At 32.7% G+C, this 68,395-nt stretch overlaps 1 protein-coding gene and 1 long non-coding RNA gene across 2 annotated transcripts; one reads left to right on the top strand and one right to left on the bottom strand.

Annotated features, from left to right (window-relative positions):
* Window positions 1-1,918: 1,918 nt before the first annotated feature.
* LOC132759638 (uncharacterized) lies at window positions 1,919-4,117 on the bottom strand. The gene is made up of 3 exons (XR_009629750.1): window positions 4,002-4,117; window positions 2,875-2,977; window positions 1,919-2,618 (listed from the first exon to the last, which is right to left on the bottom strand). It is a non-coding gene; the product is annotated as an uncharacterized LOC132759638 (long non-coding RNA).
* A 4,805-nt stretch (window positions 4,118-8,922) lies between these two features.
* On the top strand, window positions 8,923-47,422 carry LOC132759637 (uncharacterized). Its single transcript, XM_060751446.1, has 4 exons — window positions 8,923-9,107; window positions 39,553-40,776; window positions 44,088-44,257; window positions 44,419-47,422. Exons 2-4 carry the CDS (start codon window positions 40,383-40,385, stop codon window positions 44,677-44,679), a joined length of 825 nt encoding a protein of 274 aa, XP_060607429.1. The 5' UTR covers window positions 8,923-9,107; window positions 39,553-40,382; the 3' UTR covers window positions 44,680-47,422.
* The last annotated feature ends 20,973 nt before the right edge of the window (window positions 47,423-68,395 follow it).

The following is a 68,395-nucleotide window of genomic DNA, read 5'->3' as shown; positions in this document are numbered from 1 at the left end:
CTTATTATGTGAAATACTAATGTTGACTTGCCAATAAATTTTGTTTGTTTTTGTAAACATTATTTTATTATGTCCAACAGTATTGTTGACTTGTCGAAAGATGGTATTGGCATGTCTTAACACTGCCTTATTTTCTCAGATCACCATGCTATTTTATCCAAACTTTATGTAAACCCGCCTAAACACCGTCTTATTATGTGAAATAATGGTGGTGTCTTTACAAATTATGGTTATGCACTGTAAAAACGTTATTTAAATTTTCATGCTATTATGTCCAAATGCAGATTCAACTTGTCTATCTTCGTCTTATTATGTCAAATAGTCATAACATCTTGTCGAAACGTGGTGATGACTTGTCTTAATTTTCTATCTTTTTGTCAAGTGTCATTTAATTTTGTCAAGGTTCGGTGTTATTTTTACTTAACATCGTCCTTTTACGGCGAAGTATCTTTTTTCCTTTTCAAATGTGGTGTTTACAATGTACTTGTTGAAATACAGTATCATTATGTAATACAGTGGCGTTGACTTTCCACTTTATGACTTTAACATGTCTAAATGCCGTCTCATTATGTCAGATAGTCGTGTTATCCTGTCCAGGTGCGATGTTGTCAAAATTCAGTATCACGTGACCAGAGCCCGCACGGAGCGATAAAAGATAGAGCAAAAAAAGATAACGGGACAGTTTAGCAAAATCAGACAGCGCTTTCTCAAGACAGAACTAAATGTGAATAAGACTGTTTCTGTGTTTTACAAGAAATCATCAAATTTCGACAATATAACACTTCTGTTTTACTTTATAAGAAAGAGTTTAGACAAGTCATTACCAATATTTTGACTTTATAAGACTGAGTTTTAACCAGTCAAAACTTTTTTTGAGTAAATAGCATACAGTTTATCATAATAAGGCATGATTTAGCCCAGGGAACACCCCATTTCGGTAAAATAATTAGAATATTTGATATAAAAAGACAATTCAGTAGTGTACGTTGACAAATAATTAAGATCATTGATTTATTAGGAATAAAGGTAATGACATCCGTCTATTTATTTTAGACATTTATAAAGCATGAACACAAAGACTGTACCTTCACTTTCTCTTAATTTTTCGTTTTTCGATTAAGATCCAGTTATTGGTACTGGACTTAGTAACTTTGTTTATTTTTGTCACCTAGGATAAATATATCAATGTTCATGTTTAAAATGAATAATTTAAAACATAGTCTTATCTTTCGCTTTCGTTTAAGACAACAATATACACCCATAAGTCATAATTTTACAATTGTAAAAGAATTTCTTGTTATTGTATCTTTTATATTACAATGTAATGCATTTGTATATAAGTCTCTTCTGTTGTATGTACATTATATATACTTTGTAAATATGTCTCCAATTTTGGGGGATAATAAAATATAATACTGTTAAAAAAACACAGTTGTTTGACACATTTAGACAATGTTTAGGCATTTAAACACCGTATTTTGACAAAATAACATGGCATTTTGATAAAATATAGCTGTGCTTTTACAAGTGAACACCAAATTTCGACAAGAGAACTTTACTGCTTCAAATTATCAGACAGTCTTTTGAAAAAACAGCTCCACAATTTGACAAAATAACGCGACTAGTTGACATAATATGACACATTTCAGACAAGCAAAGACGACATTTTTGTGTCGCCTCTACGGAGTAGTGGCGACATATAGGGATCACTTCTCCGTCGTCTGTCTGTCCGTCTGTCTGTCCCCAGCAAACAAAAGACGTTGTAACAACGTTGTACTGACGTTAGACCCTGACGTTGGGTAAACGTTGGCAGAAGGTTGGATTTGAAAGTTTTTTAGACGTCAGAAAACCGACGTCTATACAACGTCATATAATGACCTTTATCCAACCTTTTCTGACCATAATCCAACTTTTTTCTGACCATTATCTGACCATAATCCAACCTTTCCTGACCATTATTTGGACATAATCCGACCTTTTCTGACCATAATCCAACCTTTTCTGACCATTATTTGACCAGAATCCAACCTTATCTGACCATGATTTAGACTCTAACCTCATTCAAAACTTGGAATACGATTTTTCTTTCATAATAGGGTAACAAATAAGCATTCTTATAATTTTAGCAATTTATTTGTATACTCGGAATCACAAGTTCCAAACAAGAAATGTGGTACGATAACAAATGCAAGATTTACATAATATTTTTTGAAACTATTAAACTTGAAAGTATGTACTTTAATAACACTTTATGTATTAAATAAGCATGTTTTAGATATTAGATACACAACATCCTTCTTGAATGTTACCACTGACATTTTGTATAGTAAACATCCATGCATGTGTTTTTTTATATCACCACTGATCATGAACTGATCACCCTGATTTTCGGATTTTCCAATCATCTATCCAGTTCACTGATTGTATATTTGTCTTTGTATTTTATAACTGAATCTAGATCTGAATGTTACAATATATGGAATAATATTCTGAATATTTTGTTATTACTATAAATAGCAATGTTTATGTATCTTCTTTCGTCCTCCTCCACTGTGTCGATCTGGGGCATACTTTAATCGTATCATTACCGTTTCCAACCTGAGATCTCATCACACTTTCTGAAATTAAAAAAATAAAATAATCAGTTACAAGTGCAAAAAATAAATCACTTTTACATATTATAATTAAACGAAATTCTGACAAACACTCCAACTACTTAAAAAAAGATATTTATTATTTTCTATCTAGTTTAAACCATATGTAGTTAAGTGTACCTATATATCTATTGATTTTGATAAAAATGGCTTCGTGAATTTCATTATAAAATCAAGGGTAATAACATAACTGTATTTTTTATAATATTTTGAAATATACCTGTCACAAAATCTTGGTAGGTTTTCATTTTTCTTTTCCTCTAAATACTTTCATCTTCCTCCTGAACTTTTGCCAGATGTTGAATTATCATAATTTCCACAATCTTAAAGACGAAATATAATCATTTTAGAATCTAACCATGTGGTGGAAGGATGTTTGTCTAATACAATAGGCAAAATCCAAACACTATTAATCTTAGTTAACTCATAAGGGCATGAAAAACTAACATAACAAATACCAAATTAATTCTACTCCCGCAAAAAATTGATATTGTTATTTTTTATATTCAATGTAATTTATACAAATTTTCATACAACATCAAAGAAATTCATATGTTACTGTCATTTTTATAGATATCATCTCTGCCCAGCATGATCCGATCTGCTAAGTGTATATAGGACAGACTGGCTTAGTGTACAAACGTTTTATGATACGAACATAAAACTTGTTGATAAGCAGGCTAATTACCAAACTATTACTTTTATTGATTTATAACTATGATAATGTGTTTTCTGATTTATAATATGTTGTTCGATTACATTAATAAAAAGATGGCTAGTCAAAAACAATGTGCTTTCAGATATATCTTACCAAAGTCGTATCATTTACATGTATCAAATGCCATGAATCATTTTCATTATATAAGAAACACATGGTATGCTTACAGTATGGGTAAAGTACTTCAATTAACAACGAGTAGTTTAACAACTACACAGATATCAAAATCAAACTGTGCATCTGATACATGTGTAAATGACTGGCCCCTTATGTAAGGGAAATTCATGTTGATAAGAAATAAGAGGGAATTTTATTTACCAGCATTTGAATAATAAGAGTCTAACGTACTGCATTTAACTTTTTATTGATTACAATTGCTAGGATATTTCCTACCATTGATTGTGCATTTATTTGGCTTGGCGATATAGTGTGGGGAAAATGATCCGATGATACAGACTGTTCTATAGTAAATTATATAGTGCTCTTACGAGGAAACAAAAATGTTTATCTCGCGAAATCACGTGACATTAGGTTTTACCAGTCAAACATTACAATGATCAAATAGCCATCGAATCCATGCAAACATGCGGTAAATAAGCATTGAAAAACAATATATAATGTTTGCCTACCTTTTCATTTTGTTTGGAATATTCATTTTTGTCTGTCAACTCGTTGTTTTTTTGTCCGCCAATACAATTGAATTTCAAATCCGATATATGTCGCCAATTCGAATTTCAAAAATGATAACAACTTCATTGTAAATTATATAAACACTTCTTAGACTAATTCGAGGAGATAAGATATTATTTAAACGAAAATAGAGCAAATATATTTCATACTGATCTGTTACTATCCGTTTACCGAGCGCCACCTATCGAATATCGTACGTAGTCACCCACGTGATACAGTTATTGTTTTGATGGAGAAAATAAATATATCATTTTCCCTTTCTAAACTTAAATTTAAAATTCTAGCTGTTTATGCTTTCATTTATATACATATTGGTTTCATAAATTAAATTCACTTATTGTCAGATTACCGACCAAAACCCGACGTCGAGTCGACGTCAAAATGAAACGTCTGTTAGACGTCGGAGATTCAACGTCGGTTTAACGTTGTATGAAGGTCACCGACGTCGCGACCAAAATTCAACGTTGATCCAACGTTGTGTCAACGTCAGGTGTTTGCTGGGTCTGTCCGCACTCACAGGAGAGTAATTATGTGGCTAGAGGGACAATAGATAACTGTTCTTTCTCTTTGATGTCATTCATTCCGTAATGCTTTTATGTGGCTATTTTCTTTTGTGTGGCTAAAAAGAACAATAGAGAGAACAATAGAGTAGCCACATAATTACTGACCTGTGAGAACGTCCGTCTGTCCGCCCGTCCGTCACAAAACTTGTCCGGACTACTCGTCATAAACTACTGGTGCAATTTCATCCAAACTTTACAGAAATGATCAGTACCAAGTCTAGTTGTGCATATTGTCAGCATTTTCCGGTTCAATGGTTTTTGTCAGAGTTATGGCCCTTTAATATTTTTTTATTTTTAAAGTTTGTCCGGACTACTTCTCTTATACCACTAATGCAATTTCAATGAAACTTTACAGGATTGATCCTTGCGCATATTGCACGGGTTTTTCGGTTGAATGATTTTGGCCGAGTTATGGCCCTTTGATAAAAAGGTGTTTTTTTCTGTGTTTTGCCAGATACACAAAAGCTTGTCCAGACTACTCCTCATAAACTACTGGTGCAATTTCATCCAAACTTTATAGGAATGATCAGTACCAAGTCTAGTTGTGCATATTGTCAGCATTTTCCGGTTCAATGATTTTTGTCAGAGAAATGGCCCTTTAATATTTTTTTATTTTTAAAGTTTGTCCGGACTACTTCTCTTATACCACTAATGCAATTTCAATGAAACTTTACAGGATTGATCCTTGCGCATATTGCACGGGTTTTTCGGTTGAATGATTTTGGCCGAGTTATGGCCCTTTGATAAAAAGGTGTTTTTTTCTGTGTTTTGCCAGATACACAAAAGCTTGTCCAGACTACTCCTCATAAACTACTGGTGCAATTTCATCCAAACTTTATAGGAATGATCAGTACCAAGTCTAGTTGTGCATATTGTCAGCATTTTCCGGTTCAATGATTTTTGTCAGAGTAATGGCCCTTTAATATTTTTTTTATTTTTAAAGTTTGTCCGGACTACTTCTCTTATACCACTAATGCAATTTCAATGAAACTTTACAGGATTGATCCTTGCGCATATTGCACGGGTTTTCTGGTTGAATGATTTTTAGTTGAGTTATGGCCCTTTGATAAAAAGGTGTTTTTTTTCTGTGTGTTGCCAGATACGCAAAAGCTTGTCCGGACTATTCCTCATAAACTACTGGTGCAATTTTATCCAAACTTTACACGAATGATCAGTACCAAGTCTAGTTGTGCACTGTCCGTCTGTCTGTCCGTCTGTCACAAAATTTGTCTCAACATAAAATTGGCCACCATGAGGCGACACATGTGATCACTGATTGCTCTTGTTGACATGATAACACTACTGTTTGAAATATTTAAACAATTTTAACACAAGTCAACATGACATTTTAAAGAGATAAGACTACTGTTAGGTATAATAAGGCAATGTTTAGACAAGTCGACAAATTACAATGGCATATTTGACATAATTAGACGCTTTCTGGGCAAGATAAAAAGAAATGTAATAATATGAGGCAGCTATGGCGTTCCATAATTGGCTGTGTGAATATCGACAGAAATAATTTCGTATATGGTCACGCTCAGATCTAAAAGCGGAGCGTTTTTAATCAGATTACATCATTGTTTTATTTATTTCATAATATTGTTGTACTTTATTAAAATAAATTATATGTTTTACTGTTTAACAGTATTATGTTTAACTGACAAATCAGTAAAATTTAAAATAATTTCCTTGTTAAACATTACAGCAGCATGCTAAAGAGCGTGAGAAGGAAATGATTAAAGAAAGCAGTTCTACATCTGGCGGTATTCCCATTCAAGTCTCTGAAACACATTCTATCAATGAAACTTGTTCTAATGATGGTGTGTCTGGAACACTTCCCGTGTCGGCAAATTCGTCTCAAGGTCGGAGTTCAGGTTCAGAAGAATTCCTCCTTGCTGTTTACAATATACAAGATACTACGGTTACGCATGAAATTCTGTACCAACGGAAAAAAGATGTGTAAATGTTTGTGAAGTAACGAAACAAAAACAAAATGGAGTGAAACATGCTGCAATTGTGTAAAGAGTAATATTCTTATATTAACACACGAAATTATAATCCAAATACGGAGGTTTGTACTTCAGTCTATAATATATGATCATTGACCATGCATGAGTCTCAATCAATTTTCTTTTTGACTTGGAAAAATCTAATTTAACCAGTGAATATGATACTTCACCCAGTGAATATTATTATATAAGAAATGCTGTTGAATATCACATCATATTCAATGACACACTTGTCAATAATTGTATAATATATCTTTTTGACTCAAAATTCAGACGCTAATGAAAATTCATGTTAGGAAGTGCGCACTTTTACACTCGGAATATTCTTTTTAGAAAACTGAGTCATTGACCAAGCATTCAATGTAATAGATTCCAGTAAATTTTTATCGTAGTTTGATCAATGCAAGGATTAATGTTTATTCTGTAAAGCCATAACAAAGCTTTTGTATTTATTGCTTCGTTGTTTGATTTTAACCTCTGTTCTGTCTCATATAAACTCCCAAGTTGTTTGACTAGATTGGTTACAGCTGGTGCCAGAATAACAAAAAACCTGTGTGCCCTGTTATTTAACATGATGATATAAATTTTAAAAACATTTTTTAAATCTTCATCAAACTTTGTAAGAATGTTTATGTCAATAATATCTATTAGTTAAATATATGCTATGCTCAAATTTGATATGAGAAAAAAAGTCATAACTGCTACACATTCTTTTTGTAAATATTAAATTAAAAACATGTTTTGACTTCACACAATGTTAATACGTTATGTTGAAATGCTACACACTATAGGTGATCATAATATGAACATATAGTGTCATTAAAAAACTGACTAAATCTTCGAAAGAAATATCGGCTTTTCTTGTCCTGTAATAAAGAATGCAACTCCCATACATAGTTTATTTATTCTTTTATTCAAATTACTTGTATATACAAATATAATTATATTCAGTAGGAGTTTCGTAGATTTCGATTAATTTCTGTGATTGAAATATTTTACACCAGGATGAGCAAAGTATATCTTTAAAAAGGGTTATCTTAGGTTAAAAACTAGGTGAAAAACTAGGTAACAAAATCAATATAAAAATGATATCTCGAATGACTTTGCAGATGAGTCAAAATTTAGGTCATCAGATAAAATCGAAGAAAACCATTCTATAATCATAATATGTTAGATAAAAAGAAAAATACTCTACAATGTATCAGCATTTATGTGGTGCTTTCCCTTCGTGTACCTACTCGTGACATAATAAAGCTGATCTGCTTCTATACGATTTGCCACAATGCCGGCAAATAAACACATCATAACTTCCCGATTTCTGTAAAGATGTTCAGTTACTAGTACTTAATTTGGTGTGATGATGTTTTAAACGATAATATAAGCGCAATATTGAAATTTTAGATATAAAATATTTTTTCCATAGATATACAATAACATGCTTACCATTTAAAAGGAACACTTTTTTCGAAACACAAAAAAAACAACTGATTTTATTTCCAAAATAAATGGTATGACATTTTATGTCTGAAATTGAAACTGGTACTTTGCTGGTGAAATAAATGCTATATAATGTACAGTTTTGTATTGTTGCACTGTAAATACTTTTCAGCTGATGTACAGGTGTGGTATTAAAGCAGAATACCATTATAACAAGCAAATTAACCGAATTCATTCAATTTGATACTTCTTTCGTTTCACTTTCAAACATAGTATTTGTATGACTTCAGGGATAGAATGCAAAAAACAAGCATAATTAAATGAAAAAATGACGAAATTAGACCATTGTACTCATTTTCATTTTCATTTTCTTGCAACACAAGTAAATAAGTAAGTAGTATTTGATCGAAGATATATATCTATAAATTGGTTTTCAAAACGTATATGAAAATATAAGAAATATACATATTACGAACTATTATATGTTTTCCTCAAACGTGCAATGAAAAGTTTTTTTAATTGTGTACAGTTCAGTAAGTATTAGCCTTCATGTCGTTGTTTATTTAGTTTGTTCATTAAATATATCATGTTAACTTTCATGGCATTGTACGTTTCACACTAATATACGCAGGCTGCTTTATATTTTAATCACGATTAAGTGATAAATAAACGTTGTATCGTTCTTCTATAGTAATATGAATAAGGTTAAGCCACAAAGCGAGCTTTTTGACAGACATAATAGTACATTATGATTTACACCCATCGGTGGCTACACATTTTATGCTTTCAATACACTAGTCTAAGAACTGCACACTCTACACAGCCACACACTATATACGGCCATTTCACTAGACGACGTGTGCACGCGGCTGCTAGTAGATATATATTCGTCTATTAAGCAATCCGCTAGCTCTTAAATGAAACAGCAGTTTCCGGTATACACGTGAACATGATTAACAGTCTTATGAGATGATCGATCTACATTTACTTATATATCTACGAATATATAGTAATCTGAAGAGATGAAGATTAAGTAAGTTGGTGATATTTTTATATATTATCTGTGGTGGAATTTTTATATATTATCTGTGTGTTTAATGGTTTATTTTACTCATAAATAACCATCGTTATCTTTTCACTATGACCTCAATTTCTTTTATTTGTGCAGGCGTGTAGCATGAATTTTCAGCCTTATTATATTCTGGTGTTTACCATAAGCCATGAAAATAACAAATAAAAAGTACTTTTGCGACGTTAATATTAATTCGCTCACTCTGTTTATCCAGAATAATCAATAATAATTTTTATTTGACAAAATGATCAGAAACGCCTTGTACATAATGCCACCTACGAATCGCACTGAATATCGATGATTTTACTTTTATATCTGAGTATATTTATTTTTACTTATTTCATATTATTTCCCTTTAAAAAGGTCAATTGCCATAAATGTTACAGAAGTGTAATTAAATTAAGATATGTTGTATATGTCAGACTGCTGTATTGATTTTCCACACAAACCTATATATTATACATTCGTTCTAAAGATGTGAGACTTATACACCTTATATATAGCAAACATCTGGTTATACATGTGTGGCTTAATTAACATATTTAGACAGCTCCCCAAACCCCCATCCCAGCCCTACCCCCTAACTACTGATCACACCGGATTTAAATGTTCTTACTAACTTAAAACAGTATTTCATGCTTTTCTGAAGAAACATAGTGTAAGTTTCTAACATATATAATTTTCATAATAAACGTTTCTATTTATGGAGGGCGATCGTTGCCAAAATTCCAGACATGTAATGTGTTCCTTTTGAAAACAACTTTTGAAAATGCGAACATGTATGTCTAGCATTTTTGATTGCATTCGTGCACAGCAAATGATATGCCTCTTAATCCAATCTTTTAATTGAAGGCACCCGCTTTTAAATAACAAATTTACATGTAAATCTTAACAACTGACCTAACACACATTTACAAGTTCGTATCTACCATTGCATATAATACATAAGCATGTTTACACACTTGTAGATATATATCTGTACCTGAAAAACACAAATGAAATGTAAAACTCGAATGCAGAAAATATAATTTAATAAAACGGGTTTCCAGTCGTAGGACTACAACAGTACATTTACACAGTTACATGTTTAAAATGACAAAAGTAGATTCACAAAGTTAAACGCTTTTAAGTCATGCATGACGCCCCGCCCCTCTCTGAGTATTTACGATCTTCTATCACGGAAATGTACGGACAGGTATAATACCTGTCGCCTCTCTCCTATTTCTCAATAAAGTGAAGGAAAACACGGCGTCCATTCTAACTTTTTTTTATTTCTATAAAAAGTCCAATATTATTGGTATCAAATGAAAGATTACTCCATAAACTTTCTATGAGTGCCTCGGAAATAAAAATGAATTAAATAGATGTATTGAATTTTTTGTTGTTTTTTTTTTTTACTCTGAAAATAACACTCGAATTTGTAAGAAAAACACGGCGTTCCCTCCAAACTTTTTTTTTTATTTCGTAATATATTTTGATAATTTTGGATTGAAATAAAAGTGTGCATAATACGATTTAACATATATAATTATATAATGCCTCAATATAAAAATGAATTAAATCGAAATGAATTAACTTTTCGTTAAAAAGTTTATCATGTTACTTTCTGTAAAATAGAGAAAATAAGAATCCTGATTCCATAAAGAACGCTCAAAATGACAAAATTGAGAACAAGGGGCAGGACGTGAAGTGGTTGCACACTTGGTTCAAGCGAGCGAATTGGTTGCAAACTTGACAAAATGGCGAATACGGCGTGATTTTTTGAAACGGGTGAACGAATTTTTGCCAGGCAAGTGGGTTTCTTTGTTATTTTGAAGTTCATTAGTATGTCTATTCCATAATGCAATATATATGCCACACTCGGTTAAAGGTTTCAGCATCCTAGATTCTGTTATGACATGCCACACACATGTCTCGAAAGAAATTACATTAGTTGTCAATATAAATCAATCGGAATATAACCTTACCAATGAATGTCCGTTTAATAATTTCTATCAGTGCATCATACATTAAGTATTAATAATTAATGAATATATACAGAAACAGAAGAAATGTATATTTCCTTGTATTAATTCAAAATATCGGTAATTACCTGTTTATAATACTTATTGTAATACTTACCAATACTTACATACTATTTCAGGTATTCACAATTTCATGATTTTGCCCGTGTAATATACACTATTTTTACATATCTACTGTGATATAGAGTCTGAAAATAAAAAAAAAAAGTTTTAAAAATTATCATACGATTTTGAAATTTTACATTTTCTAGTGTTAAGATATAACAGAAAACAACAAATATGTACTGTTATTATATATACACTAAAATGTCTAAAAACTATTATATAACTTATTCACAGTTTACGAACGAATGTCCGGATATACAATGCAATAAACTAGGAAAGGCAGTTATCTGGACTCTTCGGTAATGCGTACACAACGGGGGGTGGATGGAGTGCGGTATCCATAGCGATTGCGGTTAATTTCCTCTATCGATAGATTACAATCTTTCTCTCCGTTTACGGCTTAAAAAAATTAGAAATACAATAATTAAAATTTAGACAATTTAAACAAATCATAATGATAATAGTCTTGTTAGGTGGGATGTCATGTATATTAATTATTAACTTGACAAAATGATATTAGGATTGCAATGAAATGAACACACTAATCAACATAAGGAACGAGACAATGAATCACCAATCAATAATTATAGATTATAAGATCAGTGCTCGTGCACCTAAATGTATAATTACCTACAGTACATACAAACCGGAAAAATGACACTGCCAGCCCGTGCATTCCATGAACTATTTATAAATACTTTATAAATACAAACATTAAAATTTTGCTTTTACATACATGTACATAAGTGTTATAGAAATATATAACCTTATTATGGATAATACATAATGTCATGATCGGTACAATTTAGAAAAAACAATGATTTCAATAAGTTACCATTTATTTCAAATACTATCAGGTTTTTTTCCGGACGTTTTGTTAGCGCGACATGGCTAACGTGAACCGATTAATATTATCCATAAAAACAAATGTTACTTGATAATGATTGTATTCGGCTATATACAATTTATTACAATATCAACTTTTTTTGGATTGCAATAACATCTTCCGGACGCTTCCTAATTTTAGGAATATGAGAGTGTGTCATCAACTGCGCACGTCCATGTCTACTTTAATCTTCTGGATATCAAATAATATTTGATAGAGAAGAACTGTCTTCCTGAATAATATCATCTAGAAAAAAATATTTAAATGGATAGCTGATTTCTTTTAATTACATCGATGTTTAAAGTGAAACTGCTTCGGGACGCTAAATTTGTTCGGGACGCTTTGTTAGCGCAACATGGGAAACGTCAGTTTTTGTGCTGTATAATGATATTTTGTAGATGAAAAGTTTATTTCCTTCTTTATGTCACTGACACATAACATAAAAGAAAAACACACGATTTATCTTTGCTTAGATAAAAAAATACCATGAAGACGTTTGGGACGCTATGTTAGTCAGTTAGCAACTTGAAACATGCGTGGATAGACGTACGGTTTCGGGCGTTATAAAGATAATATGATTTTATGTATGGAAAACATTTTTCTCGCTATTGTTACTTACATTACTATTTCATTAACTAAAATTACGAAGTAATTCAAATTAATTTTGGTTTCGATAAACATTAAACCTTCCGGACGCTTTGTCGGTATACGGTGGTTTTTGAGCAAGTGAACTGGAGTCGAAGGTATGTTAGTTTTTTTTTATATAAATAGAAAAAATGATAAGTAAGATTATTTTTTTCTACCATAAATACCTCAATACATAATAATATACATTATTTACAATAAATATAACCATTCTGACTGTTTAAATTAACAATAATGCTTCGGGACGCTTCATGACATTTCGGGACGCTAAATTCTTCGGGACGCTTTGTTAGCGCAACATGGGAAACGTCAGTTTTCGCGCTGTAAAATAATATTTTGTGGATGAAATGTTTATTTCCTTTTTAATGTCACTTACACATATCATAAAAGAACTTAATTACGATTTATCTTTGCTTAGATAAAAATAAAAACCATGAATACGTTTCGGGACGCTATGTTAGTCAGTACGCGATTGAACTATGCGTGGGTAGATGTACGATTTCGGGCGCTATAAAGATAATTTTATGTATGGAGAACATTTTTTCTCGCTATTGTTACTTATATTACTATTTCATTCACTAAAATTACGAAGTATTTCAAAATAATTTTGGTTTAGATAAACATTAAACCTTCCGGACGCTTTGTCGGTATACGGTGGGTTTTGAGCAAGTGAACTGGAGTCGAAGGTGTATTTGTTTTTTTTATATAAATAGAAAAAATGATAAGTAAGATTATTTTTTTCTAACATAAATACCTCAATACATAATAATATACATTATTTACAATAAATATAACCATTCTGACTGTTTAAATTAACAATAATGCTTCGGGACGCTTCATGACATTTCGGGACGCTAAATTCTTCGGGACGCTTTGTTAGCGCAACATGGGAGACGTCAAGGATGAAATGTTTATTTCCTTTTTAATGTCACTTACACATATCATAAAAGAACTTAATTACGATTTATCTTTGCTTAGATAAAAATAAAAACCATGAATACGTTTCGGGATGCTATGTTAGTCAGTACGCGATTGAACTATGCGTGGGCAGATGTACGATTTCGGGCGCTATAAAGATAATTTTATGTATGGAAAACATTTTTCTCGCTATTGTTACTTATATTACTATTTCATTAACTAAAATTACGAAGTATTTCAAAATAATTTTGGTTTCGATAAACATTAAACCTTCCGGACGCTTTGTCGGTATACGGTGGGTTTTGAGCAAGTGAACTGGAGTCGAAGGTGTATTTGTTTTTTTTATATAAATAGAAAAAATGATAAGTAAGATTATTTTTTCTAACATAAATACCTCAATACATAATAATATACATTATTTACAATAAATATAACCCTTCTGACTGTTTAAATTAACAATAATGCTCCGGGACGCTTCAGGACGCTTCGGGACGCTAAATTTCTTCGGGACGCTTTTTAGTGAGACCGGTTATGACGAAGTTATTGAAGATATTAACTGATCATGTAGATATTTTGAAATATGACAGGTGACTGTTGCAGGTTTTTACTGATGATTATAGTATTGAACTGAGAGCCATGTTATTTGAAACATAAAGTGCATAATTGTTGTAAAAGAAGAAAATATTAATAACATTTATAACAAAAACAAGTAACATAACATAAATGTCGATAAGTGCCATTGAAAATAGGTTAATAAATATAACATTCTACTCTCCTTTTGCAAAGTTTTACTATGGATTTCAATAGAATAAGAATAAGTTTGCAACCAAAAATGCTTGAAGTATAAGTCTGCAACCAGAATGTGCTTGAACAAGATATTTTTGTGTATTGAACGTTATCTTCGGTCTTGCGACCTAAACCATTTGTACAGCATTGACAGAAACATATTTTGTTATTGTTAAATGCAGTTCAAAACTTACAAATTCGAATAAATTAGGAGAAAAACCGACCAGAACAGTCACCTGTCATATTTCAAAATATCTACATGATCAGTTAATATCTTCAATAACTTCGTCAAAACAGAATCTAGGATGCTGAAACCTTTAACCGAGTGTGGTATATATATTGCATTATGGAATAGACATACTAATGAACTTCAAAATAACAAAGAAACCCACTTGCCTGGCAAAAATTCGTTCACCCGTTTCAAAAAATCACACCGTATTCGCCATTTTGTCAAGTTTGCAACCAATTCGCTCGCTTGAACCAAGTGTGCAACCACTTCACGTCCTGCCCCTTGTGAGAATGTTGCAGGCCCGGTTTGATTGAGCCTGCTCATGGACGGTAATGGAAAGAGCAAGTTATCGTCCACGCCCCTTAGCACCGGCGTAAGCAAAATTCAACATGAACTGGTACAATTTTGAATTTTGAAACATCCGCAGATGTGTTTATATGACGATTATCATGGAACCTTTAATGTGACACGTAAGTGCCATACCATGAAAAACGGCATATGATCCCCAAGTAAAAAATAACCTCTGAGAAACATCGCGCCACCTACTTACTTTTTTTTATTTCTTGGTCAATTTTGATAATTTTAGAATATGATAAACAAGATCATCAAGGAAAGGCGGCGTTGATAATTTTAGACTCAAGTAAAAAATTCTGAAAACAAAGTGATCCCTCAGAAGCATTAATCACAACAAAATTACATAAGAATTGCAGACTCGGTTTGATTGAGTCTGTACATGAGAGATAATGAATAAGTGCAACATCCCTCACGGCCCCTAGCACCGGATTGAGCGGTACTCAATTTTCAACACTTAATAGTGCTTAAAAATCCTTAATGAACTTTCTAGTGATGCCTTAAAAATGAAAATTAATTACGTAAAAGTATTAAAAATTGTGTTTCTAACTTATTGTTGTTTATTTGTTTTCTCTTAAATCCACACTCATATATCCGGAAAAAAATAACGTCGCTTCCTGAAAACGAAGTCGGGGTCTGCTTCCCAAACACGCAAAAATATCCAGGACGTGAGTTCTTCTCGAACGCACGTGGAGTATAACCCCTTGGATCGGTTATCCCAGTTATTCAAGTCACTACATATTTGAAATGAGATAAGGAACTCATTAAGGTCATCATGTTCATCAAAGGTAGGTGGTTTAACTTTTACAATATTATTATTTGTACTACTGTGTAAAGGTACATTATTATCACCATGGTCTATACGTCTGTCTGTAAGTTCTACTGAATTTGTATTTCTGTTTTCAAAATTGGTTTGTCTTGTTTCAATTATATTTAATCTCTGTTCTACAGTTTCACCCATAGAAACAATAGCTTCTTTCATTTGTTCTACTATTCTTAACATTCTAGTTTCTGTATAAGAAATATCAACAGGAGAACTAGGTCTTGACTGGTCTGTACATTGTGATACAGTGTCAAAATTATCTAACTCATAAGGTTGGTGAACCTGGGCGTCCACCTCTATCTGGTTTTCTGCCATTGGTAATATTAAAGATAATGGTATCTACACTATTATGTAATACAGTGATAAATGAAAATCAACAATAATTAAACAAGGGAAATGTACAATGTTCTCTTCCTTTCTGCTTTCAGGTTGATCAGTCCAGAATGCAGGCAGCAAAAGTCACTGGAAATAAGGCTGTAATAGAATCCAATCAACAAGGATACTTATTTGATTGAATGGTCAGCTCCTGGACAGATATTAAAATCAGCAGAAACTCAAGATGTTGTATAATAACACAATGAAATCAATTGTATTATTGCAATAAATAAAATATGATTTTGGTCTCTGGTCTGGTTTCTCTGCAGGTTCTGGAATTGCAGACTATCTGTTGGAATAAATAATTTTTAATATCAATCCCACTTCTGACACCAGTTGAAACGCAGTCGGGGTCTGCTTCCCAAACACGCAACAATATCCAGGACGTGAGTTCTTCTCGAACGCACGTGGAGTATTAAAAATTGAACCTACAAGGGAAAAACAGAACACAAAAACCTGAAATAAAAGTACACAAATAATTTATTTAGATTTCATATCAAATACAGTTAAATTCGTATATATTCTGGAAAATCCTCGTCGATGGACCACGTCTGGAAGGGTTAGTGATAATCCTCGTCTTATAGGCTGTGAACTAAACCAAAGAATAGCTATATCAATGTAGAGTAGCTAAGTATGACATCCAAGTTATATGTGGATCTAAATGGTTTATAATAAACGGTCTATATTTATATTGGTTCATATAAATACATCTACATTAAAAGGGGTGATTATTCTAGTAGTTCCATGGTAGCTGGAACTTCAGGATGAAATCTATGATAAAATACCATGGAAGCTGGTATTTATAGGTATTTCTCTATTATGTCACATCAAACAATACAATTGGAGTAAAATAAACTGTCGGGAAAATATAATATCTGATGCTAATAATCTAGGCACAATAAAACTGTCATAAATAATTATATTACCTTGGAATTATTAAATAGTATTACAAGGCAGTGGTCATTGCATATATTCATAAACTCATTTATAGACCTACTCGACGTCTTAGACTTTAGTGCCAGGAATTTAGCCCAAACCGTCTCTGACTTAGCTCTCCTTACATGTTTTCTGGACAAAGCTCATAGCTATTCTTTGGTTTGTCTCATAACAAAGCCCTACCTAAACGAGGTAGAATCACTAATCCCTTCCAGCAACGTTGAGCCATCCGCGAGGATTCCAGTAATCCAATGTGAAACTCTATATTAATAGATTATTCTGGAAATAATATATAATATCGGTAACATTGGCTGTACTTTTGTTGTCAAACGCTTTGGATGTATTTCATGTGCGCGAATCTCTTTCCCGGTTAAGGTATAGCGGTTATTTCTTCACGGGTTATATGGATCTGATCAGTCCCGTGCGTCTCGAGAACCAACCTCGGAGACAGTACATCGTAGAATTGATTTAGTTTGCAATGTGTATTGGAGAAAGAGAACCCCCGAGCTTTTTATAGTTTCTCAATTTTGTATGGGATTATTAGTCCCACCCACCCTGAGAAAATGTTGACGGATATAATTTGATATAAATTGACAATTGAATGTAATTTTTAATATTTACATCTATGTACAAAAGAGTAACATGTAATGTCATTCTACGAGGATCCAATAATTGTAATTATAGTTCCGAGGAACCGGCAAAGAGGACACGGAAAGAATACTCGGATGTTATTAGTGAGATCCAGACCAAGTACCGTAGAGCGGAATAATTTACAATATATATCATACTTTTATATTTCGCGAAATGGTCATAAGAGCATAGAAAACGCAAGTTACTAATGTCGTTACATTCGCAACCTCCAACAGATGGGATTCAGGACCTTGAATGTGTTACTTTGAGTAAGTAATCAAAAAGCTTAACTATCAAGGAAGATTTAACAGTTACGTTTGCCTGTATTAATTATTCAATAAAGTATTTTCAAAAGTCAAAATAACCAACGTTAAGAATGAAACAACTTTAAACTTGTGTCCATGGACCAAATCAACAAATATAATTATACAATGATATATGTAATGGATGTTTCAAATATAATAAATTAACTCGTTATCTAAAGTCTCTATGTACAAGAATTATATTGTCAATTCAATTAAATTAGATTTAACCTAAGGAGATTACTTAGTTATGTTAATTATCATTGCACATCTTTTAGACACCATTCTTCAAGAGATGTTTTACAAACTTCTCGCATGGACCTACTTATATCAGTCATTAACGGTTCATTACATTTACGGGTATCCCCCTAAAAGTATACCCACTATATGTGAGAGCTTTGCTCACTCTATAGGATATTATAATCCTTTAATAATTATAAATAATAAAAAGTACCCTAGGACCGTCTTCTTCTACCATATTTGTCTTTCTTTTTAAACACATTTTTCCATTTCTAGATGGTTACTTTTACTATTTTGTTTTCTTTCACTAGGGATTTGTCTTATACCTCCAAGTAAAGTCAAGGCAATTGAATCACTTGCCATGGGATAAAGTCAAGGCATTTTAGCCATGGGATTATGTCACACCCTGATGTGCACAGGGACGGGAAGTAAGTACACCTAACTGTATAACTCAGTAGGGAAGGGAAAGGGGGTCATCTTGTTGTTTCTCAATGTAAAGGGTTGATACGCAACAAGTAGCGGTATTTTTGGCATGCCATGTTTCTATTATTTATCACTTTTTGTGATAAAACAGTTTATTAGGTGGTCCGATATAATTCTAATGACAATTTAACATGTCATTTGTTAGATACAAGACTAATTGTCTTTGGTTCTTTTTCATTATGTGGTTTCTTGGTAAACTACACATCAGTTTTTATTCAGTTATCTATAGTGGTTCTATTTATTACTGATAACATAGGAGTTAAAACCGGCCTGGTTCTCTGGTTCTTTTTAATAAGATATCATTATGGTAACCTGTAGGACTACAATAAATAAGCAATAGCATATGTGATTCTTATAACAGTTCTAGTTTAATAATTCATTCATTTTTTTTTTTTTTTTTTTTACATAGTATTACAGTATAGTATTACAGTATACCGGTATATATTTCTCTTTCTATATAAAATATAGTCATTTTAACAAATAAGTATAAAATTTCTATAATTCATTTTCACCACTTATCCTCTTTTAATAACAGAGTATACATGTATGTATTTATTTTATCTCAAGTCACATCTCACTTAAATTCCAATTTACTTCTTTAATGTGGTAAGTTTTTCATCAATTGCTTTGACTAGTTTTGGTAAAATGTAAAATTCTGCCTCTTCCTTTAATTCATGAAGTACTTGTTTATCATTGGGTAAGCATCCAATTGGCATCCTACAATCATATCGTAAGTAATTTAATATGAACTTGAAGTGTGAAGGGTCCCTGTCAATGATCACCTTGGAATCTTGGTAAATGGAGTACAATCCGCATGGTATAGATATAAGGGAAGTTGGTTCCTTCATCAAAGTGGATTTGGTTGTATCGAAACATTTACCACCTACACATAATGTGATTTTGTCGTTCTGCCAATGTTGTAACATAGTTATTTTTGGTCTCATCTGGTCAATTGCATCAGAAATATGTACGGGAAGTTGTTCTTTTTCAGGTGATTTTGGTTGAGGAAGTTGTTCAGTTGATTTCGGAGTGTTAAGAAGACTTTCAATGAATTCATCATGAGTCTCTAAAGAGAAAGGTGAAATCCTTCCCTCCATATCATCATTGGTTATGTCAAGCGTCTCCCATAAAGTTAAAGGTAATGTGTTATCATCAGTCTCAGAGTTGTTTTCTTTAATAATGTTTTCTGTTTGTTTAGTTTCCACAATGGGTTTAGGAGCTGGAGTACTATAGGTTGTGTTTTCTTCTATGGTTTCAGATGTTACTGTTGCAGGTTTTGAAGCCGGTGTATGAGAGATGAATTTCTTTGGATTTAGCACTTTATATGTAGATACAGAATGTTTGCTTAATTTTGTTTGATTACTTTCTAGGTTGTTGTTGTTTTGTTCCTCCATGGCCTCTCGAATCTGTTTACACATGTTCTGTTGCTTTACCACAGCATCATGGCCAAATACACCTGACTCCCTGTGTAGAAGGTAGAATGAGGGATCCGGAACTCCACATGTGTGTTGCCCCTTTTCTGGCTTCCTGGGCATCGTTTTGCCACAACTACTACATTTGAAGGAGAAACCAAAATGGTAGCTCACCAGATGTCTCCTGCAGTCTGAACTGTATCTGAATAACCGTGGTGGATCGGTGCACAATTTGCAGGCCCATTTGGATGTAGACTGAAACAACAAGGTATACATTTTTACTGATATGTCAACATTGTTATTTGTATCAAATTTTTGTATTATATGTCTAAATCTGTTGGTACTTGGTAGCTGTAAGAAAATTATTAACTTTCTAAATTTATTCTTGTTACAGGATTTCCTAGAAGACTTGTTTTGCCTGTGATAAGGAAGTGGTGATAATTAGGTATTGTAGGTAACAGCAGGTTCAGTATATTTGTTCTGGAATAAATCAGTTGAACAATATAAGAAGTAAATACCGGAAATTATAAAACGTATATATTTGAACAATTATAAGTTTTGTGTGAACCAGGTTGGCTTGTCATCTCCATTATATGGTTTAAGTCGGTCATGGTGGACTACCTTTGCAGGTGTCCGAGGTTGTCTTTGTATTTTGAATAGGCAGTCATTTATTTTCTTCACAATAACCATAGGTCCAGTCCATGGCCTCTGTAATTTTGGACTTTTACCTTTTGTACGTCTGGGATCATGGTACCAGACTATATCACCTTCTTCATATGGGTGATAATATGTAATTCTGTCATATGTTTTCTTCATTTGAAAACTTGAGATATCAAGTCTTGACCGTGCATAATTGTGTATTTCAGATAACTTGTTTTCTAATTCATAAACATAGTCTATAGTTTGTTCTCTTTTATTCTCTACAGGTCTGCCCATTACAAGGTCTATGGGGAGATTAACTTGTCGGCCAAACATCATGGCACAAGGGGAAACACCTGTACTTTCGTGAACACTTGATCGATATGCTAACATTAATAAAGGTAAGTGTGAACACCAGTCAAGTTGATTCTCACTATCATAAGCGGCTAACATATTTTCTATGGTGCGATTGGCACGTTCTATCATGCCATCAGATATAGGTCGAGCGGCAGTTGTTCGTGTCTTGTGTATACCTAAGATTTTACATGTTTCTTGAAAAATCTTGGATTCAAATGTGGTCCCTTGATCACTATGTAACTCTAAGGGTACGCCAAATATTGAAATAAATTTGTTTACTAACTTTGAAGCTACGTATTCTGATTTAATATTTTTGAGGGGTATGGCATCTATCCATTTGGTAAAATAGTCTCCTACTACAAGGATATATTTGAAACCACGTTTAGATTTTGGGTAAGGTCCTTGAATATCAATTGCTATTCTTTCCATAGGCATTCCTACATTATATTTCTTCATTGGGGCTTTTGCATGTCTAGGCGGATTTTTACGTCTTGCACACTGGTCACAAATCTTACACCAGTATTCTATGTCTTGTCTTAATTTAAACCAGTAAAATCTTTGGAGTATTTTCTGGGTAGTTTTTCTAACACCTAAATGACCAGCAGTCACACTGCTGTGTAACTGATGAAATATGAGCTTTTTAAGTTTGTCAGGGGCTATTCTAACAGTATCGTTAGCTTTTAATAGCTTCTGGTTTTCTGTGATGCACAGTTCACTGTCAACAAGTTTAAGTCTGTCAAATATTTGCCAATAATACTTTATCTCCTGGTCATAATGAGATATTTCTTGCCAAGTGGGTTTTTGCTGGATTTTTATCCATTGTTTTACCACTGATAATTTAGGGTCACTGTCTTGCAATGCTGAAATGTTTTGTAGGCTATTTATAGTAATTTCATCAGTACTGCAACCTGGTAACGGGTTTGGTTCACTGGCAGTACATTCCAGATTTAAACCAGTGGTTGTGTTTACATTGTTTTTATAGTTTGTATCTAAACTAGTGGTCATAACATTTTCACAACTATCTAAGTAAATTTCTTCAGCACGTGTACAATATTTACATGGGTCGTCAGTACATGGTCTACGGCTTAGAGCATCACTATTTAGTGAAACTCTGCCTGGTCTGTAATGAATCGTGAAGTCATATTGCCCTAAGATTTCTAACCATCTGGCAAGTTGACCTTCACAGTTTTTGTTGAAATTCATAAGCCATTTAAGGCTTCCATGATCTGTTATAACATCAAAATGTGTACCAAAAACAAAATGGTGGAAATGTTTAATAGAACAAACAACACTAAGTAATTCTCTTCTAGTGACACAATAATTTCTCTCTGTTTTGGTAAGACACCTAGAAAAATAAGCTATAACTTTTAATTTTCCATCTTGTATTTGGTTCAAAACCGAACCTATTGAAAATTTACTCGCGTCACACTCTATAGTATATGGTTGTCCCTGTATTGGATAAGCTAAAACTGGAGCACTACTCAGGAGTTCTTTCAGTTTCTGAAAAGAATTTTGGCATTCATTATCCCAATAAAACTGTCTACCTTTCTCTGTAAGTCTATGAAGTGGTTTAGCTACTTCAGCAAAACCAGGGATCATTTTTCTGTAAAATGAAGCTAAACCTACAATAGAACGAACTTGTTTTGTGTTACATGGCACAGGCCACTCAGTCACTGCTTTTACTTTCTCAGGGCATGGTTCAATACCTTCTTCAGTCAATCGGTGACCTAAAAATGATACAGATTTCTGGAAGAAATTGCATTTACGGGGACTAAGCTTTAGGTTAGCACTTCTTATTCGCTGGAACATCTCGTCTAGGTGTTTTAAATGATCATCAAAGGTCTTGCTGTAACAAAGTAAATCATCAAGATAAATAAGACATATATTGTATGCTAGGCCAGCTAATACTTTTTCCATGAGTCTCTCAAATACAGCTGGGCAAGTACTTAAACCAAAAGGCATTCTTTTATACATATATGTATTTGAACCAAACGAAAAGGCGGTTTTTGGTTTGTCTTTTTCTGCTATACCAATTTGATGAAAAGCTTGTTTCATATCTAAGGAACTGAAATACTTATTATTTGCTAAAGCTTCTAAACATGTATCTATTCTGGGTAGAGGGTGACTGTCATATTGTATTTTAGCATTAATTTTCCTGTAATCAACTACAACTCTGGTGCTTCCATCTGGTTTTGGAACAAGTATTAAGGGAGATAACCAAGGAGAAGTGCAAGGCTCTATTATATCTTGTTCTAATAATTTATTGATTTCTTGTTCTGCTATTTTACGTTTTTCTATTGGTAAACGATATGGTGGGGTACGGACTGGTTGACTGTCTCCAGTGTCAATGGTATATTGTGTCAAGGTGGTGAACCCAATATCTGTAGGTGTTTTACAAAACACATCTTGATTCTTTATCATTAGGTTTTTAAACTTGTGTTTTTGCATTTCTGTCATTTCAGTAGAGCAACGCTCAAAAACATCACTCAAATGAGGAGGGATAACATCACTTTGGTCACTTGTCTCTACAGAGTTTGACTGTTCAGTGTTTGAAGTTGGGAATAAGTCAGTAGGTATCATGTTGCCAATAACAGTATGTTTGTTTATTGAAAGTTTTTCATTATTAACATTTGCAAGTCTCACTGGTACACAACCGTCTATTGGATTTACAAGTACTTTTCCTACAAGTATTCCACTACGGTCTATAAAGTCTAATTTACCTTCTATAAATGAGGTTTGGTATCTGTCAAAAGGATCAATTGGTTTAGCACTAACAATGATTTCAGTCTGTGGTGGAATTTCTATATACTTTGTTGTAGCTATTCTAGCACACATTGGTTTTGAAGAACCCTCATGTATAAAACAGTCTATCTTTTGTCCTTTTATTATAAGTTTCATTTGACTCAGTAAAATGTCACATCCATTTTTAAATAGGAAATCTCTTCCAAGAATTGCTTCATTCTTAATATCAGCTATAAGGATATCATGTTTAAAGATATTACCACCAATATCTATTGTAATTTCTGTTTTACCATGAAGTGGTGAGGTTTCACCAGTAACTGTGACCATTTGTGTATTTACAGGTTGAAGTATGGGTCTTGACTCAATTGGCAACAACTCATATTCAGATTTCTTTAATATACTGATATTGGAACCAGTATCTAAAAGTGTAGTAAGTTTTCTGTTTTGAAATCTACAATTTATGAAACAACCTTGGTCAATATTGGTAGTTAATATTTTGTTTGACGGCCCGGTTGAAAGAATCGACCTGTGGGCCTCCAGGTCGACCTGCTGGCGTTTCCCGAGAAACTTTGCTCATGCTCTCTTTGAGAGTGGTTATTGTTATCAAATTGTCTAAACTTTGTGTGATTTTGCCTGGACTGAAAATTATTAGGTTTATAAGGCTGTCTATTTCTTGAATAAGTATTTCTGTCTTGTTTAATGTCTGCTACATCTTTGGATAAATTATCTAGGGATTTGCAGATATTTTCAAGTTTCTTGTCACTATTATTTTGAATTGGTACATTCTCGGTGACAGTGGCTACTAATTTGTGTCTTTGTCTGTCAGCGAGGCGAAATGCTTCAAGTCTAATTGCTGCTTGCTCGGCATCTAATAATGATTTTGGAGCTATTTCTTTAAGTCTAAGTCTTATATCTGAATCAGTTATGGCATCTATAAAATGGTCAAGGGCTATGGCTTCAACAACTTCTTTTGATGCACCAGTATAGGTATTTCTTGTAAGTCTCCATATGTCTTGGGACAATTGAGATATTGTCTCACCTTTATTTCTAACTCTAGTCTTTAATTTAGCTCTATAAATGTCTGTTTTATTTGCAGGGCCATAACGCTGGGTTAACAAGTCTACTAAAAGTTTGTAATTACAGCGGTCAGTAGTATCAAGTTCTGTTAACATGGAACGGGCATCTCCCTTTAAACTACTAGCAAGGCATAACCCCTTGGATCGGTTATCCCAGTTATTCAAGTCACTACATATTTGAAATGAGATAAGGAACTCATTAAGGTCATCATGTCCATCAAAGGTAGGTGGTTTAACTTTTACAATATTATTATTTGTACTACTGTGTAAAGGTACATTATTGTCACCATGGTCTATACGTCTGTCTGTAGGTTCTACTGAATTTGTATTTCTGTTTTCAAAATTGGTTTGTCTTGTTTCTATTCTATTTAATCTCTGTTCTACAGTTTCACCCATAGAAACAATAGCTTCTTTCATTTGTTCTACTATTCTTAACATTCTAGTTTCTGTATAAGAAATATCAACAGGAGAACTAGGTCTTGACTGGTCTGTACATTGTGATACAGTGTCAAAATTATCTAACTCATGAGGTTGGTGAACCTGGGCGTCCACCTCTATCTGGTTTTCTGCCATTGGTAATATTAAAGATAATGGTATCTACACTATTATGTAATACAGTGATAAATGAAAATCAACAATAATTAAACAAGGGAAATGTACAATGTTCTCTTCCTTTCTGCTTTCAGGTTGATCAGTCCGGAATGCAGGCAGCAAAAGTCACTGGAAATAAGGCTATAATAAAATCCAATCAACAAGGGTACTTATTTGATTGAATGGTCAGCTCCTGGACAGATAATAAAATCAGCAGAAACTCAAGATGTTGTATAATAACACAATGAAATAAATTGTATTATTGCAATAAATAAAATATGATTTTGGTCTCTGGTCTGGTTTCTCTGCAGGTTCTGGAATTGCAGACTATCTGTTGGAATAAATAATTTTTAATATCAATCCCACTTCTGACACCAGTTGAAACGCAGTCGGGGTCTGCTTCCCAAACACGCAACAATATCCAGGACGTGAGTTCTTCTCGAACGCACGTGGAGTATTAAAAATTGAACCTACAAGGGAAAAACAGAACACAAAAACCTGAAATAAAAGTACACAAATAATTTATTTAGATTTCATATCAAATACAGTTAAATTCGTAAGTATCTGGAAAATCCTCGTCAATGGGCCACGTCTGGAAGGGTTAGTGATAATCCTCGTCTTATAGGCTGTGAACTAAACCAAAGAATAGCTATATCAATGTAGAGTAGCTAAGTATGACATCCAAGTTATATGTGGATCTATATGGTTTATAATAAACGGTCTATATTTATATTGGTTCATATAAATACATCTACATTAAAAGGGGTGATTATACTAGTAGTTCCATGGTAGCTGGAACTTCAGGATGAAATCTATGATAAAATACCATGGAAGCTGGTATTTATAGGTATTTCTCTATTATGTCACATCAAACAATACAATTGGAGTAAAATAAACTGTCGGGAAAATATAATATCTGATGCTAATAATCTAGGCACAATAAAACTGTCATAAATAATTATATTACCTTGGAATAAGGAGTTGCTGGCATTTTCTAGGTTGTAATCGGCTTGATTACTATTCTAAGTTCTATCCAGGCACTGACAGCCGGATTGCATGCGCCAGAGTATTTATAGTATAAGGGGTCAGGCATCTACGTCATATAGCCGATGACGTCAGTGCCAGAATTTAGCCCAAGCCGGCTGTGTTTCGGACAAGCGTGAACGATAAAGTCCGTTACATTCGGAACGGCTGAACTTGAACATGCGCGAACGGTAAAGTCCGTTAAATTCGGAATGGCTGCAGCCGGGAAACTAATTGATAATTAAACGTGTTTATTACGTATTTTATGGATATATAAAATGAAATTGGACTATAATAGCGCATTGGGTATATTTACATATGTAAAAGGTATTGATTCACGGAGGGAATCTTGGTTGTCATTTATTCGGAGACCGGGAAAGATCTCGGATGTTTGTAGTGTTGTAGTAGTCGGATAAAACATCTTATCCGAAAATATCAATGAGCTAGGTACTTGGTCGTTACAATATATTGGTAAATGCGAAAAAAGTCTATTAAGTGACGGAAAACAGGAAATAAACACCCTATTTAGACAGAAATGCTCTATACAGAATAAGTTTAATCATTACTTACTATTCTGAATATAGAATTGGAAAGAAAATAATATAAATTTCAAAAATAAATTCACTTGGACCTCTTTCGCAGTAAATGGTCCTCATCGACCATATTAACCAGATACTTTCATCTTAAAGGAAAATAATATTAAAGTTTATAAGATTCTAGAACTAATTTAGGTTTCTACATATTTATTATTGCATTCAGTTTCTAAAATAATGGATTTTTGTGTAATTGTGATCATAAACAGAAGTTTTAGTTGATTACCATAAGATAATCACTAAAAGAGATACTGGAAGGAATTATTTTCTTCAATTCTAATGTAAAACCAAATAACAATCACTGTCACTGCAACTGTATCAACATGCAACTATTCCACAAGTCCAACTCTACAATCACTGCCACTGCTACAGTATCAACAGCTAACAATTGCACAAGTCCAACTCTACAATCACTGTCACTGCTACAGTATCAACATGCAACAATTCCACAAGTTCAACTCTACAGTCACTGCCACTGCTACAGTATCAACAGCTAACAATTGCACAAGTCCAACTCTACAATCACTGTCACTGCTACAGTATCAACAGCTTACAATTCCACAAGTCCAACTCTACAATCATTGTCACTGCTTCAGTATCAACATGCAACTATTCCGCAACTCCACTCTACAATCACTGCCACTGCTACAGTATCAACAGCTAACAATTCCACAAGTTCAACTCTACAATCACTGTCACTGCTACAGTATCAACATGCAACAATTCCACAAAGTCAACTCTACAACCACTGCCACTGTTACAGTATCAACAGCTACCAATTCCACAAGTCCAACTCTACAATCATTGTCACTGCCTCAGTATCAACATGCAACTATTCCACAAGTCCAACTCTACAATCACTGCCACTGCTACAGTATCAACAGCTAACAAGTCCACAAGTTCAACTCAACAATCACTGTCACTGCTATAGTATCAACAGCTTACAATTCCACAAGTCCAACTCTACAATCATTGTGACTGTGCTTCAGTATCAACATGCAACTATTCCACAAGTCCAACACTACAATCACTGTCACTGCTACAGTATCAACAGCTAACAATTGCACAAATTCAACTCTACAATCACTGTCACTGATACAGTATCAACAGCTAACAATTCCACAAGTCCAACTCTACAATCACTGTCACTGATACAGTATCAACAGCTAACAAACTCACAAGTCCAACTCTACAATCACTGTCACTGCTACAGTATCAACAGCTAACAATGCCACAAGTCCAACTCTACAATCACTGTCACTGCTACAGTATCAACATGCAACAATGCCACAAGTCCAACTCTACAATCACTGTCACTGATACAGTATCAACAGCTAACAATGCCACAAGTCCAAATCTACAATCACTGTCACTGCTACAGCATCAACACTTAACAATGCCACAAGTCCAACTCTACAATCACTACCACTGCTACAGTATCAACATGCAACAATGCCACAAGTCTAACTCTACAATCACTGTCACTGATACAGTATCAACAGCTAACAATGCCACAAGTCCAACTCTACAATCACTGTCACTGTTACAGTATCAACAGCTAACAATGCCACAAGTCCAACTCTACAATCACTGCCACTGCTACAGTATCAACATGCAACAATTCCACAAGTCCATTTCTACAATCACTGTCATTGATACAGTATCAACAGCTAACAATGCCACAAGTCCAACTCTACAATCATTGTCACTGCTACAGTATCAACAGCTAACAATGCCACAAGTCCAACTCTACAATCACTGTCACTGCTACAGTATCCACAGCTAACACTTCCACAAGTCCAACTCTACAATCACTGTCACTGCTATAGTATCAACATGCAACAATTCCACAAGTTCAACTCTACAATCAATGTCACTGCAACAATTCCAGCTAACAATTCCACAATTCTAACTGAAAGAAATCACTGTAGCAGTATCAACAGCTAAAAATGCTTCAAGTCTAACTCTACAATAACTGTCATTGCTAAAGTATCAACAGCTAACACAAGTGTAACACTACTATTATTATCACTTCTAGGGGATCCCATAGTAAATTGGTTAAGATGGCCAGCTTCAAAACACTTCAACCTCACAACTGTGGGTTCAAATTACATAAGGAACTTTATATTCTTTCATTTGAGAAAGTATACAACTAGGATGGTGGTTCTACTTAGGTGTCCCAAATGTGCCTGAAATAGTGCCTGATGGTCTTCCTTTACCATTTTACGCTGGAAAGTTGCCATGTAACCTTTACAGTGTCCAGGTGACAAAACAAACTATCCAAACTATCAATGCTGAAGTATTCACAGCTAACATTCCCACTAGTCTCTCAATACTATCAATAAGTGCTACAGTATCAACAGCAAACTACATGAAATATATTTGATTACACTTTTAATACTTACATTTGTATCACTATCACTGCTTTAGTACTACAACCACTAAATTATCAATAATTACCACTACATCACTATTGCTGGTACAGTATCTTCAGCTAATAGTCAACCACATAGCTTCCTTTACTTAGCTACAGTATCTTCAGTTTACTATGATATCACATAGTAGTAGTATTAACTGAAGATTCTGTTGCAATGATAGTGAAAGTGACTACTAAGACCACTATTTTACCCATTCCTGAAATTTCATCTATCATGGGGGGTGCCAGATGAGTCACATGCTATACAATGGCATTCTAAGGATGATATGACTTTGCCGAATGGAATGAAGTTGTAATTTCATACACAGTTATAAGAAATTAGTTACGGGTGTAATGACATTAATTTCCATGGAAAGTTGTTTTATTAAGATAAAGTATTTAAAATATGATTGAATATGGTAGATTATGCAAGAAAAAATAACTGACACATGTTTTCGGTTGAAGGATCAGAATATCTGTCCTTCTGGAACACACCCATGGGCGGGTCCTGTAGGGACGAATATTCCACTCTGAACAGCAAAATATGACAGATATTATAATTCTGTAACTGTAACAGCTATCACTTCATCACAAACGTTACCATTACTACAACAGCTACTTTCACAATGACTGCTACAGTGATTTACAGTTACCTCTAGTTACACTAAATTCATACAACACCAATCACTGCAATTGTTATAACAGCTTTAAGATACAGCACAAGTACAAAATATAAGTGGCAGTTACAGCTGTTACAAACCATTTTCAACTTTGTTGATGAGGATGATGCTTAATGACAGTGACAAAATAAAATATGATAATCATCATTCTGACAAAATGAACTATAGAATGTGATATGCATCTTATTGTGAGCTGTCAAGAAACAACACCCTGTATCACATGTTTGATAGGAAAATTAGGCAATCAAACTGTTATGCCAGTTTTGGAGGGGCCCATGGTTTACATTTGCTTTCTGAACAAGCATTTCCTGTGGCATTGTCATAAAAAAGCACTAAATTAGTATTTAAATTTTCTTTAACTGACCATCATTATAAGAGTTTGACAATTTGATATCAATGGGGTTGCTACATTATTATATAGTGCTTCATCTTCTTTATTTTCATGCAATGCAATGAGTTTGTTACCAGTTGCACAAGGGATATAACTTATACTTAATGACATTCTATTCAAATGTTATTAAATGTATTGCTGTTATCTCATTTAATTTAACATTCAATATTAAAGGCAGCTACGTCCACTATTTTAATATAAATTAAGATTGTAAGTCTATAGACAATTAGCTTTTGAGGTTTAATAGCTTTTGATGAGTTGTACATTCTTTGTAATATTTAAATATACATTGTGTATGAAATAATCCATCCAATCTTTAAATCTATAAAGATCTATTATATGTCATGACTTACATATTTTTAAATATATTGAAAACTTAAACTATGTAGCATTATGTAGATCTTACATGCTGACATTGGGCAGATGTTGGCTTATGGCTGCACCATTGGCACAATATCACCTTTCATGTGGCCCAACATTTTTTTTACAACATCAAGGTTCCAACTTTTATTATTTCTATTACTTATTTAAATAAAATATCACTAAAATAAAGGATCCTTTGTGCACAAATTTTCATGCCTGAAAAACTGGCCCATTTTATCAATATAATACAATACAGTTTGTTTGCTTTAAAGGCACATTATGCCTCAGAAGCCTCTTTAGAAATGTCAAATGATAAAATAATGGTTTTAGAGAATTTTAGAAGATGTAACCTTTTAGAAGATGTAACCTGAAGAAATTAGTGATAAACATGAAATAATTTGTTATAAAAGAAAATGTAAACAAAGTAGTATTTTGACTTCCATACAAATTCATTGTAAACTGCATATACCTATTGCGAAAAATCAACAGATGAAGAAGCTGGTTAGGCCAATGATTAATGTTTGGGTCCTTTAAAAGTACATCAAAATTAAAAAAGCTTTTGAGAAATAAAATAAAAGCATTTTGGAGGCAAAATGGGCCTTTAATGTTGATAACATGAAATAAGCCAACAATTTTTTAAATTAAAAATTTCAAAATCATTTTATCATTGGGCAGTTACTATATTTCTTCTTCTGAACGCAACAAAAAATGATTTGTCATTGTACATGATACATAAATATGTGTATGATGAACATTATGAAGTTGACTAAGACTGATTTCCTTTTACAATTAACTGATTGATATTTTTAGAAATTGCGTCATTGTTGCTATTTTTAGAAATTGCGTCATTTTTTTTTGCTATTTTTAGAAATTGCGTCATTTTTTTTCTATTTTTAGAAATTGCGTCATTTTTTCTATTTTTAGAAAGTGCGTCATTTTTTTCTATTTTTAGAAATTGCGTCATTTTTTCTATTTTTAGAAATTGCGTCATTTTTTTTCTATTTTAAGAAATTGCGTCATTTTTTCTATTTTTAGAAATTGCGTCATTTTTTTCTATTTTTAGAAATTGCGTCATTGTTGCTATTTTTAGAAATTGTGTCATTTTTTTCTATTTTTGGAAATTGCATCATTGTTGCTATTTTTAGAAATTGCGTCATTGTTGATGTTTTAAGAAATTGTGTCATTTTTTCTATTTTTAGAAATTGCGTCAATTTTTCTTTTTTTAGAAATTATGTCATTTTTTTCTATTTTTAGAAATTGCGTCATTTTTTCTATTTTTAGAAATTGCGTCATGTTGCTATTTTAAGAAATTGCGTACTGTTGCTATTTTTAGCTCGACTATTCGAAGAATATGAGAGCTATTGTAGTCGCCCCGGCGTCGGCGTCAGCGTCCGCGTCGGCGTCTGCGTTGGTTAGAGTTTTTTGTAAAGTCAAATATCTCAATCATTACTTGAGATATTCAATTGAAACTTACAATACTTATTTATAGTAACAAGGTACATCATATTGACAAGTTGGATAACTCTGTCTACAATATTGACATAATTATGCCCCTTTTTAACTTAGAAATTTTGGTTAAAGTTTTTTGTAAAGTCAAATATCTCAATAATTACTTGAGATATTCAATTGAAACTAACAATACTTATTTATAGTAACAAGGTACATCAGATTGACAAGTTAGATAACTCTGCCTACAATATTGACAGAATTATGCCCCTTTTTAACTTAGAAATTTTGGTTAAAGTTTTTTGTCAATTATTGCTTGAGATATTCAATTGAAACTTACAATACTTATTTATAGTAACAAGGTACATCAGATTGACAAGTTGGATAACTCTGCCTACAATATTAACAGAATTATGCCCCTTTGGAACTTAGAAATTTTGGTTAAAGTTTTTTTGTAAAGTCAAATATCTCAATTATTGCTTGAGATATTCAAATGAAATTTAAAATACTTTTTTATAGTAACAATGTACATCAGTTTGCAAAATTGCATAACTCTGCCTGCAAAATTTGAAGAATTATTTGCCCCTTTGAAACTTAGAAATTTTGGTTAAAGGTCTTCAAAGATATTTACTTGAAACTTTACACATGCACTTAGGGTCATAATTGGAGGGTCATAATTGTATGTCACTGACCAAGTTCCATAACTCTATCTTGCATTAAGGCTGATTCATATCCCCTTTTCTACTTAGTCTCTTGGTTAATGTTTACATGCAAGTTTTACATATCTCAATAACTATTAAAGATATTTATTTAAAACTTCACATTTGCATTAAGGGTCATAATTGTAGGTCACTGACAAAGATCCATAATTCTATCTTGCATTTAGGCTGATTTTTCTCCCCTTTTTCAACTTAGAAATTCATGGTAAAGTTTTGCTTGTAAGCTAGCTGTTATCTCAATTACTACTGAAGGGTTTGTGCCCTTTTTTGAGACAATTTTATGCATTCATAATAATAAAGCAGTGATTTACTTGATAAAACATCTTAATTAGAAGCCTATGTACCTTTTCTGTCAAATTTATGTATTCATAGGTAATTAGTATTATTATACTCAATAAAACAACCTTGTGACATTACCTTCCGAATAGTCAAGCCAATATTGTATAATTAGACTCTCTCTAAGGCCTATAACATGAATTTATTAAAAAAAAATTAGACCTTTTGTGATCTTAAAAAATTTAACATTATCAAGGCTCTTTTACTATCAAGCACTTAGAATAGCCGAGCGTGCTGTCCTACCGACAGCTCTTGTTAGAAATATGCTTAATGTTTCTATTCATATATATACAAAATATATAAACAAAACTAATGTGACAAGACAGACCAACTAAATTTATAAAAAGGAAACGTCAATATATGTTCAAACCTTTCTATGTTTGTGTTTAGAAAAAGTAAAAAGTCGAGGGTTGCCCCCGCCCGGCGGTGGCTCTTGTTCACATTTCACTTAGTCCTTTTTCGTATTTTATAAATATATATAAAAATGAATGTGTTGTGTTCAAGATTTTTTCACAGAAGATGTATATACAGATGTTAAACACATTTATATAAAAAAGTGATTTTCTGAAAAAATGTCACTTAGACCTCTTTCGCTTTCACCCCTCGAAGTGCAAAAAGTTTTTATTCATACTGAAAATACCTTATGAAAGATTGTACATATGTGCTACGGATAAGTATTTTCTTGATTTCGGAAAGGAAATTTCGGTGGCCGCTTTAAAATATATTTGCATAGTTTTTGTTGAAAATGAAATTTGTGCCAATACATTTTTCAATGATACCAATAAGAAAATTGGATGGTCTTTTACATTATCAATAAAAATACTCCCTTCAAGTTGTTCATTGTTTCCCCTAAACATTTCCAAATCGCCGATGTTTTCATGAATATATGATAAACAAGATCAACAAGGAAAGGCGGCTTCAATGAACGCAATCCCACATGACCCAGCAACAAGAACAAGTGGCAAGAAGCCCAGGCGGACCGGAAACAAAACACAGGACAGGGCACTAGGCAGAGCACGGACAGGCTAATCACTAAAATGATAAATAATTTGTAACTGATAAGAACACGATGTTAAATAATAAGGTAATGCATAAGTTATCTTCATCATAAATGGTAAAATCAGCAATTTTCAAGTGATGTTGCTAGTGACAAAACTTTTGTAACAAATGTAACATATATATGTTACGAAAAATGCCGTATGTTGTCCTTCAGTTTTATTTAAAAATATGGGAGAGGCGCCGTTTTATACCTGTCCGCAATAGAAGTTCGTAAATACTCCGAGAGGGGCAGGGCGTTATGCTTGACTTAAAATCGTTTAACTTTGTGAATCTACTTTTGTCATTTTAAACATGTTACTGTGTTAACGTACTCTTGTAGTTCTACAACTGGTAACACGTTTTCTTAAACTATATTTTCCGTATTTGAGTTTTACGTTTCATTTGTATATTTCAGATCTATAAGTGTGCAAACATGCATATGTATTGCATGCAATGGAAGATACGAACTTGTAAATTTGTTGTCGTTTTAGATGTGAGGTCAGTTGTTACGATATATATGTAAACTTGTTATATAAAGGCGGTAACCTTCAATTAAAAGATTGAATTAAGAGGTATACAATAAAAATGGTAGGCATATAAGTTCGCATTTTCAAAAGTCATTTTGAAAAGGAACACTTTTTTCTACCTGCATATTGGTTTGATTTCCTTTGCATAGGGGCTTTAACACATAACAGAACATTATTTCAAAAAAAACTTATATTACATCAGCAGAAATAAACTCATATAAATGTACATAATATATTTACACATACATACTACAATGTTTATGAACCATGCATGTTTAATAGCTAACACACATACAAACCTAAATAATAATGTTTACATGTTTGCTTTAAAGGAATGAAAATAAAAAAGTTTGAACAAAAATACCTAAGTCATGTTACTAAATAGGGAAAAGACAATACCCAGCAAACACAAGACGTCATACTGACGTCAGATTCAAGTCAGGTTCTGACGTCGGATGAAAACGGTCGGATTTGAAAGTTTTTTTGACGTAATAATCTGACGTCAGATAGACGTCAGGATCTAACCATTATCTAACTTTTTCTGACCAAAATCTAACCATTTTCCGACCAAAATCTGACCGTTATCTAACCAGTTTCTGACCATTTTCCGACCTCAATCTGACCATTTTCCGACCTAAATCTAACCAGTTTCTGATCAAAAACATCATAAGTTAACAAGAATATGAAAACTAAGCATTCTCTTTGGTTATACTGAAAGGCACATTATAAACTCTTCACGAGCAGAGTTAAAACATGCCAAATTTGAAATGATTTATTATCAAACATTATCGCGAATTTGTGTGACATTTTGCTTCAACTGTTCAAATAATGATAATTAAATCTAAGAATGCATGCAATTATTTTTCAAATACAAAGTAGAAATAAATTTACATAAATTGAACTGACCTTTTTGTTCAAGAAAATCTGGAATATTCACTTTATCAATGCATCCCGATTCCTGACATACGAAACGCCTACGAATTTGAATTTTCCATCCACGTGGCTGTAGATTCGAATTATAATTATGTTTTCTTTCCTTTTCCTGTCACTATGATTAAATATTAAAGAACTATTAAAAACTCGTGATTTTGATACATATAATGTACCACAAATGATAATACTGTAACGTTAAATGATTGGAACTCGTTAACAGATCTGTGGCTATAAATAGATTCCATAACAATAACACATGTAATTAACCTATATACAGCGCCACCTTTATGTTTTATGAGGTTGCAGCGCCGCGCACGTGGTCTTCGAAAGGCACTTGTATATATATATATATATACACTTAATTTGTAAGCCAAATAACATTTAAAAAAAAGTTTAAATGATTACAACAGCGAATAAGGATTACCTTTCGTTAATTTTTTACCTACTGTCAGGAAACCGACCAGAACCTGACGTTAGTACGACGTCAAAAAGAAACGTCTAATAGACATCGGCTTTTGGACGTCAGATTTACGTCGTATTTTGGTCGCCGACGTCGTGACCAAAATCTAACGGTAATCCTAAGTTATTCTAACGTCATGTGTTTGCTGGGTAATACCGATATAGCACCGATGTTATTTTTTGTATTAAAACGACTTAATTACTCTTTTCCAAAAGCATCGATTTCTTGCTCAAATACATTTGAGAAGAAAATATAGAAAACTTCAATTAATGGAATAACAGGAAATTAATGTGTATCAGAATTCAATCGGACCAATATCATTGCTCTTTAACAAGTTTGTCTGTATCGTATTGATATCGGACCGACAGCGATATTCTGACATTTAGCCGAAATCGGTCCGATATAGGTAAAAGTATGTTTGTTTGGTTGTGTTAAGAAACATTTATTAATGTAAATGACCAATTGAACTGATGTTTTTGTTCGTCAAACGTAAACAATGTTACAGTACAGAGCGAGGTGAATTTCACAAAGTTACGGTATATAATCAAAGGGCTGCAAGCTCTGTGGTATTTTTTGATCTTTGCAATCTAAATCATACCGACTATCTGTATGTATTTTTCTATATAAGTTTATTTTCATATACTATAATTCATCTTACGCAGCGACTGCGTTAAGATTTTTTTCTATAACAGTTTGAGATTGATACATATGGAATTTTGCATGACTAGAGTTGCATCAAAAATAATTTTTTATGACAGCCACACTTTATCCTTGCATATCGTGGCTACTTCCTTAAAAAAGACACATCAAAAAAAAGTTGCCTCGACTAGGATTTGAACCTTAGGCCTCTCACACCCTAAACGAGCGCGATACGAGCGCGATACCCCTGCACCACGGTGAAGTAATACGTAATATGTAGCCTGAATAAAAACAAATACATTGTAATTCTAAATTGAGAATTTCCATTTCGTGTCTGTGATCCTTATCAATTTCGAGGTATTTTGTTCACGATAAACAGTCCGACATGTATTTATTCCACTACTCGGCAGTCAGATTTATTTGTGTACTACGCCCTGGAGTATTCTGTAATCGACATAGCTAAAAATAGCATTTTCATTGATTAAAATGATATTCATCCGCGAAATTTGTGATTGTTACCTCATATTTCTATTGACTAATCTGAACTTTCAATGCACTGTAAATCGTTAAATGCCTACATTAAAATTATTTACTACTTTGCGTTGTTAGGTCTGTTAGGAAATTTTGTGTTAGACCGTGGATGTTAGCTATGTATTTACTGATCTTGCGATCAGAAAACGGCTTTGATCGTTTATACCCAAATTTCGGTTACATTTACTACACATCTGTCATGTGCAACGCCCAGATATCTACATCATCCAAGATCGAAGTCAGACATAGAGGTAACAGTAAACATGGTCTCTCAGAATCTCACTTTGTATATTTTGTGTCCAGTCCATAACTGTTTCATAGATCAAGGGCTTTTGAAATTACTTGGTACAAATGTTCACAAAAAGTTCTTTGTAAGCTAGTTTACTGAAGGTCCGTGGTTCTAGACATTTGCCCAGTCGTGTCTGAAATGTCACAAAGGGATGTCTTGTGTCTTCCTTCGCCAGTAAAGCTTGAAAGTTGTCAACTAACCTTCATGTCAGTGAATTTAAAAAAAATAAAACAAAAATTACAAACACAGGTTTTGTCAAAATAAGTTTTGTATTAATATATTTCAAAAACATTTATTTGTGTTTTTAAATGAATCGCCTGTAGTTAATAAAAAAATCCTCAAAACTAGACAATTCAACCATTTTTTAAATACTTACAAAATACATTAAGTACATTACAATTGTAGTTGGAAGTTTCAACTAGAAATAAGCTTTATTATATGTAATAGCACCAACAAATAACCATTAATTATTTTGCAAAAAGTCTCAATCTGACCTTAAAGTAAGGAAAATAGCAAACTATAACTTTTTTGCTGAAGAAAAATATAACACTTTAAAGAATATATTAAATAGAAAATTCGGGAGTATTTATAATAAAAATAATGGATACACGAACTGTATTTGACATTTGGCAAGTATGTCAACCGAAATCTGGGTATAAATGTTACAAAATCGGACCAACGTTGCTTGGTCTAAACTGTAACCTTGCACATTTCACATCGCTCTATACTGTACACTGTTTATTTTTCCTAACGCGTTTGACAAACAGGAAAATAGATTAAATTGGTATTTACCTTGAATAAAAGTTTCTAGACACAAAGGACTAAAGCTTTGTAGTTTTACTTTTTATATGCATGCTAAATTAATGTCTGAATGGGCGAAAAATGCGTTGGTCGCTCTAATCAAAGTTTCAAAAGGTCAAATTAAATCTGCACATTTATGAGCCAATGTAAAGATGACACTATGGTGCATGGTCTAATGAAATATATGACTAGACACGGGATCTAATTTATTTCAAGCGAACCACAAAAACATCTATAAGAATCTAAACTACTTTCAGTCTCGACCAGACCAAATGTCACGATAATGAAGCACATTCCCAACAGTGAAATTATAAATACATATTACACCCAAAACTTTTCATTAAAAAGCCTCAGCCTTTTAGAGAATAAAATATGTTGATGCCTTAAGTGACAACAACAACAATTTTTTTTTTGTAACGCAAAATACTTTTCAGGGAGCAAAGTTCATCTTAAGATAAAAGGCATTAAACAACTTCTCCTTTAAACTTATTTATTTGAAAATACCTTTTAATTAAACTACCTTTTAATTAAACTTTTTATAATGTTACAGCATATGGTCATATTGGGTATTCGATCATAATAAATATAGTTAACAGATTGAAAGTTACAAAATATGCCGAAGTTCTACTGACTTTTAAGTACAACTAATCTTCTATCTTAATATGTTGCAGGAAATGGCTGAAAGTGCATGTGAAGACGACCTAAAATTATCGCTTTTAGTTGAAGGTGTAGTCATAAAGGCTCAGACCGAAATAACAAATGAGAAGTCAGAAATAATTCGTGATGTCATAAGGTTCCATATCAACACCTGGCTCGATCAGGTAGAACAAATTAACCCTCTTTATAAAGTATCAGAATTAATTCCAGTTGGAAGTTACGCCGAGGGAACTAAAATAATACATGCAGACGAATTTGACTATTTGGCTGTCATTGAAGAATTGTCAAAACCAGATGTGATAGAAATAGATACAAGTAAAAGCGACATTAATAAAGGCTTGGTAAAAGTCGTAATAGCAAACGAAGAATTAAAGTTAAAATGGGGCGGACTTTGTAAAGACGGTCATCTGACATGTTTTCAACCCATTAACTTTCCAGGAATTGATGAAAAAAGATTTGGACATGTTGTTATCGACACGGTATTTAAGTTTATCAGAAACTTGAAACGAAAATCTTTTTTACAAAGAATCCAACTGCCATAGAAGATTGCATAACTGTCTTACCAGCCGTGAATGGTGTGACTTTATTTTTTACAGGCGCTGATTTTAGAGCACCTAATGTTATTCTAAACTTTGAATACGAGAACAGGAAGGTATCGGTTGATGTTTCACCAGCAATAAGATATCATAAATTCCACGACTGTTTCCAAGCTGAGGACTGCGCTGGTCCAGGGTTTGCTGAACTTGTTCTTCGACAAAAATCTCTATTGCTTGTTGGAACTTCAAGAAAATCTGATTTTAAAGTGACTGTAACGGAAGCAGAGGTTGAATACATATTGACTGTCATGAAACCCAAGCACAATATCATCTATATATTTCTTAAGTATATTGTAAAATTATACGAGGATGTTCTTCTGGACACATTTACCTCATATATGATGAAAACTGTTTGTATCCACCATGACATTAAATGTGAAAATGACGATAGATCTGTACAAGATTGTTTACGATCAGTCATAAATGATCTAAATGTTTGCAGGCAGCAATATTTTGTTATAAGTATAGTAAATAAACATATTCACCTTGTTAGACACATTGATGAAGAAGAAAAAGACAGAGAGTGCTTACTTCAAGGCATGACTGCAATGTGTCAGCTACCTGCAGAAATTGAAACCGTTGAAGGCTTTGATACTTTTTTGAAGCAGATTGTTGACAGCGAGCGTCAGAAAAGATATAGAGGTGAGTATTTATGTCAATGTCACATTAATTTTAAGGATGGTTTATTTGTTAACCTAGTACAAATTGCCAAACCCTGTAAATTTCTGGTCTTTTCCTATTTTTTTCTTCTTTTTAAAAAGCATTGATTTGACCAGATCTTAAGCTGTTCATATTGATCTAAGTATATGCATATTTCATCTTTCTTACTATTACTATGCCATGAAAAAGTAGTAAATAATAAATGAGCTCTGAAATGCATTATACCGGTATATTTCTATTCTGATACGACCCGCATTCCCCATTAAACACAGAAGGAAAGAAAGTGTGTTTAAAGTACGGGGTCTTTTTTCATAATTAGAATGGGAAATATAATAAGGTTTCTAGGGTTGTACATGACATAGTTCAATGATGTATGGTTTAAATTTTTTGAAACTAATTACTTGAAATATTCGATAAAAGTAATGGGTATTCAACACGATCCTATGTATAGAATTTTAAGAGAGCAATGTAATTTTTTTCAGAATGCAAATTTTGATCAAATCAAATTAAAACGTAACTTTATAGTTATATCCTCGACTAGAATCGCGACGCTAAGAATTTTCCGGCGAAAAAAAACCCCCAAAAAATCAACAAGTAGAAAATATACGTTACTTATTTTTTTAAAAAAATATTTCTTCATAATCCTAACGATTATTACACAACTTGATTTTCTTCAACAAGTATCAATGTCACAATTCGTTTACATTTATAAAAAGGAGGCGGTCATTTTAATTCGCTTCCTGCCATTCACATCCCATAGTTCTTTGCAAAAAGTATAATAAGGGCACACCTAAAGTCGATTACATGTAGCTTGGTTTTGATGACTGTTTAGTCCAAAGTGATCATTTTATTAAACAAGAGCTGTCGGTTGGACAGCAACGCTCGACTATTATTAATGCTTGATAGTTAAAGAGCCTTGATAATGTCAAATTTTCTGAGTTAACAAAAAGACAAAATTTTTCTTTAAATCTATGTTACAGTCATAGGCCTTTGAGAGAGTCCTATTATGCTCTCAAAGAAGAGTATAAAATTTCAGCTTGTTTCAAAGCCGGATGTCAATAGAAATTGCTAAGGTGGTATGCGAACTTAAATGTAAATTCTAAGTTGAAATGTTATTCTGGCAACTGCTCCATAGAGTTACCTCCTCCTGTCTACAGGTTTGGGTCATGATGGTGAACAAATGTGCAAAGTTTCAAAGTCATATGTAAATGGAATATTTGAGGTATTATAAAAACTTTAACATAAGTGGTTACGCCGGCGCCGACTCGGACGCTCGGGTAACTTCAATAGCTCTTCTTATTCTTATCGAATAGTCGACCTAAAAACTGTTTTAAAACATTTAACAGAACAACAGTATAACTTTTGTACAAAGTGATTCATTTTTGACCGTTTTTATAGTTCTGCTCTTCTTGTTCGATGAATGAATACGAACGTGTCAGATTCCTGGCACGATTATTGGTGGACTTTCCCTATGGGGTTGTCTTCAGCGTTCACGTCATGTCATAGTATATAAACGGGTACGCTGAAGACCTTAAGCTATTAACCACTAAGAGTGTCAGGTGCATGAACAAGGTCTCTAGATTTAAGGTTAAGGTCACACTAAAAGGTCATTCAAATGCTTATTCGGAGCAAAACGTCTACATTCATCGGAGGATTTTAATGTAACTTGGCACAAATGTTCACCATTGTGAGCCTAAGTATTGCGCGCATTATCCAGGTCCCTGCCACCAAAGGTAAGGTCATATAGAGAGATCAAAAGTAAGATTTAACAAAAGATGTATACAGGGATCATTTAGTCATCATTGATTGATGGATTGTTACACAAATGATAAACTTGTAGGACTACAAATGTGACACGATCTAATTTTGATTACTATTTGCAAGGTCAAGGTCACTACAGATGAATAAATATCCAAATATTGTCGAGATATTGCCCAGAGCATATCTCGTATATGCATATCTATTATAGTGCCCACATCTCTGTCAAAAGCTTTATTGACGTGTGTATTTTGCGACAATGTTGCCATTAGTTAGTCAAGTGGATAAATACCAGCACGTTTTAACCCAGACTGGAGATTTTCAGATTTTAATGCTTGAAGATGTACCTTACAAGCAAGAAAACAAATGTTATATCTTGTGACAGATGAAGCTGTTTCATTAATTTGTGACATGCATTATTGTGCATGTGTTGAAATGGATCATAACAAGCTAAATCTAAAGGTTGATGTTTGTGACCTGTATGGACATGGATTATGGAAAATACAATATTGTTTTATAATAATTAGTGTCCTTTAATTTATGGCTGGATTTACGAACAATTTCCCTGTCGGTGAACATATTGAATTTGCATACAATTCTTCGACTTCTATTTTGCGCATCGTTTTGATCTCTTAATATAGCACCCATGTGGCTTAGGCATTATATTTGCCTTTCATTTATGATTAACAATAATTATTGTTCCATTAAGCGCCTTTTTAATTAGGTTAGCGATATTAAGGGCCATTATGTATAGGTTAGTGTTTAATAATATGTATTAACAAAAATAATTGGTCAAGCCTGCCTATTTAATGATCAACATTATTTTTTTCACAAAAACAAGGCCTTTCTCTAAATCACTGATAGCTCCGCCCTTTCGCTCTACAAGATGTCTACACCTTGTCAAGTTTCTAACATTTCACATTTAGATAAGCTAAATAAATGGCCCTTTCAACATATAATCAGGCACATTATTACTGAAATGTCACAGAATGTATACCTATATCTACAGTAATTACATGTAGAAAAAAACAATAGAGTTAATGAAATGTGTACATCCTTTTAAAATAAATGGAAAATGTGAGAAGAATACATTAGAAATTATATAGACTGCGGTTAGACGACAGATTAAGTAAATTTTATTTAGTTAGTATGCATTAACAAAAGTTAGACTTAGCAGAAATTTGAAAAATACTACAATGTGATTGGACAAAAAATAATGTTGATCATTAAGATCCTTTTGTCTATTATGAGATTCCTGTTATTCCGATTAATGGCGTAATCTAAAAAAAACAGTCAATTGCACATTACAAACTGTGACGTATTGTTGTTTTCAGTGAGACTAAAAACGTGCTGGAGGACCACACTAAATACCGTATACCGGACAGGACTGGAATGATTAAATGCTAAATAATATTGTAGGAACCGACAAAAAAATATATTTTTCTATTTCGTAATTATGATTTCTGAAAACGCCTAAAGGCACTGCTATAACACTGTAGTGAGTTAATTCCCAGTGTCTTTTACTTTTTTGGCAGCTGAAATGGAAGAAGATAAACTAAGAAGAGAAGCCTATGAACGCTTTCGTGAAGAACTTGATGAAAGTATTTCAAATATTGTTGGTATGGGTTTTGATCCTGATGAAGTGAAAATCGTTCTGGATAACACTCTGTATGATTCTGAATTAGCAATTAGAATTCTTCAAAAGGTAAGATAATTAAATTTTGGTCGCAGTTCTTCTTATCTTATAACATTTAAAAAATATTGTTGATCCTTATAAAAATACTTTATTCTTATTCATTATGAATGAATAATATGTTTAACTGTAAAAGCAGTGAAGTAAAAACTCATTGTTTGATATTATTACAGCGTGCCAGGGAGCGAGAGGAGAAAAATGCTAAAGTCACTGATAGCTGTTCTTCATCTGATGGCATTTCCATGCATGTCTCTGAGACGAATTCTGTCACTGAAAACTGTTCTGGTGGTGGTGTGCCTGAAAGACTTTCCTTGTCGGTAAATACGTCTCAGAATGGGAGTTCACATTCTGAAGAATTCCCCCTTGCTGTTCACAGGCCCCAAAATACTACAATCACACATAAATTATTGTACCAACGGAAAAAAGATGGGTAAATTGTTGTGAAGTAACCAAACAGAAACAAAATAACAGCAATAACAAATTTATTCAGCATCAAATACTTACATATTTATAGCTGACAATACCAAACAAGTGGTGGTAACCGTTATACAAATATATAGTATGGTTTCAAATTGCAGTATTGCCTACGTAGCGTACAGTATTTCGGACATACTTACAAAACAAGAAATTCGTTTTCTACAAGATTCATCTTACATTGCCTACATTTTCTGTCTTCCTTTAGTATATTTAGTCTGCCGACCTCTCTTTCTAAACTGTGAGATGAATTCTAAATTTTGTTAAATCAATTATATATTTATTAATGTTTCAAGTATTCTTCCAATTCAAGTTCGTGTCTCAATAATGTATGTTTCTAATTTGATAGAATTGTTTATTTTGGCATGCCGCCATTGCTTATATATATATAAGCTTTATAGCTTTCGGCTCTTATATATATCCTTTTTCATTCGTGTATCTACTTATTGTAAATAAATTAACAACGTGTTGTATCATTGTTTGAAATAAACTATGTTTAAACTTAACTAAGATCAACATATAAACCATCAAGATTAGTAGACTTTCTTACATTCAATATTTTTCGAAGAAATTTACAATTAATAACATATATATTTTTACCCTCACTATGGCCTAAAACTTCAGCGCCATAGTTTAGAGCTATAAAAGAATTTACACTTTTCAGAATTAGTCATTTCAAGTTCATTGAATAAATACTATAAATAAGTTATGCAGTGCAAACAGTGAATGTTGGGCCAGCTTCTTTTAAGTGCGCTGCCAGTGACCATATTTAAATAAATTGATTTCGAGGTTTTTAAATACTTAACCATATTATTAGACATAAAAGCATAAGTCGCGTATCTTTCAAGTACAAAGATCATTACTTTAGTTTTCTTAATGTTGACTTTGAAACTCCATGTTTGACAATAAGGGTGTAGGTCATTTAACATTGATTGAAGTGCTTCCGGTTTATGCGCAATAAAACAGCATCGTCTGCAAATAGCAAATAGCAAAATGAACAGTTAGTCTCATTCAATATAAAAATCCTTCTGTATCGTCATTTAAACAATGTACTAGATCATTTACAAAGAATAAAAAGAAAAAACTTTGACCTTATGTTTGAGTCGGAAAAAGTTGACGTGTTATGTTTGTATCTTATAACTGTTCATACTTCATAAAGCTTTAACAAATTTTGTACCAACGTTTTCATCAATAAGATTTTGAAAAATAAAAGGCCGGTTTAATGTATCGAAGTCGATAAAACAGCTTTATAACTTGTATTTGGAATGAAGTGTGCTCTGGAGTAAAATATACAATCAATTGTTGATTTTTCTTTTTGAAATCCACATTGATTGTTTACATTTTTATTTATTCTTTATTGAGCATATTTTAAGCCTATTAAATAGGATTTGAGAATGTTTTTTTCCTATTATGCTAACAAATGTGATTACTCTTTAATTTTTCGCACCTTCAGCATCATCACCTTTAAATATCGACACTATAATGCCTTCTCTCCAAGAATGCGAAAAACTTTCGGTTTCGAAATTTTATTGCATAAATGGTGAGATTATATTGTACGAATGTTTGAATATTTCTGCTATTAGGCATTTCCGCTACCCTTATTATTATTTTGACTATAAACAGCATTTTCTATTTCTGATAAAGTTATATTACGGTCTAAATCCTCATCTTAAATTAACATATCTTGATCGTTTGTAAATACGTCTTTGTTTACATCATATCAATTTTTAAAATGGTCAACTAATAAAGTAATATTAAGGTCTATAGCTGACACAGGTGCTTTAACGTATTGACTTTTTACTATTTTCCCGAATGGTTTTGGTTGAGTTAAACAGATATAGTTAAAGCTTTTAAACATTGTCTTTTTCTTTCATTTTTTTATTGTATTTGTGTACTAGTTTAATACGATTGTACTTAGTCCTAGAATTTAGATATGCGTCTTTTAACATGAAACTTGATTCATCTCCTAATATAGGTTTCAAACATTTTTAAGATCCGATCTTGCATTGTAGTGCGTTCTCTATTTAAACTTGGCAATTTTTTTTAAATCGCGCTTTTGTTTTCAACGTATATTTTGCGCTCATGTCCAAAAATCGCCTGAGCACAATTATTTAATGAATTAATGAATAATTTTAACGCTTCGTTAACATTATTGTTGAGATTATTTTAAATATCAGTAAGGTTGTCAAAAGTATCCTTCTCACGTATAAGTATTTGTTGAAAATCGTTTATTTTATTTTTTCATTCCAAAAAAGTTTCTGTTTCATGAATATTTATATTCGGTACATTTTTAAGACTCTTACTCATAATATTAAAAGAGAAATCACAATGATTTGAAAATTCGTTTCGATCTAGTATACAAAAATCACTGAGTACATGAAAATCATTAATATGTAATAGTAAATAGTCAACAACAGACCGCCCTTAAACGAATGATGTGGTAGTTCTCCAATGCCAAGGCTCATGAAGTAATCTTGAATTGTTAAAAAAGGTAGACAATTCAATCAAGCGCTTGCCGTTATGATCAACAACCTGGTCCTAGGAAACAAAAGGCGGAATGTTTACATAGTTTGACAAATCGTTATCATGGTCAATATACATGTATATGTCGAAATCTAGCCTATCAGATAAATTTGATGTAAGACTATTTAAATCTTCCGTAATAAGACATTTACTCTAAGATATATATCTTTCTAAACCATTTTCGGTTTCATCATAAAACTAAAAAACACCCTTGAATTATGCGGAGGTATTTATGTACAACATATATATCTTTTTTTCATTAAAATTGAAAAGATTCTTATCTATCTTAAGTTCTTAACCCATAAAATACCATTCTGTTTTGTTTCCCAACAATTTTGACATATTGCAATAAAAAAGAAATAGCTCTTGAATTGAATATTATAATCAAATAGATGTCTGCCCTTTTCAAAATTTACAAAAAGATTAACTTATAAGTCACACAAATGTTGATAATCCTCCGAACACTTAATTACTTTAAATGAGATCTGTCCCGGATAATATACAATCTATGATATATCTTTTTGATTCAACATTCGGAAACCAATCAAAATGCATGCTAGAGAGTGTGCACTTTTGCACTATTGTTTATTATTTTGTTTGGGTCGTCAGACCAAACAAATAATGGTAGCGAAATTTCAGACCCTGGTGTTCTTATTTGCAAATACCGAAAGTAGTCCAAACTCATCGAAGCGGTTACTTCCCTTCATATGTACATTAACGATGAAAAATAAAGGGGAGATCTCACGTAAAAATTGTCAAATGACAGGCGCATTAATTTGCGTAACGAAAAAATAGAACCCGATTGGTCGAAGATTTCTAATATTGTGTTATTCTTATAGATATACATGCTTATATTCAGCTCCATGATTATTTACTTCAGTGTTAAACAACAGGTTTACCGTGAACAAAATATATGGAAATTAATAAGGGTTACAAACTCTAACTAAGAATAATATGGTATTCTTCAGGATGTTATCTTATAACTCCCCGTGGTCGAGGGGTTACACGCTCGCTTTGGAAGCGACAGGTCTGGAGTTCAAATCCCAGTTCAGGCAACTCATTATTTTTTTAAGCCAATAAACATTGTTTGTTTGTTTGTTTCATTTTTAGCCTTTTCCCAACAGTATTTCAGTCATATAGGTGGGTAGTTTCCTAACCATCATTCCTGGAGAGTTACACCAGTACTAGACTACCTTGCTCCGCGCTAAACTACCAAAGCATCTCCCGGGGACCGAACCACGCAAGAGAGGTAACTGGATTAGAAGTCATCGACTCTAACCCCTCGACCACGGAGGCGGTTAAATGAACATTGACTTGAATATCACTGCAGTGTTGCAATTAGTCTTATAGCCAATTAACTATAGTTATAACACTGGAAACAGCATTGATGACACTATACAAACCAATTGGTTTATAATGTCACAACCTTCACCTTTCTGACATTATGAGACCCAAACAAATTAAGCGCCTTCTGTGCTTTGATTAACTTATGCAAGGGTTTATGTTATGTTTATTCTGTAAAGCTTTAACAAAGCTCTCATATTTATTGCTTCGTTGGTTGATTTAAACTTCTGGTTTCTCTCATATAAACTCCCCATTTGTTAGACTAGATTGGTTACAGCTGGTGCCATAATAAAAATACTGTGTGTCCTGTTACTTAAAATGATGCTATAAATTTTCATCAACATTTTTTAAATCTTCATCACTTTGTTAGAATATTTATGTCAATATTACCTATTAGTTAAATATACGAGGGTTGTTCAAAAAGTAATAGGACTGCAGCTCTACTGCTCACATTTTTTAATTTACGTACACAATTTTACAAGTGACAATTATCGCAACATGTTCTCTATATACAGTGAAAAAATCAATGCAAAATGTTTACAAATAAGATTTCTTTTAAATTTTCAAATGACAAGGGGTAAGAAACCCGGCGCACGCTAACAATACAATTAATGGCGTTCTTGACGTCGTAAAATAAAAACAAAATGTAACCAGCGTCATTCTTTCCGAAAGTATTGTCGCTAGTGCTTTAGGTGTCTAAATCATGTTACTGTGACCAGGCTTCATATGTGGAGACGATGAAGGAAGAACGCGATCACAATTTCGTTCCGCTCTCAAAAACAAATAATATAAGAACATGGCTGATAGCCAGCCATTCTCTGCTTTTTCATTTATTTTGAGTAATCTTGAAACTCAACAAGCATGGACTTAAATGTTAATGCAAAGGCGATTCATCTTATTCATTTACACATGTTATCGTACGTTGTAAAACAATATGATTTTACACAGTTAAATAACAATATGTATTTATTGAAAAGTATCTTTTTACTTAGCACAGTGTATCAGGTATTGAAACAAAATTGGCGGAAATACTAATAATTATTACCGTTAATCATTATTATATTAATATATTGAAAACACGTATTTCTATTTAAATTCGATAAAATAGTGTTTAAAACAAATGTCTCATATTCAATCCTTTGGTCAGAACTAAATAAGTAGACTCGTAGCAGACATAAAAAATGCCTCATAGTTCGCAACTCGTTCACCGTCGATCCTTTTGTAGCGCTTTTGCAATTGACGTCACTAACGTCCCGTCAATTTTCCGCTTTCATCCTCGCCCTTTCCTGTTTGTGATCTTGTATTCGCCGTTTTTGAATTGCTTGCTCCAGCTGAAAACTAGTGTTCTAATGGCAGGATGATTGTCCTTTGTTAATTAAATCATTATGTATATATCTGAATGAGAATAGATAATCTGTTGACAATATCTAACGATCGCACGAATTTACAGTTTTTTAACAAATGTCATATTTTTACATTTAACTTGATGACCAATGCTGTTTAAAACAAAATAACTAAGCCATTTTATATCCGAATGACGTCAAATTTGAACATAATGTCACATAATTATAACTTAATGGGTTGATGGAATATATAGACAAACAGAGAATAAATTATAAATAAATTCGAAGTACAACGTAGCTTCAATAACTATTTTGATGTGTTGCGCCGGATGCGTGTTACCATGGTTATTCAATATAACAGAAAACACGCGTTTAGCAAAAGAATATTATAACCTTATGCTTAAATTGTAGAGAACATTTTACGATCGCTGTACATATGAAAATATTCTTAATTGAATGAAATATGAATATGCAAGACTCTTAATCCTATAACTTTTTGAACAACCCTCGTATACTATGCTCAAATTTTATATTTGAAAATATTGATAACTGCTACATAGTCTCTTTGTAAATATTAAATTAAAAACATGTTTTGACTTCACACAAAGTTAATTTTTACGTTAAAATACTACACACTATAGGTGGTTATAATATGAAAAAAATAGTGTCATTAAAAAACTGACTGAATCTTTGAAGAAATACCGGCTTTATTTGTCCTGTTATACAGGATGCAACTCTCATACATAGTTTATTCATTCTTTTATACAAATTATATACAAATGTATATTCAGTAGGAGTTTCGTAGATTTCAATTAATTTCTGTGATTGAAATATTTTACTCAAGAATGAGTTTAGTGTATCTTTAAAAAGTGTCATCTTAGGTGAAAAACTAGGTAAAAAAATAAATATAAAAATGAATTAACACCTGAAAATCTTATTAACAATCTCTGTAAAAATTCAACAAACTCTAGTCTAGAATAATATCTCGGATAAGTTAGAAAACCAAGAGAAGAGCAACATTGTTAAGGCTGTAGAATTCACACTTTCGATCTGAGCTTCATAGAGATTCTTCAATAATATCTCGAGTTTGCAGATGAGTCAAAATTTAGGTCATCAGATTAAATGGAACTATTCAACATTGTCGACACTAGGTGTCACAATTCTAATTTTAATTCTCGAATGTGTATCTTTATAATATTTTAGATTAAAAGAAAAATACTTCATGTATGATATATAATTTCATACCTATGTCTTTGTAATTTGCCGAAACTTAGGAACAATGTCCCACAACATTTTTGGGGTGCCTTCCCCTCGTGTACCTATTCGTGACAACATAAAGCTGATCGTCTTCCATACGATTTGCCACAATGCCATATAATGGACATATTTTCTTGTAAAAAAGCACCAAGTATGCATTTAACATTTAAGTTATAAAACAGATAAAGTGAGCGAAAAAAAGTTAGTGTGTTTTAAAATTTATAAGAAATATTTGCAATATGTTGTTTTGAAGTGTTCTCTTTTTGCCTACTGTAGATAATTGTATTACATTTAGTGGTTCCATACATAAATTCCATGGTGAGTAGATTGTAAACAACTATGCAATCCTGTTTAATCAAATAGTTTAATCTTTTATAAATAAGTGAACAATACGTACTAAACATTTTATGTTTAACATTTATTCAGATCTATTATTTAATGTTACAAACATAATTATATTTGCTATTTTTTTAAAAATAACATTACAGTTAGTCCTAAAAATCATTCTAACATTATCCAACTTGTACCAATATTTCGACCCAATATCAATACATGTATACTTTCGTTTCCTTCAATAAACGATCTTTAAATATAACTACTTTATCAGGTATAAATAGAGCTCAAAACTGCTGACAGTCAAATTAAAATAGATTATATATATTAAGTGTAGTACTTATCAACATAAAAAGTTGTTGTAAATTTCAATACGAAAAAAATAAATATTTTAATGTTTTGTAAGGTTAAACATGTCGTTTATATACTGCCATATAATCAATCAAGAATCTTTATACTGCCCATCAAACATGTACTTTTAGTCGACATAGATATGACATGGCATAGAGATTTCATTTTTTTATTTTTATTTTAACACGTTCTGATACCGTATTCATCCCCCCACAAAGCCGCTTACTCTATAAATGAAACATCAGTTTCCGGTTTACATCACATGAACTATATTAATAGACTTATGAGATTTACTTACATATCTACGAATGTAGTAATCTGAAGAGATAAAGATGAAGTAAGTTGGCGGATTTTATATACATTATCTGTGTGCTTTATTGTTTATTTTACTCATGAACAAGCATCGTTATCTTTTCACTATGACCTCAATTTCATTTGTTTGTGCAGGCGTGTAGCATGAATTTTAATTATTATGGTGTTTACCATTAGCCATGGAAAGAACAAATAAAAAGTAATTTTGCTACAAAAAATCTAAGAGGTTATCTTTTAGAAGCCAACATTTATTTAATATTAATTCGCTCACTCTGTTTGTTTTTTACCAGAATAATCAATAATAATTTTTATTTGACAAAATAATCAGAAACGCATTGTACATAATGCTGCCTACGAATTGCACTAAATTTCGATGATTTTATATCTGAGTATATCTATTTATTTATTACCTCTTTCATATTATTTCCCTTTAAAGTACCCCAGTTAACAAATGTAACATTTTCAAATTTTATGTTTTTATGCTTTATGACTTCACTAAAGCTCCTTTAACAAGAATATGACCATTTGATTAACACCGTTAAAACCTCTGCTCAACAATAAAAAAGGTAAATTGCCATAAATGTTACAGCAGTATAAAATAATTAAGATATGTGGTACATGTCAGAGTACTGTATTGATTTTCCATTAGAACGGCTCAAACCAAACCTATATATTAAACATTCACCCTAAAGACATTTTTTATGAGACTTATACACCTTACTTTTACATGTAGCAAACTTCTCGTTATACAAGTGTGGCTTAACATATTTCGAGAGCTCCCCTAACCCCAACCCAATCCCATCCCTTAACTACTGGTCACACTGGAATTAAATTTTCGTACAAGTTTCATGCTTTTAAGCAGATAACGCAGTGTAAGTTTCTAAAATAATTTCCATAATAAACATTCCTATTATCGTCAAGTCGCATACGTAGCTTTAATTATTTACGATTTTTTCCTGTAATGTTTGGGCAAATCATTGTTCCGTAATCATACTTGTGTTTCCCCTACAAGTGCGAATCTGCTTAGACATACTGATTTATCACTTTGGCGATATGGTTGATAATGATATCACCGTGGGGAACATGTAATAATATCGCGTTTACCGGTCACGTATAAAATTTTCAAGTGTATGTAAAACAGGTGATTGTTATTCGGTCTAGACTGCAAGAAGTTAAATAGAATTTATTTTAAATGTTTTCGTGTTTCGCTTGTAAGGAACTTAATCCTGTATCTATTCATATTTTAACGTAGGCCTTGCACCACAATTTCGTCTCTATATTGGTTCAAAAATGCACATTTGACAGTTTGAAAATTTGAATCGAGAAACGCTTTTTTTGATTATTCTGACATTAAGCATGCCTACAAAAATTGAAACTACAAAATGTTAGTCCTTTCCTAGCACTCATTTCATATAGGACCGATGTTGGCCCCCTATATCATCTGCAATGTCGGCCCGATATCGGCAATCGATGTCGGCTCGACGTCAGATGTGCAACCCGGTTCAAGGTCGGGTCGATATCGGATGCCGAAATCGGTTTACCGACTTAAAGTCGATGTCCAACTTTAATTTATAATAAGCTTTTCCTACCTGCATATTGGTTTCCTTTCCTTTGCACAGGGGCTTTAACACATAACAGAACATATCTTTATTTTGCAAAACCTTTTATTACATCAGCAAAAAATAAACTTTCATATACATAACATATTTACACATACATACTTCAATGTAAAGCAATATATTTCGGAAAATTACAGAATGCTACCAACACTTGATAAATTGTATTCATTATTGTCTAACAAAAATGAAATTAGAAATACTGCAATGTACCTGTTCTACGCATTAGATAAAAGACAAAATTACTTAGATATTTTTCAATGAATACTGAAATACTGTTAGTTTTGTATGTAATCATGTCTGTATCACTCACTGTCCATGTATTTATGTTATATATATGTTGTAAATGCTTATGGGCCGGAGGCCTACAGACTTATCAATAAAATCTTGAAATCTTAACTTACTATTTTTCCTTGCAAACACACATAAAAACCTAACTAATAATGTTTACATGTTTCCTTTGAAGGTCAATGAAAATAAAAATGTTGAACAAAAATACTTAAGTCATGTTACTAAATCGGCAAAAGACATGGGACCGATATAGCACCGTGTATTTTTTTATTAAAACGACTTAATTTCTTTTTCTTAAAAGCATCGATTTTTTGCTCCAGTGAAAAATGAAAGTATAGAAAAATTCAATTAATTGAATAACTGGAAATAAATGTATATCGGAATTAAATCGGACCGATATCATTGCTCTTTAACAAGTTTGTCTGCATCGGATAGATATCGGTCCGATGTCGGAAAACCGACAGCGATATTTTGACATTTAGCTAATATCGGCCCGAGGTAGGTAAAGGTATGTTTGTTGGGTTATGTTAAGAAACGTTTATCAATGTAAATGAACTGTGGTTCTTGTTCGTCGAACGTAAACAATGTTGCAGTATAGAGCGAGGTGAATTTCACAAAGTTACAGTATAGAACAAGAGAATTTGATCCGATTTTGTTACAGTTTATACCTAGATTTCGGTTACATTTACTACACATTTGTCATGCGTAACATCCAGATGTCTGCCTACAAGATCAAAGTCACACATAGAGGATAAAGCTTTACATGGTCTGTCACAGGTATATTTTGTGTTTGGTCCATAACTGTTTCATAAATCAAGAGCTTTTGAAAACGTTCACAAAAGATTCTTCCTTCGTCAGTAAAGCTTGAAAGTTGTCACCTGACCTTCTTGTCGGTGAATTAAAAGATAAAAACAACAAGAATTACAAACACATGTGATGTCTAAATAAGTTTTGTATATATATATTCCAAAATCATTTATTTGTGTTTTAAATGAATCACCTATTGTTAATAAAACAATCCTTAAAACAAGACAATTCAACCTTTTTTCAAATACTTACAAAATACATGTACATTAATTTTGTAGATGGAAGTTTCGACTAGAAATAAGTTTTATTACATGAACTAGAACCAACAAATAACCAATAATTATTCTGCAAAAAGTTTCAATCTGAACATAGGTACTTAAAGTAAGGAAAAAAGCAAACTATAACGTTTTTGATGACGAAAATACAACACTTCAAGACTATATTAAATAAAAACGTCGGGATTATTTATAATAAAAATAATGGACACAGGAACTGTGTTTGGGTATAAAGTGTTACAAATTCGGATCAACGTCCCTTGGTCTTTACTGTATTCTTGCAAATTTCACATCACTCTATACTGTATACTGTTTATTTTTCCTAACGCATTTGACAAACAAGAAAATAGTTTCAGTTGGTATTTACTTTGAGACACAAAGGACTAACGTTTTGTAGTTCTGTTTTTATAGGCATGCTTAATTAATGTAAGAATGGGCGAAAAAATGCGTTGGTTGTGTTACAGGATCGATAATTTGGGTGTCTTGATACATTTTTGGTTGTTTGAGTTGTTTCCCTTAGTTTCACGCAATTTTGATCATGTAACTAGTTTTGTCTTTGTTGAAGCGGCTTTGTAAAATTTAAGTTCAGACATTTTCTTAGTGTTTTAAATTAATTTAAAATATGGATTATTGATAGTTGGTCAGTATGATTTTGAGTTGTATTTGGTTGTTATCAGTGTTTTAAAGAGTGTATGTCATAGATTTCTTTTTAATTAAGTAATGTGAAAATCTAAAAAGTGAGTTACCACCCAACCAGGAAACTATAGATTATCTGACGAAAGAACGGAAGAAATTTTAGAAAACAGTGACATACTTATTAATAGTGCCTGTGATAGTGAACACCTGTATGACATTTTTAATGATGTTCCAAAACCTCAAAAACTTAAATAGGAAAACCGATAATTGGTCATCTTTATATAAATAGTATTAGATATAAATTTCAGGAAATTAGAACTAGACCCATTTTTGATAAAAATCTTGTTGATATTTTCTGTATTTCTGAAACCAAAATTGATTATTCTTTCAGATATAACCTGTTCTCAGTTGATGGCTTCAAGTTACACAGATGTGATAGAGATGCCCATGGTGGAGGCTTGCTGACAATAATACGGGCTGATTTACCTATTAAACGCTGTACAGACTTAGAAAATCAAGGTCTGGAAAATTTATGTTTTGAATTGAATTTGTTAAAAGAAAATGGGGAATTGTTTTTTATATATGTCAGAATAATCATACAGTTTAACTGTTAATATTTTTTTACAAAGAGTTAATGTTTTCCTACAGCGAGACACTGAAACGTATCAAATTTCAATGTAAACCTGTTAGTTTAGTTTAAACAATATTTTATTAATAATCCACACATTTACATAATAAATTACATAAAATAAAATTTACGGATTGAGTAGGAAGCTTGTAAAGCTTTTTTGAAAACTCTCTCTGTTGATATGTGTATGTTAAACTCTCTATACATTTAAAGGTCAAAATCGGTACTGAAGGAGAGACACGCTGAAAGTGCGTAGCGGTTATTTTTATAGAGATTTGAAGGGAGTTTTGTTAATTTGTTGAAGTTGGTTGAATGTTATTGTGGTGATCTTAATTGATCAGGGTTTATTGGTTGTTATTAGTTGTTTTGGTTGTTGAGTTATATCTGTTTGGTAATAAATATTTGGTTGAATGTTTGTCTGGTCAAGAGTATATTAGTTGATGCTTTGATTTGAGGATATATGTAAATATTGGGTGCTTTAGTTTAAGTTGTTTTCTGATGCTTATAAGATTGTGTGAAGTTAATATTGTTAGATGAATGTTTGTGATTTATACTGTATGTTAGAGTTGTAAAATATTCATTTTTGTGTTCTTCATGTTGTGGTGATTTTATTGTTTTGTCTGATCATAAGTTGTTTAGAGCTTGGGCTCGCCAGGTGTCTAGTATTGTTTCGTATAAAAGACGTATACGTGAAAAGATTTTTCGTATAAGTGTTTGATAAATGACGTGTGTTTGTTTTGGGGGTAAATAATGATAAGAGTTCTTTGTTTTGGTTGTATATAATAATCAGAGTTTGTTGTTTAAATGTATATATGGATATGAGATAGAAAAAGATAAAATACCTAAAAAATAATGTTAACTAAACAATTTCATGTTAGTTTTCCAACAGAGAATATTTCAATTTTATGCCAGGCGGAGCTGCCCAGTCCCCGTATCTTTGAAATTGGTTCTAGTATTTATTACTAAATCTTTCCTTAGATTAAATAACATCAAGGCAGTAACTTTCTCCTGACAATTTGGGGGCTCGTCCGGGATATTCTCTTTAAGTTTGGAATCTTTTTTGGAATCTTTTCTGGCTAAATATTGTTTGTAAAAATTTGATAAATTTTTTGTTAAACCTTAAATGTAGCAGTATTAAAGCTATTAGGCGAAAATCGATATACCTACGGGTACTTTTATATACAAGTAAACTGAGTTAGTTTAAATAGAGGTTTATATGTAGAGAAACGGTGACGGACTGTGTTTAAGCTTATGGAAACTGAAGAATTAAATGCATTTAGCAGAAGGGCACCGTTTGTTGAATACAGTTTATACGGTGATAGATTTAAGTGGTTTTTGGGAGCCATTTGTTATGATAGTTTGAATCATTGTGTTAATAAGTTTATATCAATGATAAAGATATAACTTATAATTTGTTGGTGCCCCGGTTGTTACTATTATTACAAACTAATTGCCGGTGCCGGTAGGTGCCTTTGTTATATAGAAATTAGATTTAGAAAAACGATTGTCGGTGCTACAAAGGTCCACCAATTCGTTGAGTAATAAGTGTTTACTTTTACGGTTTCGTAAAAGTTTATTATCTTTTTAATAGTAATCCATTATTAAGCAATTATGGATTATGATAAATGGGTATCATTGGGAGAGAGGCTTGGGTTGAAGGATGGGGATTTACGTGATTATGTTCAAAAGAAAGAATCAGAACATCTTGATAGAGAAGAGAGAAATATTAGACGTGAAGAAGATAAACGGCGATTTGAGGCCGAACGTTTAGAAAAAGAAGCTGGACGTGAGGAAGAACGACGGCGTTTTGAGGCCGAGCGTCTAGAAAAAGAGGCCGAGCGTCTAGAAAAAGAAGCCGAACGTGAGGAAAAGAAACGTTTGTTTCAAGTAAAAGTAGAGATGAAAATAAAAGAGCAAGAAATAGAACTAATGAAGTTAGAAATCGAGACTGGGGATCGCATTAATCTCAAGGATGAAAAGAAGATACATGGGCAATAAGCTTAAGTTCTTTATAAACGGGGAAAGGTTTTGAAGTTTACACTAGTATGCCTCCTGAGAAAGTATCAGACTATCAAGAATTAAAAACAGCAGTTTTAAAAAGATACCAATTAACAGAAGACGGTTTCAGAACGAAATTTAGAGAGAGTAAGTCGGAACAAGGGCAGCCTGTAAACCAATTTATGGCTCGCTTAGATAGGTACTTTAGCAGATTGACAGAAATGGCTGACGCTGCGGATACAGTAGATAAATTGAAAGATCTTATTATTAGAGAGCAATTTGTCAAAGTTTGTTCAACAGAGCTAGCTCTTTTTCTTAGCATCGTAGAGATGTCATCTCTTTGGCTGGACAATACTTAGATGATCATGGCAAAACAATTACAAATAGTAAAAGTTCAAAAGTTGCCGATTTTTTCAAATAAATCACCAATGCACGTTAATAAAGGTAATCTATCGAAACCAATACAGCACTATCACAGAGAAAACAGAAAAGTAACATTCTTCATATGTAATAGAGAGGGCCATGTGGCCAGAGATTGTCGATATTAGACTAAAAAAAGATATGGGGCTGCTGCAATGTCATATGGAGAGCAAAATAGAATTTACTTTAAAACTAATCGGGATTCTTTACCAAGGAACTGGCGTAGTAGGCCTGAAGACGTAGTAGGCCATAGACGTGATGGTAGATCAGATGATAAGAAAGTATCGGGGTAATGTATGTCAATTTCTCAAACAAGTTCTTATGATGGTTGTATTGAAGAGGGGAAACTTAAATTAGCCAATGGTAATTCTGTGCCTGTCATAATAAGAAGCTGTACAATTGAATCATTAGAAGGTGAACGTCAATTGGATCTGAAACTAGGATATGTTGGTAATCAAGAGGTGAAAGTTCTAAGAGACACTGGTTGCGAGTTAGCAGTAGTAAGAAAGAAGTTAGTGGAAGAAGAACAAATGCTGAATAAAAATTGTGTCATGATTGCAATAGTTGGTCGGGCCAGGTTGGTACCATGGCAAAATTACACCTTGATACACCTTATTATAAGGGTGAAATAGAAGCTATGGTTTTAGAGTCAGCAATTTGTGACTTAGTTTTGGGCAATATTCAGGGTGTACTTGATAAGCCAAATGAGAAGTGGGTTAGCCGAGAAGTAACAAACATAGCTGCTGTTGTTACTAGAGCACAGGCAGAAAAAGAGAAGAAAGCAATGAAACCTCTTAAAGTTCCAAAGGTCGAAGATAACGAAATTACAATAGATGTTCTTAAGAGAGAACAATCAAATGACAATACGTTACAGCGTTTATGGCAGTATGCTAAGGAAAATAAGATCTTGAAAACAAAAAGTGGTAACAAATTTAGATATGAAGTAGAAAAAGATGTGTTGTATAGAATATTTGAGACGGTGAAAGGTGATTTGAAGTTTGAAACAAGACAAATCGTTGTTCCTAGTAAATACCACAAAAGAGTTATGTAATTAGCTCATGAATCTATAGTGGGTGGGCATTTGTCCGTACGAAAGACTTTAGACAATATATAGTCTACTTTTCACTGGCCAGGTATTTCTAGTGATATAACTAGATTTTGTCGTTCCTGTGATATAGCTCAGAAGACAGTGCCCATGGGTAGACTTCAGAAAGCTCCTTTAGGTGAAATGCCTATTATTGACACTCCGTTCCAGAGAATTGCGGTTGATTTGATAGGGCCAATATCGCCTGTATCGGAAAAGGGAAATAGATACATATTAACTGTTGTTGATTATGCTACACGTTATCCAGAAGCTGTTGCTTTACCAAGAATTGAGACTGAAAATATAGCTGAAGCATTGTTAGATATTTTTGCAAGAGTAGGTTTCCCATCGGAAATACTTAGTGATAGGGGTAGTCAGTTCACGTCACAACTAATGGAAGAAGTTTGTAGACTTGTTTCACTTAAACAGTTGTTTAACACCGTTACAATCCAAAATGTAATGGTCTTTGTGAGAGAATGAATGGTATTTTAAAAAGCATGTTAAAGAAAATGTGCCAAATAAGACCTAAGGATTGGGACAGATATTTGTCTGCGGTTCTCTTTGCTTACAGAGAAGTCCCTCAGTCAAGTACAGGGTTCTCACCATTTGAGCTTTTATATGGAAGAACTGTTAGAGGTTCCATGCAAGCACTAAAAGAATTATGGACAGAGACAGAAGTACCAGAGACACGTAATACGTATGAGTTAGTCCTAGATTTGAAAAATAGGTTAGAACAATCATGCAAGATTGCTAGAGAGAATCTCAGCAACTCACAAGAAGAGTATAAACATCATTATGATAAGAAAACACGAGCAAGAAGTCTTAAGAAAGGAGATAAAGTTTTATTGCTCCTGCCGTCAACAAAAGGTCCATTTGTTAAGTGAAGCAGTTAACAAGTTTGACTACAAAGTTAAAGTAGGTGATAGAATTGGGATGTACCACATTAATCCTCTGAAGAAATATGAAGAACGAGAAGATAGAATTTGTGCGAGTGTAGCTGTAATAGAAGCCGAAAATAATGATGATACTGGGGTAGTTGATGATGAAAATCTTTTAGAACTAGTAGACATACAGGGTGAAGAGACGTACCGAGATGTTAATGCTAGTGTTCAATTAACACTTGAACAAAAATCAGAAGTAAATGCGTTGCTTTGATACATTTTCGATCCTTGAAGATTGTTCAGCACGACATTATTGTTGTGTATACATGTTATGTGGTACTTTAAGTTTTATCTTTTTGGCCTTTTTCAACTTGGGTGGTTCCAGTATTCCTACTTGAATACTGTATAATCACCCTTAGGATATGTTGCCTGCTTTTTAATTTGTCTTTTGACATCTTGCCTGTGATACGCAGGCTTCATAACCACAGATCCCCTTTCAAAATTCCATTTTATTTAGTTCCGCCTATTGTTTTCTCGTTTAAGGCATACGCATTCTTTTACTTGGGGACCATACGCCGCTTTTCATGGAATGGCACTACTGTGTCACATTGAAGGTTCCATGATAATCGCCGTATGAACACATCTGCAGATGTCTCTAAATTCAAAATTTCACCATTTTCGTGTTTAAATGTTGAATTCTGCTTAAGCCGGTACTAGGGGGCGTGGACGGTAACTTGCACTTTCAAGTACCGTCCATGAACAGGCTCAATCAAACCGAGTCTGCAACATTTTCAATTTTGTTGTGTTAGACTTTCTTTAGGGATTCTGTTTTTCTCTATTTTGAGGATGTGATGGCGAAATTAAAAGAAGATAAATTCTTCACAAAAATTGATTTGACCAAAAATCTGGAAACAAAGTGATCCCTCGGAAGCATTAATCACAACAAAATTACAAGAGAATTGCAGACTCGGTTTGATTGAGTCTGTACAAAGGTTTTTGGCAAATACCAATTGAAGCAAAATCAAGACATCTAACAGCATTTTCTACAACAGAAGGTAATTACCAATTCAGAAAAATGCCATTTGGAATGGTCAATTCTGGCGCAACATTCAATAGAATGATGCGGAAGTTGCTTTCCGGAGTGAAGGATACTGAAAAGTATGTTGACGATGTGCTTGGACATACGGTTACATGGGAGGGACATAGGAAGATGTTGAGACAATTGTTCGAAAGAATACGATAAGCAAAGATCACAGTTGAACCTTCTAAATGTATGATTGGATTTGAAAGTATACCATTTACCGGTCATGTTATTGGCAAAGGACAAATGCAATTAGAAGATGACAAATTGATCAAAATTAGAGACGCTGTGCGACCAGAATCAAAGAAGCAACTGAGACCATTTCTTGGTCTAGCTGGATACTACTGAAAATTCATTGCTTCATTTGCAGAAATTGCTACAACCTTGACAGATCTTACGAAGAAAGAACAGCCTAATAAAGTCATATTGAAACCAGAACATGAAAAAGCCTTTACGACATTGAAGCAAGTACAGCAAGCGATCACCAATACTACGACTTCCAGACTTTTCAAAGTCATTTGTTTTGCAATGTGATGCTTCAGATTCCGGAGTTGTGGCTGCACTTTTTCAACAGTTTGATGATGGTCTACTTCCAATAGCTTACGCAAGTGAGAAATTGCTGAATAGAGAAAGAAACTACTCAGTTCTTGAAAGGGAATGTCTTGCGATGGTATTATGAATAAAGAAATTCAACAAATATTTGTACGGGAAAGAATTTGAGCTGCATACAGACCATGCTCCTTTAACATTTATTCAGAAGTGTAAAGTTGAAAGTTGCCGCATAATGAGATGGGCATTATTTCTAGAGAACTATAAGTTTCGAATAGTAGCTGTGAAAGGAAAGGACAACGTGTGTGCAGATTACCTGAGTAGACTCGATACCTGAAAAGAGAAATTGTAGATTATTCCAATTGTTTGAAAACAGTGGAGTATTTCTTGAGTAGGGGGCTGTCAGGATAATCATACAGTTTCACTGTAGATATTTTTTTACAAAGAGTTTATGTTTTCATACAGCGAGACACTGAAACGTATCAAATTTCAATGTAAACATGTTGATATGTGTATGTAAAACTCTCTATACATTTAAAGGTCAAAATCGGTACAACAGAAAATATTTGAGTTTTTGAGAGAGGTTTTACATCAGTTAGGAGAGACACGCTGATAGTGTGTAGCGGTTATTTTTTTATTTGAGAAGAGAATTTGTTGTTTTGAATGGAGTTTTGTTAATTTGTTGAAGTTGGTTGAATGTTATTGTAATGATCTTAATTGATCAGGGTTTATTGGTTGTCATTAGCTGTTTTGGTTGATGAGTTATATATGTTTGGTAATAAATATTTGGTTGAAATTGGTTGAATGTTTGTCTGGTCAAGAGTATATTAGTTGATGCTTTGATTTGAGGATATATGTAAATATTTGGTGCTTTAGTTTAAGTTGTTTTCTGATGCTGATAAGGTTGTCTGAAGTTAATATTGTTGGATGAATATTTGTGGTTTATACTGTATCTTAGAGTTGTAAAATTATTCATGTTTGTGTTCTTCATGATGTGGTGATTTTATTGTTTTGTTTGATCATAAGTTGTTTAGTGCTTGGGCTCGCCAGGTGTCTAGTATTGTTTCGTATAAAAGACGTATACGTGAAAATATTTTTCGTATAAGTGTTAGATAAATGACGTGTGTTTGTTTGGGTGTAAATAATGATCAGAGTTCTTTATTTTGGTTGTTAATGATAATCAGAGTTTGTTGTTTAAATGTTTATATGGATTTGAGGTAGAAAAAGATAAAATACCTAAAAAAAATAATGTTAACTAAACAATTACATGCTAGTTTTCCAACTGAGAATATTTCAATTTTATTTCAGGCGGTGCTGCCCAGCCCTCATATCTTTGAAATTGGTTCTAGTATTTATTACTAAATCTTTCCTTAGATTAAATAACATCAAGGCAGTCATTTTCTCCTGACAATATATAGACCACCTTCAATGTCTGACCATCTTTTATAATCAAGGCTATCTGAAACAATAGACAAATTATTGATTAAAATATGATAAACAAGATCAACAAGGAAAGGCGGCGTTCAATGAACGCATGTAATTAAAGTTTGACCATGTAATTATAACTGGGGACGTAAACTGTGATATGCTTAATCCTACCAAAAGTAAACTACTTACAAACATCATGGATAGTTTCAACCTGGTAAATCTAATTGACAAACCAACATGTTTTAAGAATTTAGATAACCCAACTCTTATTGATGTCATTTTAATAAACTCATCCTCTTTGCTATGTAATTCATCAGTTATCAGCAGCAGCATAAGTGACTGCCATAGTATGATATTTACTACTCTTAAAGAACAGGTTAATACCGTATCTAAAAAGAAAGTACCTTTTGGGAGTTACAAAGAATTTGATGAAAATGTTTTAAACACTGAACTAGACAATGTACCGTTCCAAGTGACATTTACTTTTGATGATGTTGATGACACCTACTGGGCATATAATAAAATTTTGTAATGAAATTCTAGACGAACATGCTCCTATAAAATAAAAATATCCTAAAAAGTCTTCACCACCTTATACAACTCTAAATACAGAAAAATAATCTACCAAACAAGGCAGGCACATAACACGCATCTGAAATATAAAACCAAAAATAATTGGGAAAGGTATAGGAAACTCATGAACTTCAAAACAAAAGTAAAACGATAATATATTACCACCTACCTCATGGAAAGATGTAGCGGGGCCCAAAGTCTAAAGATTTCTGGCCAACAATCAAACCTTTTTTAATTCAAAAATCCATTTTGAAAAATTCAAGTTACATTATTTTTAAGGAAAATGAGTCACTGATAGCCGATCAAACTAAAGTATGTGATATGTTAAATGACTTTTATGTAAATATAGCCAAAAATATTGGGATACATAATCAGACTGTTACTCAAAATGAACATCCTAGTATTAAATTGATTATACAAAACAATAACAATGTACAAACTATCATTTTGTCTACTGTATTATCTGTGTCAATTGAAACACATCTAAAATCAGTAAACCCAAAGAAAGCAACAGGATATGACAATATACCACCCAAAATACTGAAGTGCTCAGCAAACATAATTTGTAAACCTATATCCAAGATAGTTAATGATATGATCAACACAAATTTATATCCAAATAGTTTAAAAATGGCTCAAGTCACTCCAAGTTTTTAAGAAAGATGATCCTTTTATAATGAAAATTATAGGCCTGTTAGTATATTACCATCAATGTCAAAATTTTTTGAGAAAATTATAAATGAACAATTAAGCAACCATTTTGAAAATATATTTCATAATTATCTAGCCGCTTTCAGACCAGGCTATGGATGTCAGACAACTCTTTTGCGTCTGGTTGAGGACTGGAAGATGGCGTTAGACAGAAATGAGCATGTGGCAGCAATCCTAATGGACCTGTCAAAGGCTTTTGACTGTCTGATGACAATACTCTAGCCTCCTCCAACTCTAAAATAGACATACTGAAAAATACATTAGAAAATGAAAGTAAAATAATTATTAACTGGTTTAACATTATTAAAATGCAAGCTTACCCTGACAAGTTTCAAGCCATAGATGTTGGGAAAATTGCAAATGAACACTTAAAAGAATTTCAAATTGATAATGTAACAATTAAATGTGAAGATTGTGTTAAACTGCTAGGGGTAGACATACACTTTTTACTTAACTTTGATATACAGGTCACCAGAATGTGTAAAAAAAAAGCTGCCAATCAATTAAATGTGCTCTTAAGAATTAGGAAATTTTTAAATTCAGAATGTCTTCTGCTTATTTCTTATTTTAACTACTGTCCCCTTGTCTGGCATTTTGCTCTAAAACAAACACAGAAAAGCTTGAAAAACTCCAGCATAGAGCTCTAAGAATAGTATTTAATGATTTTAATTCTTCATATGACACATTATTTAAAAAAGTAAATGTAATGCCGAATATTTTCTAGCAATGCGTACAGCCGAAAATGTTCGTAAATTATCTGGACGAGGAGAAAGCGCGGCACTGTGAGCTTGAGGCAGTAGTATTACTGTAAAATACCTGGTTTTATTCTGGAATTATCCAATAAACACTATTTTATAGTTTGAACATAGTTTTTTTTTAAGTAAAAAGTCATCTGATTACATAGATATAACATATCTAGTCATATAATACATTTTTCATAAAATGGGGAATTTTTTTCTTAATTGAATAAGAATTCTTCTTTATTTCATAAGTTATTTACAAATGCCTTTTTTTTTGAAAAATCAGTATTGTAGAATGAATATTACTGAGTCTTAAAAAAATTGCTTAAACAGTAAGTACTGTTATAAAGTATTTTATAATGAAAATTGGAAATACAATTGTTTATGAAAATAAAGTATAATATTTATGTAATATTAAAACACCATAAACTTAATAAAGAAAATGAAAGAGCATACATATTTACATGTACAATACATAGATATGAAAATAATTAACATAACTATTTTTTTAAACAATATTTTTTTATATAACAAATGTAGAAAGTCACATACCTGGAATTATCAAATAATCACTATTTTACAGTTGAACATAGTTTATTAAAGTAAAAGTCATCTGAACCTAAAAAGGGGTTCCTTGGCTTTTATTAGCCACAGACTTCTAAGGTGGCAGATTGCATTGAAAAAGAGAACCTACTCTAGGAAATTACTTAATCAGTTTTCTGTTTAAAACTGTAAAAAAATAATTAAAAATGTTTGGTTAAATCTACAGCTATAATGGTTTTAGCTTGGGGTCTGATTAGCAGCTGATAAATAAACAAACAATGAAAAAAGTTAACAATAGACTTCCAGGATATGTAGTTGTAAGTAAGAAGGTTTTGACATCTAAAGTATTATGAAGTTTTTTTTTTCAATGGCAATCTGTCATAACACCTATATTTTAATCCCAAGTATGTGTTTCTTATATGAAAAGTTTGGTAGAAAAAAAAGTCATAAAAAAACATTAGTCTTTCAAAGAATTCAATAAACAATAATTGTATGATATTTGTAAATAAAAATACTTGGAAATTCCATAAAAATGATTTTGCATTCAAATATGGAGCATAACATAAATATGCCTACTTTACATTTATCAAGAATTAAAAGTATAGCCAAAGAAGTGTTTAAATGCCTGTATGGAAAATCACCACCATATATAAATGATATAATTCAATTTAAAAATTCCAATTATTCTTTTAGGTATCAAAAAAAGTGTAAATAATCCAAGGGTCAAAACATTAACATACGGTAAGAATTCTTTTAGGTTTGAAGGCGCCCAGATATGGAACAGTCTCCCTGATGACATCCGCAAGGTTTAAAACTGCAAAGAGTTTGTGAGACTGATCCAGGTCTGGAGTGGCCGAAGTTGTAAATGTGCTATATGTCTGTAAATTTGCTATTTGTTTGTTATTAGCTCACCAGAGACGAAGGCTTAGGGTGAGCTATTAGTATCAAAGGGGGATGCTCCGGCGTCCGTCGTCCGTCGTCATGCGTCAACAATCGTCTTCTTCTCTGAAACTACTAAACATATTTACTTCAAATTTGGTCTGTAGCATCCCTGTGACAGTCACACTTAAATTTGCTTATGTCATTCCAATTGGCTCCTTTTAGGGATCAGCAGAGCTAAAAATAGAAAAACCTTTAAATGTCTATTTCTACCGAACTAATTGATGGATGATCACCAAACTGTGTCTGTAGCATTCTTAGGTAGTCTTTTATCAAGTTTGCTAATATTATTTTGAATGGCCCCTTTTAGGGGTCTCTAGGACTAAAAATAGAAAAGCCTTTAAACATCTTCTCCTGAATAACTAATTGATGGATGATCACCAAACTTTGTCTGTAGCATTCTTTGGTAGTGTTTTATCCAGTTTGCTCATATTAATTTGATTGGCCCCTTTCAGGGGCCGCTAAAGCTAAAAATAGAAATACAGTTAAATGACTATTTCTAGAGAACTAATTGATGGATGATCACCAAACTTTGCCTGTAGCATCTTGGGTAGTCTTTTATCAAGTTTGCTCATATGAATTTGATTGGCCCCTTTTCGGGGCCAATTAAGCTAAAATACCTTTAAATGTCTATTTCTATAGAACTAATGGATGGATGATCACCAAACTTTGTCTGTAGCATTGTTGGGTACTCTTTTTATCAAGTTTGCTTATATTAATTTGATAAGCCCCGTTAAAGCTTAAGCTTAAATACCCCAGGTCATGGCATTTCTTCAAATTATTGTTTAAACATATTCTATGCTCAAATTTAATAATAGAATATATTGACATACCAGCACTGAAAAGCAGTTGTTTCTGGTGAGCGACTCAGGGCCATCATGGCCCTCTTGTTTTGCTTAGTTTTAATTTATGTAAAATGCTTAGACTACATGTTTGTTTGAATGCTTTGCTTTGTGCATCCCTTTTAGTTTGCTATGATGCTTTGATTGTATGCTGTGTGTTAATTTTCCTTA

This window comes from Ruditapes philippinarum, unplaced genomic scaffold (assembly GCF_026571515.1).
Source record: "Ruditapes philippinarum isolate M1 unplaced genomic scaffold, ASM2657151v2 ctg9347_1_1_1_1, whole genome shotgun sequence".
Lineage (NCBI taxonomy): Eukaryota > Metazoa > Mollusca > Bivalvia > Venerida > Veneridae > Ruditapes > Ruditapes philippinarum.
This window is presented reverse-complemented; position numbering and strand designations above follow the sequence as displayed.

Coding starts and splice junctions, on each gene's coding strand:
- LOC132759637 (XM_060751446.1), top strand. CDS start 40,383: ATGAAACCCAAGCACAATATCATCTATATATTTCTTAAGTATATTGTA. Junction 40,777..44,087: donor GCGTCAGAAAAGATATAGAG/GTGAGTATTTAT, acceptor CTTTTTTGGCAG/CTGAAATGGAAGAAGATAAA. Junction 44,258..44,418: donor CAATTAGAATTCTTCAAAAG/GTAAGATAATTA, acceptor ATATTATTACAG/CGTGCCAGGGAGCGAGAGGA.